At 40.6% G+C, this 71,159-nt stretch overlaps 1 long non-coding RNA gene across 1 annotated transcript; it reads right to left on the bottom strand.

Annotated features, from left to right (window-relative positions):
• Window positions 1-20,915: 20,915 nt before the first annotated feature.
• LOC138743067 (uncharacterized) lies at window positions 20,916-65,498 on the bottom strand. Its single transcript, XR_011344636.1, has 4 exons — window positions 65,402-65,498; window positions 63,271-63,371; window positions 46,435-46,618; window positions 20,916-21,040 (listed from the first exon to the last, which is right to left on the bottom strand). It is a non-coding gene; the product is annotated as an uncharacterized lncRNA (long non-coding RNA).
• Between the last annotated feature and the right edge of the window lie 5,661 nt (window positions 65,499-71,159).

Raw genomic sequence — 71,159 nt, 5'->3', positions numbered from 1 at the left:
CTCTATCACGAAGTACATGCATTTTAAAAAAAAGCTCCCTGTTCATGTGACGTTATCTGGGAAACAGCAGGGTGGTAAGAACTAAAAAGTTTCCTTTGTACCAGTCACCAGTATTAGTTGCATGTCTTTTGATGTGAGTTAATACTAATGGCACATATTACAAGGCCACTCAGAGCTTGGTGGAGTAAAGCAGCAGTGCCATCTGATATACTACAAAAGATGAAAAGGCTACTGGCTTAATGTATTTTTCTTTAAAGAAACATGTAACTACTGAATTAATGCATTAAGTAGGACCATTTTTTTTATCAAGAAGGGACTGCATCATTTTAGAAGTGCACAATGCATGTTTCAGATCCTTTCACTGCAATTATGCTAAAATGCCTCATGCAGAGAAGGGATTAGACCTGATGGACAATCAGAGACAATGGCCAATCCCACCTTTTATGATAAAAAGGTGTGGAAGGATCCTGGCTCCGACGCTGAAATTATTATACCTGCCTGCAGGAGGCCAATACAACCAGCGTACAAGTCAAGGCAGAAATGCTAAAATGCGAAAACTGCGTAGTCACTATTAGGTACTCATCTTTGACATCCTTGTAATACCTTTTGACTCAGAAGCAAAGGTCATAATGCAAATGCTCTTCCTGACAGGTAATACTTAGTGTTTATCAGTTCAATGTGGAAGCGATGACACCTGGCAGAGTGAAAGACCCAGTGGGAGGCGACTACTTGGCCAACCAGCAGGACATGGGCAGCTTCAAGATGCGAGAAGACATGATTGAAGATTAAAGTGATAAAAACGTGCTTTGAACAAAAGCATAATATGGAAAACTTGCAGAATAGAAGAGGACCACACTGCTCTGCTTATATAACATACAAACATGTTTTATATGTAGCACATCATAATGGTTGAATATTTATGAATACTGGAAAAAAATTAAATCACTTAAGTTTACATTTGTGGTGTCATAGCAAGATATCTCATGAAAACAGGCCCTTTGGCCCATTGAAGCCATGCTAACCACGAGCTAAACATTCACACTAATCTGACATTAATCTCCATTTTTACTTTTTTCCACATTCTCGATAAACTCACCCCACCTCCCGATTCCACCCCTTACCTGTGCATTAGGTACAAGTTTCAGGAGCCCTTTACCCTACCAAGCTGTACATCTTTGGGATGTGTCAGGAAAATGGTGCATCCAGAGGAAACCCGTCCCAGGAAGAACATGCAAACTCTGCGCTGACACATGGTCAGAATTGAACCCAGGTCTCTGGCGCCGTGAGGCAGCAGCTCGACTAGCTTCACCACTGAGACACCCTATTATTTTATGCTAAAATGCAAAACAACACATTTTAGTTTCTTTCAATTTGAGCATGCATGAATAGCATCTTTCAAGTCATTCTTGAGGCTCTTCAACAGCAAATATACATCCTGTTGAGAATGTAAGCTTTAAAATGTTGACTGGAAGAGAGCAGCTAGCAGCATTCCTTTATTTCTTGTTATCAACTAGAGCTGATAAGAACCTCCTTATTTGGCAAAGTAGTAAAACACTATTAACCATTAGGTAAGGGACATGGCCCTGATTAATAAATCCCAAGAGAATTCTAAGAAATATGTTCATTTATGGAGCAGACTGTTTGAATGTTCTCAAGATCTAGGGGATTTGACTTTATAAACATATGACTTGTAAGCCATGAGGGAAACTCTTTTGAGTGAGACTAGCTGCTTGTGGCAGCCATTCTTGCTGTAATGGAGTTCTCATGCTTGGCAAAGTGATTAAAAATTGTTTTTGTGGCTGTATTCCTGTTTGTTTTCAAGCATCCTCAGGTCCACTTCAACACTGTGATTAAATATGTCACATATGGCTAAACACATATAATAGCTTGTCCCACTGTATTTGCAAGCTACTCACTCACTATTAGAAACTATTGTGATGAGTCCAGAGGACCCCAAAACCCAGCAGCAACAGAAATTCACCAAGACAAATGGCTACTGAAACAAAAGTTGCTTTTAATTATCTTCAAACATAAAAACAGGATCAAATTTTTACTTATTACTATTAACTTAACCTAATTTAACCCCCTTCTAATTCTAAGTATATGTGTATGTAATGAGCATATGTTCAGGAAAGATCTTTGATTCATAGTCCAATCTCACTTCTCACCAAGTTCAGGCAATTCTTATATTGTGCACAGAATTTAACATTTATGAATTTTCACCAGGATCTAGTGCTGAAAGGTAAATGGTTACCACTTAGGAAGGTTCTAGTTGGTTTCTGAGAGAGATTTGCTGCTCATTGGACACACACACAAACTGATTCCCTCCAATAAGCCACTTCAGTGTCTTGCCAAAGAAACTTGCCCCATCATGAGTTTTCCAAATGATAACCTCTTCTTCCAGGTCACCACAGAGTTCCTCCTGTTCCCCTTATTTGAGGAGAAACACTCTAGCCAGCCATTTCCTCTTGTAAGGACTACAAGGGTTTTTTACTAGGCTGAACTCAGAACTCACAACTCATCTTCAAAATGGGGTTTTAACAAGCCTGCCAGCTTGCCATTTTAGAGGTTCCAAAAACCACTGCAGAACTGTCATCTCTCTCTCTTTCTCTAAGTGAAATCCTGTTTATCTTTTCTCTCTGCTTGCAAAACCACATGGCCCCTCTAAGAACAGCAAACTGTAACCAGACAGACTGCTGGCACCAGAATCAGTTTCTGCCTGGGCATCTGTTGCTTTAAAGACAGTAGTCCATTTACTCCACAACATCAGTCCAATTAACACCTAATTGTGAAATCTCCATAGGCACTCTTCAAAATTTCTGTAAAGTCACGGTGGACATGAAATGACTTTTTAAGCAAAACTCTTGCATTTTAAATGTCTTTTGTGGAGTGTTACTGTCTGTTTGTGGTGACCTACACTAAACCCCCACAATCTATCTCTTTTAAAAACATATTTATATATAATATAACCCCGTAACACCATAAAGTAATTTGTGATTAGAAAATGTTATTTCAGACAAATAGAAGTTATTGTTTTATTCATAGATCTGATCTGATGTCATTGTAAAAGATCACTTGCTGGCTTTTCTCCAGTTATTTGTCAATTTCTATGGCACTTCATCTCTCTGCCTTCATTGAGGTAAATGTCTTTTTTTCAATAATTGACAACTAAATTAGTCAATATGAATGCTTGGAGCAACTTGCAGTCAAATAAGGGAGGGTTAATTTGGTCAGAATACCATATTTCTTTGTTATTTCCTTTGATTTTATTCCTGGTTCTTTATACTCAGTAACTCTATCTCCTGTCTTATAGAATCCTTATCTTCCACAGGGAGCTTGTGAAAAATGCAGCGTGTAAATTCACTCAGGGTACTTAAGATAATGTAACATAATGGACAAGTTTTTTGGACCAACAGAGAGCTGGACCACTGATTTGGAGACAAGGGTTCAAATCACACTAAGACAAACAATGATCAAATGATGAAATAAATCTGGAGGAATAAGTTCATTTTAGCAATAATGGCCATGGAATCACGGAATATTTGCCGAAATTTCATTTGGTTCAATAATTATTTTGTGAAGTAGATCTGCCATCCTTAACCAGTGTGGCACATAAATGACTCCCAACTCCCCACAACAGTATGATTGATTTCTACTTCTTATTTTAAATGGCCTAGCAAACCATAGTGAAACACAAAAGTCTGTAGACACTGTGGTTGGAGTCAAAGCCAGTCTTGCAGTGAGACCAATCAAGTTCCTCCATCATTTCTGTGTTTTGGCCTAGCAAGCCATTCCATTCAGGGATAATTGCAATGGATCAATCAGTGATACCTTTATTCAGTGAATAAAGAAAATAAAGCTAAGCCTTTAAGGACTAGCATCCACCATAAAAGTATTGGCAGTGGAGAGTGTCTAAAGCATAGACCATGTAAAAGTTTGTCAGAGGTCCACTTGATCCAATGTAATCAGGATTATCAGCTATTTATATCTCAGTTACTTCTCTATACTGTAAACAACAGGCTTATAGAACTTACAATAAATAACATCTCAACTTTATCCCAAATACACTCACTTATAAGTATTAACTTGCTTGAGTTCCCAATGTTATTTAGCACAGCTTTATAAATGACATAATTTAACTAAAAAACACATGGGAAGCATTTTTTTCCCATCAGAATCTGGTGTGAAGGAGGCAATATTACATTAACTGGCAGCCATCCTTCTAAATTTGTCAATGGAAATGAAAATTGGTTGAAATGTATTACACGTGCATGGTGCTACATCACCCATTTTACACCTTCACCCAACATCAAAATTATCCCAAACGTATCAAAGTACTGTGAAGACTGCAAAATTGCCAGTGAGGCTTGGAATTGTTATTTATCTTCAATGTTACTTCTTCTAAGATCAAATCTTATTTCCGATTCACAATACTATTCACAAGTACCCAATCAAGGTAATTCAACTACACTTCAATATCTCTTAAACATTTTTATAAAATAAAGTTGGAATAGTGTGTGGGATAAATGTGAAACTGCAATAAAACATTTTGCTTTAAAATTAAACCATGGGTAATTTGGCAAAAGATGTATTTGCTCCTACAGTTTGAGTAATTGTACCAATTTCCATCAAGGGACTTTTCAACTAGATCCTTGTTTCAGGCAATACTGAATAACATTATAGTTATTAATTGAAGTCATTTGGAAGACTAGAGGTATTTAGGCAACAATGTTCTAAGAGATATTAATAAAAGATGGTTTCTAAGCAACCATATTGATTTTGGAGTTCAAAGGGTCAATCAGACTGATAGAAACAATGAAGCTTTTCACAGTGGGGTTTAAGACTTGCTCCATGCTGACATCTTTAAGTCATGTGCAGAGTTCATTAATTGTGTGGTTGCATGGGGCAAGAAGGAAGGCTAGAAGTTCTGATTGAATCAGAGGGCTGGAATCATGGTAACGTGTCAGAACCCCAGCAGACTGCACAGCAGGAAAGCCGATGTTAGTAAAGGCAGCTGTCCCAAACTAGCACCTCAGGAAGAACCTGGGATGAGGTCAAGATCAACTAATTATATTGATGTTTGTTAAAAGTAAGTGTCGTCTGCAAGACACTTTCTACAACAGTTAGTGGTATTGCTTGTAAGACAGGAGATATAATTGTTGTGCATCTGTTCTTGTCTGTGTGGGCAATACACGCGTGTCTATTGCACAAATGTGTGCACAGACACATCCATGTATGAATTGTTAGTGCTTCATTTTAGATCAGTTATAAATAAATTTGATGCATGGCATTACTAAATGTAGAAAAATTGCTCAGTAAAGTTATGCTATGTCTTAAATAGCTCTGATCAGTTCACCAGAATTGTACTGCTTAGTGCATTTTAAAACTTGCATTAACTCCTTAACAACCTTCTTCACTCCTAACAGATGCAGAATGTCATGAGCCCCTTTCACACTTGCATCCCACTGGAATAGGAATGGTATTTTTGCTGTTCATACTTGACCCCTCTTAAGTGGGACACTGCACGCGTTCACACTTGCAAGGAGCCATCCCCGGGGTTAGGACTGATCTAACTTCTACTGGTGATGTCATGACACATCGAGTGGTGGTGAATCTGCCTTAAATCCTTATTAATGTATTATGATCTTATATTTGAACAAAATTAATCATGCCCTAATAATTAAGCTTTATGAGATCAGAGTATGAGCCCTTCAGCCCTGTGTTGTTGTGCAACCTATATAAACCTTTTTTGAGGGACTGTGGGAAAATGCTGGCAATGAATACCAATAGCGGACAATTTTTAAACAGTGTGGGAAAGTTGGTAGCGCGATAGTGCACAATTTATGAAGACTGAGGAGAATAAACAATGGCAGACATGCTCTCCCAGAATTCCATGAGGCAGAGAAAGGGCTATGTGCAGGGAGCACTCATGGAGGGGTTTCTCTGCTGGACGGAACTCTGGGAGGGCTGGTCTGCTATTGCTTTTCCTCACAGTCTTTATAAATTGTGTGCGATCGAGCTACCAACTTTCCCAAACTTGTTCATAAATTGTCCGCTATTGCTATTTACTGCTTGCACTTTCTCTCCCACTGTGACTTCCTTCATGTTCCTGCACTCACTCAAAAATTTAGGTCATTTGTGTCAAAGAATGCAATTACCCATTCTACACTTGCCTGATTACAACGCCAGCATTTGCAGATGGCAGGAATTGCACTCGGTGTCGAGGCAGTCTATCCATGATGTGAGATGATGTCATCCCACACCAGCAACCATTTTCATTCCTTTTTAGAGGCCATTTGGCCCTTAACTCCTGGGACCACTTGCAAATCTGAAAGGGCCTATTGACTGGGATTTGAGAGTGAGAACTGCATCAGGAAAAAGTGCCACAAGATGTACCACCAGGTTCAAAAACAGTTGTTAACCCCTCCATTGTCAGACTCCTAAACAATAAACTCAACCAGAGACTCAATTAAGAACCCTGACTTTGCACATTATTTATTAATGATTATTTATTTTCCATATTGCACATTTTTAATTTATTTTTGTTTACATTTCTTTCTTTTGTTTGTGGATCTTTTCTTGAGTACAACTACTGATAAGTAGAAATTCTGCCTGGCCCGCAGGAAAAAGAATCTCAGGATTGTATGTGATGTCATGTATGTCCTCTGACAATAAATCTGAACTTTGAACATTGTTTCTCACCCACCTCACAGGAAAGAGACATAAGGATTGGCATGCTCTGAGGGAAGAGACTGGAGGACAAAGTAAGGCATGAAGGAATGTTAAGCAAAAAACTGCATAGCTTAAAAGGTCTTAGCCAATATATACATAACCACAGTCATGGAGAAATTGTTAAGCTTTATGCCACTTTATTGACAAGTCTGGCAGTGGACAACGAGCATTCGATCAGCATTTGGGGCAAGAATTTCTGGATCAGTGGCATAGATTGACCATAGGCTTCACTCAATGTGCACAAAAGAAGTGAAAGGAAGTGAATCTTAGGGCCTCTGGTTACACCAAATCATTTACAAATGAAATACATTCAAAGTGAAGATACTATTGTAAAGGCAACCAGTTTAAACAGCGTAACTTCCCAATGTAATGATTCACAAACTGTCTCAGTTGTGTTATTGGTGGATACATTAGCCAGAACCCCATAACTTCCTTCCGCTTCTGCCAATGGATCTTTAACATCCATCAAGACAGCATATGTCAGTGTTCTAGTGTCAAGTCAGCCCAATTCTTTATACGCCTCAGTCTTTAGTGAGACTGGGTCCCTTAATCTTTGCAGTTAGAGCATCCAACTAATCACAGCAAACACCATTTACCGTGTGCAAAACGAGAATTCCTGAAATGTGATATGCATCCTAGTTTGAAGAAACAAAGCACGCAGGGGATACACGGGGAAATTCTGTTAAGGTGAACTGAAATCTTGTTGCAAAAACACAAAGAAATGAGTGTGTGAGTGAGGGTGCATGTGTATGCTCTTTTGTGTTTTTGTGCACATGGATGCATGTTTGTGTGGGGGGCGGGGGGGGGGCTGGGGTTCCTCAACTCTTCCCCTACTTCATTGACAACTCATTAGTGATGCCTCAGGCACCTATGATGAGCTCGTCGACATTAGCCACTTCACTGCCTATCTTGACAAAGGACTCAGGCTTGAAATGTTGGTTATATATCTTTGCCTCCTATGGACACTGCAGGACCTGCTGTGTTTTTCCAGCACTTTATTTGTATTTACTGCAATCACAGTGTCTGTAGGTTTTCTTGTTTCACTTCAGATATTTCAGAGAAACTTGCAACACTTCAAATTGCAGTTTAAAGAACAAAATCTATATCAGTCAGTTAACTCCTTGCTGTTCTTTTCCTATTGGGAAGGAGAACAAAGTTTCAAAGCATATAACATGCTTATTTAATTATTTTAAATGGAATTAATGACATTATAAAGAAATTAATGTAGTGATTTATTAACAATGTTCAAAGAAAGTAATAATTAGCAGGTTAAGTAATTAAAATAGATTTTCAGATTTCAGATTTATTGTCATTACCTCCAACTCTGAGGTTCTTTTTCCTGTGAGCGAGGCAGAATAACCACTTAATGAGAGTGCAAAAAAAAACTGTACGTAAAGTACACATGTAAACGAATAAAGAAATGTAAACAAATTGACTGGCATCAATAAGGTGCCAAGGTAAGAGTCCTTAAATGAGTCTCTGATTGAGTTTGTCGATGAGGAGTCTGATGGTGGAGGGGGAGCAGCTGGTTCTGAACCAGGTGGTGTGAGTCATGTGGCACCTACACCTCTTTCCTGATGGCATGTGCTGGGTGATGTGGATCCTGGAGGATTGCTGCTGCTCTCAATGGCACCACTCTCTGTAGGTGTTCTCAATGGTGGAGAGGGTTTTGCCTGTGATGACCTGGGCTGTGTCCGTTAACTTTGGCAGGGCTTTACACTCAGGGACATTGGTGTCCCCATACCAGACCATGATGCAGTTGGTCAGCACACTTTCCACTAAACATTGGTAGAAATTAGAAAATATAAATTGTGTGTTAGTGAACATATGCAGGGTGTGGTAAATATGAAGGCTGTGGGTGCCAGATATGAAGATTTTACGGTCCTCTAATTAAAAAGATTTAAACAAAGGGTGGATTGTATTCACCCTAAGGCAACATTTCTGTGACGTCCAGCGCTGTCACCCTTACTTCTGTGGTCATGCAACTCCCAGTTCCCAGCTAGCTTCATTCTCCAGTTCTGCAAACTGGAGTGAGCCAAGACCAGTGAGAAGTTTGGTTTCATTTTAGATTTAGCACCCTTGGAACTTTAGTTTTATAGATTAATATCCAGCTGCACTAGCTAACAAGTAGCAGTGTAGTAAATTTACAAGGCCACAATAAAATGTACGCTTTCACTCATCACAATTCCAAGCCCATTAATTGGAGTGCTATCAAGCTGCCGCTGTGACATAAAGAGTATCACAGCCAGAAACAGAAATTCATTTGAAAATGTTATGAAAAATAAACCAAAGAATTTCTAATGGCAGTAACGCACTCAGACATGTATTTTTTTTCTTCGTTTAAGTTCTCAGTGACATGTCAAATTGGTCTGTGCAACATTATTTCAGCAACAATTTGCATGTTGAAATCCAGCACTTTCTATAAGGAGTTTGTACGTTCTCCTTGTATCTGTGTGGGTTTCCTCTGGGTGTTCTGGTTTCCATCACCCTTCAAAACGTACAGGGTTAATTGAGGTATTGGGCGGCACGAGCTTGTGGGCCAAAATGGCATGTTACCGTACTGAACGTCTAAATTAAAAGAAATTAATTTAAAAGCTAAAATCCTTGGAACACAGGGTATTTTTCACATTACTAATCTAATGATCTGTTAATTCACTGTTTGCTCAAAAAAAAGCCTGTCATCATTAACAACTTTGTAGAATGAAAGATTATGCCATAAACATTGAATTAAAGATCTTACAATTTCTCAAATGGATCAAGAACTGAGTTCGGTTGATGCCTATCAAGTGAAATAGGCAGATTTAACTTTTTGACTGATTAATACGTACGCAGATCTAGCTAATGGACTTTAAAAAACACATTATCAAACAGTCGTTGAGACAAAGTGATTTTCAACTTCCATTCAAAACCATTGATTTGTGAAAGATTTAACACTATCAATAAACAATGACTTTGCTTGCATGGTCTATATACCTCATAAATGAAAAAAAAATCTTCTTTATTAATGTCAAAAGTGTGCTATCTCTGCAATAAAGCTCACCTCCCATCAAATGTGCCAACAAAAAGAAGCTGGAGGAACTCAAACGAGTCAGGTGGCATTCATGAAGTGAAATGGTCAGTTAACATTTTCGGTTGGCTTCCCTTTAACGAGACATCAGATGTAATGGTTATATCTGTAAAATGGGCTATAATAACAGTTGTTCCTGAGGGCAGTACATCACTTGCAATATCTGATTAGCTGCACAATCTGACTGGCTGCAAAATCATTATTTAGTTGCAATTCATAGATGAGTGAGATATCTTTGTGGTGCAGTAATCGTCCCATAATCCACCATCTTTGATGGTGCTGAATCAGTAGGTTTTCCATTCTATTGGATGTTATTCAATATTATGACAGGATACCTTCTTCTGTGGAGGGGAGGTTAAAAAAGGAGAGAGAGATGGAGAGGGCTGGCATGGTGAAAGAATAACCTCTTCCTCAACGTCAGCAAAATGAAGGAAATGATCGTTGGCCAGGAAACATAGAGGAGCATGCATCCCTGAATCTATCCACAGTGCTGAGATGGGGATGGTAAACAGCTTCAAGTTCTTGCGTATAAATATCACCAATGACCTGGTCCAACCACATTGATGGTTCCACTAAAAAAAGCGCACCAAAGATTCTATTTTCTCTGAAGCCTGAGGAAATTCCATATGTCCCCAAGGTCTTTGACCAGCATTTATAAATCTACTGTAGAAGGTATCCTGTCGAGGTAATTCACACCTTGGCATGGGAAATGCTCCACCCCAGAAATTGCGGGGAATTGTAAATGCACCATCCTCTCCGCCATCAAGTCCATCAGTACGTCCCACTGTCTCACAAAAGCTACTAGCATATTAAAGGACCCATCCCCACCCCGGACATACTCTTTTGCTTCCCCACCCCTCGCACCAGCGTTCAAGAGGAAGATTCACAAGCTTGAAAACTTGAGCCACCAGATTCAAGGACAGTTTCTTTCCTGCAGCTATCAGACAGTTAAATGGACCTCACAGTGGTAAAGGATGATACCCTTGCACTGTTTCCCCTATACTCTGCACTATTTGACCTATTGCAACAGTAGTCCCCACACTTTGTTTATTTGTTTGCTATCATTGCACTATCTGGTGCATGAGTTGACTTGACTGGATAGCACACAAACAAAGCTTTTTACTAGATGTGGTATGTGCAAATGGTAATAGACATTTTCATTCAATATTAATGTTCCCACACATTTTATTTTTTTTTGTAGATATTACGTAGAATTAGTTTAAAAAAACAATTCCCAGTAACCTGGTAAGTTTAAAGTAAGCATGGGTGACTATATTGTGGCCAGTTTAAAGAGAGAAAAGAAACAGGGCCCCATTGACTTGAATGGGAACATGGGAACTAAGGCCTGGGCAAGTCAATTAGTTGAAAGCGAGTACAGCCAACTGTGCTTGGTGAGCCCGATGTCAAACTAGCAGGATTTCCAAATGGTCAGATGTTGGATCGTTGGAGTTTCATCTACTCTACATATATATATATATATATATATATATATATATATATATATTTATTTATTTATATATATATATATTTTTTCTTTTTATTTATCTATTTATTTATTTATTTATTTTATATATATATATATATATATATATATATTTCTTTTTATATATATATTTTTTTTTATATATATATATATATATATATTGCATCAGTGTAATGTCACAAAGTAATTTTTAAAATGAAGCACTTTTGAACTGTTGAGGGAAATATGATAGTATGTGTTTGCACACCATGGTCCAAAAAGCACCATGTGCTAAATACCATAATTAGTTATCGAATTTCTAGTTGATGGGTACATAACAATGATGAGAACAGGTTGAAGAAGAAACAGGTCCTAGACACGGTTTATTAACAAACAAGGATCTTTATTTGCATGCAAGGGAAGACACAATAGGGATCTTGCTCACACACATGCAGGCAAAGAAACTACACACAATTCATATGCATCAGATACTGTTCTTTGGCTTGGCTTCGCGGACGAAGATTTATGGAGGGGGTAAAAAGTCCACGTCAGCTGCAGGCTCGTTTGTGGCTGACAAGTCCGATGCGGGACAGGCAGACACGATTGCAGCGGTTGCAGGGGAAAATTGGTTGGTTGGGGTTGGGTGTTGGGTTTTTCCTCCTTTGCCTTTTGTCAGTGAGGTAGGCTCTGCGGTCTTCTTCAAAGGAGGTTGCTGCCCGCCAAACTGTGAGGCGCCAAGATGCACGGTTTGAGGCGATATCAGCCCACTGGCGGTGGTCAATGTGGCAGGCACCAAGAGATTTCTTTAGGCAGTCCTTGTACCTTTTCTTTGGTGCACCTCTGTCACGGTGGCCAATGGAGAGCTCGCCATATAACACGATCTTGGGAAGGCGATGGTCCTCCATTCTGGAGACGTGACCCATCCAGCGCAGCTGGATCTTCAGCAGCGTGGACTCGATGCTGTCGACCTCTGCCATCTCGAGTACTTCGACGTTAGGGATGTAAGCGCTCCAATGGATGTTGAGGATGGAGCGGAGACAACGCTGGTGGAAGCGTTCTAGGAGCCGTAGGTGGTGCCGGTAGAGGACCCATGATTCGGAGCCGAACAGGAGTGTGGGTATGACAACGGCTCTGTATACGCTTATCTTTGTGAGGTTTTTCAGTTGGTTGTTTTTCCAGACTCTTTTGTGTAGTCTTCCAAAGGCGCTATTTGCCTTGGCGAGTCTGTTGTCTATCTCATTGTCGATCCTTGCATCTGATGAAATGGTGCAGCCGAGATAGGTAAACTGGTTGACCGTTTTGAGTTTTGTGTGCCCGATGGAGATGTGGGGGGGCTGGTAATCATGGTGGGGAGCTGGCTGATGGAGGATATGCATCAGATACTGTTAATCACTAATAATTGCTCTTCCTGATAAATCACTGATAATCATAACTCCCAATTGTGAAATGAGGATTAAACAAACAGTACCCAACACCCACAGGTATGGTATCCCACTGAAAGCAAGAATAAGGGACAACAGCTCTTTTTAGGTATGCACCACACCACAATAACGCGCCCCCCCCCCCCACTCCACTCTGTACTGGTACACACCTTACGACTGACTCTGCAGCATCATCCATGGCTTGCAACCTGGAGTGGAGCTAGGGGAAAAAGTGAGAGAGCTGCTCCATGTGGTGGGTTTTCTGCTGCAGCTGGCTGAAAAGGCCAGTTCAGGTAGGCCCAAATGAGGCAAGCAGTTCAAGAGAGCAAATCACCTGTGGGCTAACCTTGATTGACATGGAAAAATTACTTGACCTGCCTGGTCAAATGACCCTCCAGGAGCAAGCACATGGAAATTCCTTTGTTTGGAGCAGTTTCCTGTCCAGACTGTTAGATAATTCTCTGGATAACAATACATATTGACAAGGTCTCTGGGGAAAACGTTCCATCTTCCTTGTTCTTCATTTAACCATGAAATGTTTCACATGTACCTGGGAGACAGGCAAGTCCTCTATTAAATAATTAGTCTCATGTTGCTCATCTCTGAAATGAGAGAGAATCTCACAAGGAATGTAAACTAAAATCTACTATGGATATTGGGAATGTCATGTAGAAAATACTTGGAACATAGGTCATACAACTTCTAGGGGAGAAAAATTGAGTTAATGTTTATGATTATTGACCCTTCAGAACTAGGAAAGAGAGAAAAACAAGTTGATTTTCATTTGCACAGAGGGTTGGGAAGGACAGAGGTAATTTTTGTGATAACATGGAGCCAGCAACAAGTTGTAAATGTCATCCGGGAAAGTGGCCAAATGGGTGTAGATAGAGGGTGATGAAATAAACAAAGGGCCATAATGTGTAACAAAATAACAAGGATGTGTGTCATGCCCACAGGACAGGCTGTGCTAATGAAGGGAGATAAAATGGAGCCAAGATCACAGATGGGTGATTTACAGCAGAAGTGGAAGTACACCACAGAAAAAGTGAGCTCCCTGAAAATGGAAGGTTCAGTAGTGAGACTGGAAAGTTGCAACGTGCCCCAGCAGAAGGTGAAGTGCTGTTGGTCACATTAGCGTCGTGCTTCGTTATAATGTGCAGATGGCCACAGACTGTCAAGTCCCAGTGGAAGTGAGCTGGACAATTAAAGTGACGAAGCAACAGGAAAATTGGGGTCATCCCTCCGCAAAGCAATCACCCAGTCTGCAATAGGTTTCTCCAATGTTAAACAGACTATGTTATGAGCTCCAAATGTAGTATTGCTGATTTTAAGAATGCAGATGAGTTGGCTTCATCTGGAAGGGCAATGGGAAAAAAAAGAGGTGAATGGTCAGGTATATCTCCAGTGGTTGCAGGGGTGTGGTTACAGTTGAGGTGGAAAAATTAATCAAAGTGTTGCAAGGGAAATGGTTATTTTGGAATTTTGAATGAGGAAATATGTCCAGCAGCAATCATGGTGTGTAAGGGGATGATTTTTTTCCTCCAAGGTTAGTGAGATGAGAGATATGCAACAGCTTTTTTGATCAATAAGAAAAAGTTATAATTCATGGCCCAAAACATGTAGTAGGTCGTCTGAATCTAATATCAATATATAATTTCTGGAAAATGCATTGCTTGTAATTACTGAGTAGTATTTCACTTGTTTGAATAATTGTTTTTCATTGTTATTACAATTTAGATCTCCAACAATTCATCCAGGAGGTTTCCAAAGCCAAGCCTACATGTGCCATGAACTGAAACATTATTTCATGGGTGGACTGAATGGATTGCAGCTGTGGGATTAATAGTTAACCTTTTCCTTCCATTACACAATGGAAAGATATATCAAAGTGTCCTGACCAATTTTATCCATCAACCAACCTCACCAAGCAGATTAATTGGCCATTAGCATTTGGTTTAGGAGAGCAGATGGTTCACATGCAGGTGCAACAAGCAATTAGGAAGGCAAATGATATGCTGGCCCTTTCCACAAAGTGTTTGGTGTAGCAGAAGCTGGACATGGCTGAAATTTTGCAGAGCTTTGGTGATGTCATCTTGGAGTAACATGTGCAGTGTTGATCCATGTGCCTGTGAAATGAGGCTCTTGTAAGAGGAGCAGTACAGGATGGATTTGACAGATTAATTACTGGAATAGGAGAAATGTTGTTTAGAGAGAGGTTAAAATGGGCTCATAATCAGTACAGAGAAACAAGAAAACTGCAGGTTCTGGAATCTTAAGCAAATAACGAGTTGCTGAAGGATCTACGTGGGCATTAGGCAGCATCGAGGAGAAGTAATGATCAGTCAACATTTCAGTTGGAGAAAGGATCCCTACCTGAAGATTTGATTGACCACTTCAGCCCATTGAGTTCTTCCAGAACTTCATTGTTTACTCCACAATCACACCGTTTTGAAGATTTCTACTACCCTTTATGAACCCAAGTCCTTGAGATCCGCCTGTAATCCCCTGAGATTTTATCCTCCAGATTAGTCTTCCGACAGTAGCACGGTTAGTGTAGCAGTTAGCACAATGTTATTACAGTGCCAGTGACCCAGGTTCAAATTCAGCGCTGTCTGAAAGGACAGCCCCTGTCTGCATGGGCTTCCTCTGGGTGTCTCTTTTTCCCACAAACTTCAAAATGTACTGGGGTTATAGGTTAATTGGGTATAATTGGACAGCACGGACTCATGGACTGAAAAGGCCTGTTACCATACTATATGTTTACATTTAATTAATACCTGAATAAACAAGCTCCATGATGTTCTTCGTCAATGATGTGGGATAAAAGAATATTGAATTGTTTGAGCTAAAATACAATCCACCTCCTAATGTATTCACATTCCTGAATACAGAACAGGCCTGATCTGAAACATGATCATCTAGATCAGTGGTTCTCAACCTTTAACTTTCCACACACATACTACTTTAAGTAATCCCTATGCCATCGATGCTCGTGATTAGTAAGGGATTGCCTGTGAGTGGGAAGGGAAGGTTGAGAATCACTGCTTGAGACCCATTGTTATTGAAATATTTTGCTTGAGAAAAATTGTCATTGGCCCATTTCCTTTGGAGTTATGAAACCATGCACATAACGAGTCAATTAGGAATGATTACAACAGTAGTTTTCAAACTTTTTCTTTCCACCCACATACCATCTTAAGCAATTCCTTACTAATCACAGAGCACCTATGGCATGGGGAATATTTAAAGTGGTAGGTGAGTGGAAAGTTAAAGGTTGAGAACCGCTGATCTAGGTATTTGCTCATGTAATTCCATCATTCTTTCACTTATATCTAACACCAGTTTTCCTCTGTCCTCAATCCTTCATTTTCTGGTGATGTCACCAGGTCGTGCAATGATATATCTCATTTGAGAGTTATTACAAGAAATTAGGTCACATTCTTTCAAAACGTGATTAAGTACAGCCCAGGTTTCCACACTGTTGTATGTTGAGGAATAATGAGGTTTAATGCAAGCCTATGCTGGAGAATTCACACAGGTAGGTCCTCTTTCATTCATTTCCCTTATGTCCCTGACTCCCTGTACACATCGCCAAAACAATGCCGACCAAAGCTTACCAGCTTTGCACAACCCTATCTCCAGACCCATTTTTCTTCCAACTCCCCACACCTAGGACCTGATCTATTGACTACAGGCCCCGTTGCTAGAAAGCCTACCCAGGTTCTATTCAGATGCCTTACCACATTCCACACTGCCATTCCACAAACGTCGACCACTGATCCTGAAGCTAACCTCTCCCCCTTCCCTGACCACCATCAAACCATAACTAACAGTAGCAGGTTGCTAATTCATCAATCTACCCCCCTCCAAAAAAAAGGGAGTGGCACATTGCAGGCCTCTGAGTCACTTTGCTCACATCCAGTGAACCTCTCCCTTTCCCTAAATCCCATCCCCTCCATAGGTTCACGAGTATGTTGCTGGGACTCAGGAGCCTAAACTATAGGGAGAAGTTAAACGGGCTGGGGTTTTATTCCTTGTAGTGCAGGAGAATGAGGGGTAATCTCACTGAGGGGTAAGGCGATAGCAAAGAGCCCTTTGCTCAGATTAACGGAATCAGTAGCCAGAGGTTTAAGGTGAGGGGTGAAGAAATTTAACAGGAACCTGACTGAGGGGTGACTTATTTTTTAAACCCAGAGTATGAGGCGGCTACAGGAGGAGATGTTTGAGACAAATATTACTGCAATGTTTAAGAAGAAAGTTGGACAGATATATGATTGGATGGGTTTTGAGAGATATGCAGGCAAGTGTGATTAGTGTGGGTGGACATTTTGGCTGACCTGGGCAAGTTGGGCCAAAGGGTCTGCTACCATGCTATATAATGCTATGATTCTTCCCTGGTGTAAGGATGAAAGGGAGGAACCCATCACCTCCAATCTTAAGTGTCACTGAATGTACAAGTACTGCATTTTGAAATAGTTGCTTTTGCCTAGCTAGCAGGTAAGTAAACCAACTCAAAGGGTACAAAACAATTTCAAGGCTAAAAATAGTGAATTACTCACATTCAAGTCAAGTCACCTTTATTTATTGTTCATTCCATGCTCACACTGTAAAGACGAGATAGTGTTTCTCCAGGATCATGGACCATATTTACATAAATACAACTTAGAATAGAAGTTAAACACAATAAAATATTAAAATACTCTAATTAAATGTGCTCTGATACAAGATGCCAACATCTTCCAGGACTTGTTGATACCAACAGAATCTAACCTGAAAACAAAGCATCATTTTTTTTACCTCCACAGCTGCCTTGCCTTGTAATGGATTGCCAAAAATTATGACATAATCAGTGGTCTGTTCTCCCTTCATTCAATAAAAGGGCAGGAGAAAGACCTGAGACACATCAGAAAAAAACAATATACAAATCGAGGGACATCCTTGCCAACAATAACAGTGGCTACTGATTTGCATTGGCTCTAAGGTGAAATATTATAATGCAGATCTTTAAAACTGTGATCCTGTCTTTGAATGAGTTCAAAATTATAATTTATAGTATGACATAGGATCACTATACTTGTCTTGGATGTGGTTAGAATAATATATGCCAAGCTATTAAACCCATTTATCCTCACTGTTAGTAAATGGATAAGATTTGACATTCAGTATACCTCTGCCTGACCCCCAGGTCCCCAACAAATTTCAAACTTAGAGATTGCAGAAATAAGCTAATATTGCAGATTCAACATCTTTGAAGGCCAGTGATTGCCTTTACTACACAGAATACTTGGGGAAAGAAGAACATTGATTTCCTCTCCAAACTTTAATTTGTGAGTGTGTATTAACAACGGGTGATTTTAGAAAAAGTCGTTATCAACATGGTATTTAAAATCCACTGGGGTGCGGCAATGAAAACACCACTCATCTTTTTTAAGATACGTGATTGGAGGGGAAACGAAGACAGAGTTTTGTGCGTGTGGGGGGGGGGGGGGGGGGAGGGGGTGTTGTGTCAAATTCCTCAAGTGATAAATGGGTCAGATTTTTAACATCAAAATCCATCTTTTTATTTCTCCACATCATTCACCTCTGACCTCAGAAAAGCATGGCCATTACATCCATCATTTGCAATAAACCTTATTGCAAGACATCTGACTGGCCCGGAATGTGACAAGATGAAGAGGATTTGGGGAGTTTCAAAAGAAAAGAATCAAGAAAAAGGGGGAAAATAAAGACTGTCAGTCTCGGGAAACAGTAAGGTAAAGAGTTTGTTATTGGAAACACATTCTTTTGTGCCTATCCACAGAGGCACCATGAATCACCACAGTAATGCAGTGTGCTAAGCACATTAGTATAACTTTCCTTAATCTATACTCCACAGGCAGTCAGACATTTGGCTACGATAAATGTTAATAGAAGAACAGTGCAAACAAGCAGCAGAAAATCATAAAAATTTCATTGTACAATGTAAGCCTTTTACGGTAATGTTTTTCAAAACTCGTAATCCCTATAAGGTATATATATTTTTCTTAAGATGGTTTTGATATTTTTTTAAAGGGGCATTTCATTGGTGCGGTCGAGAAAGTTCTTGCAGCGAATGTGTGTGACGGTGTGAATGCCAGCATAATGCTACTATTGTGTCACACAGATTGTTTCAATAACGCAAAATCAGATCAAAGATAGTCAGGAAAATACATGCTGAAGGAACGATTTGAGCATCCACTCAAAGAGCCAGCCAACAGAGCAGCCTTTCAATGAGGCTCTTGGTGCAATGGCAGCAGCGTGATTTCCCCAGTATCCTTCTCGCAAGCTGGCATTAACACAAAGGCTTCCCCCCACCCCCAGCCAACAGGCCTGACTGTTCCGATTAGGAAGATGTGTTGTTTTAGCATTAAGGGTAGCACGCCAATTAACACCATTTCTGAAAGGGTAAGAATTTAGGTTGCATGAAACAACATGTCTTCATTTGGCTCAGAGCGACCACGAAGTCCATTGACTGGGTAGTTTCTACTCTTGCATGTGTTTTAACCAAAGATAAATCAGGACTAATTCCAAAGACCTTTCAATCACACATTGCATTTAGAGACAGTAGCAAAATAATCAAATACAGATGTTAATCTTACAATCATTCCCAACCCAGCAATTATTCAGTTTTTGAAAGACTTCAAGTAGCACAGTATTAATCTGAGAATATAATCCACTTCTTTTCACAAATTGTGGGCAAGGGACATCCCATTAACAGCAAAGTCTGAATGACACCTTTAAAGTAACATAGATTAAGGAGCTTTAGAGGTTTGATGAATGCTGAGACAAAAGTACTGGTAATTAGGACAGAGTAAAAGAACTCTGAAACTTGCTCCAATTTCATTGCACTTTAGATCGATTGATTACAATTTAAGTAAATCTGTTTAGATTTATATTCATTAACTTGTTAAAGTTTGAACACCCCTAATCCTTACCAATTAATAAGAAATCAATTCAATTCATTTTAAAAGGGGGGAAAAAAAATCTCTGGATAAAAAGGAATGATAAAAATTGATGCAGCACTGCAAAGCACGGCCTGAACATAAAGTATTTATCTTGCTTTTTACTTTTCGCCTATTGTTAGATCTGTTGTGTACCATTAACTTTATACAATCCAAGACATATCCAATGGTGCTGTTCATAGTCTTTTACCTGGTCTATTTGCTGGAGAATCTTCAACATGCTGTAAAACAAAAGACACTCTGGGGGGGACTCTCTTTTGCTTTATTACATCTGTTTCTATTACATAACAATTAAGAAATCTTGAATCTTGAAACAAATGCCATTGATAAATGCTTGGGAAATGTCCCAACCTTGATTCATTTCAACCATTTGCATCTTCAACAGCTAAATATCTCCTAAAGCAGTTAGTATGGCAGGATTGGAGGATTAGCTTTACCTGACGATTCAAGAATCAGATGATGGTATGAAATAGAGTGTATTTTTTATATACAGTTTGCAAACGTGTAAACATTTTTTAATGTAAATTGCCAAATTCCCAGACTAAATCCCAGGATGATTTTTCCATAACATCATAAACAGAGGAAGGCAGATTTCCTCCTGTATTTCCACCAGAGTTGTTCAGAAGAACACATTTGCAGTCTTACTAGAAACACTAACACACAAAAAAATCACACGTTTGATTAAAATTTTGCCTTGCTCAGCAATTAGAAAAAATCCATACCACAGAAAGGTTGTATCTGATTCTCATTATTTATTTTTTGGTTTGCATTTAGTTTCATTGCAGTTGTTTTATCAGTAGTGGTGGGAAGGTAAACTCTGTGATGTAAATATTAAGATGTACAGTGTTTGTTGTCACATAAAGACATAAAGGTCCATTCTTCCATGGATCACTTCTACATTCATTATATTCTCAGAGTTAACCTGTCCTGATCCAAACATGTTGTCGCCAGGGCCAATGCGGCACATCAACAACTCTCTCAGAAGCCTAAAGAAATTTGACTTGTCCCCAATGTCTCTTAGGAATTGTTATGGATGCAGCAGAGAAAATATTCTGTCCAGATGCATCACAGCTTGGTACGGGAACTGCTCTTGTCCAAGACTGCCACAGAAATGCAGTTCAGACCATCAAACAAACCAACCATCTCTCCATCAACTCTGTCAATACCTTTCAATGTCGCAGGAAAGCTGCCAATATATTAAAAGACTTTTCCCAATATGGTACACTGTTTCTCCCACCCTCCCACCCCCGGACCAGCGGGCAGAATGTACGAGCTTCAAAACAGAACATTCAAGGACAATTTCTTTCCTGCCTTTACCAGGTTCTTCAATGGTAAAATATAATGCCCTGAACGATTTCACTGTTGTTTGCACTTTGACCTGGAAAACATGCAAACAAGGTTTTACATGTGTGACAATAAAGAATTCAATTCAATACAATTCAAAGGAAAAATTGAGAACAACTCAAATATCCATCAAACCTAAAACTCTACATCAGTTATCTGCCATTTGTCTTCCTTGACACAGATATGGCTAGGATCTAACGAGTTTTAGTGAGATCGGAGGATTTAAAATTTTTAGACATACAGCATGGCAACAGGTCATTTCAGCCCAAGAGCCCGTGTTGCCCAATTACACGCAATTAACCTACACCCCTGGCACATTTCAAATGATGGGAGGAAACCAGAGCCCCCGGCGAAAACCCATGGGGAGAACGTACAAACTCCTTACAGACAGCACGGGATTTGAACCCTAGTCCCAATGGAAGACACTGTAATGCTGTTGTGCTAACCGCTAGGCCAACTGTGCTGTGGTCAGAGAGCTGAGATCGGAATGTCTTGTGGCAGATTCTAGAGTTTGAAAACATTGGGTTTATTTTCTATTGATTGTTGGATAATGACACATTAACAACATAACATCAAAATGTATATAATATAATTGAGGCATTTCTAGCTGTAAACAGATTGAGTATTCCTTGCAGAGAAATTTACACTTAAAGATTTGAAAAGTTTCCAACAGTAGAAATAATGAGCTGGAGGGTGCTTAGTCTGACATACTGCCCACACTTACAGCTGCAGTTATCGGGAAAAGAAAACACAAAAGCTGCAGATTCTGGAACCTTGAGCAAACAGACGAACTCAGCATCCATGGGGAGAAATAGCCAGCCAATGGTTTGGGTCAGGACCCTTTCCCAAGACTGGAGGGAAAGGGATGACATCATGTATATCAAAGGACAAGGAAAGTGGGGGAAGGGCCCAGAGGTGATAGGACAGAAGGTGGAGAGACAGGTAGAGGCATAAGCCATTAGAAACGGGGAGGGGGGAAGAAATGTTGAAAAGAGAAGGGGACTTTTTCTACAGCAGTAGGTAGAGAGGGAATTAATGGAATCTGTTGGAGATGGAGGGTTACCTAAAATTAGAAAAATCCATGTTCGTACCATTCAGTTTAAGGCTGTCCAGAAGGAATGTGATGTGTTGTTTCTCAAATTTATATTTATGTATGGCCTCACCCTGACAATGGATAAGGCCAGAAAAGACATATTTGTTGTAGGAATGATTGGGGGACTTAAAATGGTTGGCTACAGGAAGCCACAAACATACCTACAAACAGAATGTAGGTGTTTATCATAGGGGATAGGTGCTCCAAGACTCCAAAATCAGTTCTCCCCTCCCCACTAACCTTTCCATCCTCTTAGGCACTTCCTGCTGTAACTACAGTAAGTGTGGAATTTATCCCAACATCTCCGTCCTCACCTCCTTCCAGGTGAGGCCAAGTTTAATATGCACATTGTCCAACATGCATTTTGCTGTAGCTGGTGCAGCCTCCTCCACTCTGTTTGTGGGTCTTAACTTGAGCTTTTTTCAGCCATCTATTTGAAGACCCACCCCCTTCCCGCAACATTTCCTTAACGACATGTCTATTCTTGGTCTCATTATTTTTCAAGATGTGGCCAAATGTAAACTTGAGGAATCATATTCCTCCTGGACAGCTTTAAACCCAATAGTATGAACACTGATTTTTCTAACTTTAGGGAACTCCCACCCCATCGGATTCCACTGTATTTATCTCTTATTTACTTGCACCTCAAAAAAATTCCCTCTTCTTTTCTACACCTTTCGAAATGGTTTCTCCCTCTCCTATCACCTTTAGCACCTCCCCGGCTTCTTTTTCCCTTTCTATAGATAATATCACCCACTTTCCTCTTCTCTTAATGAAGAGACCAGACCCAAGATGTTGACTGACCATTTCTACTCGTGGATGCTGTCTGACCTGCTGAGTTCCTCCCTCAATTCTTCATCAGCCGCAGTTGGCTGATGGGTCTCACCCATCACCCTGCAACCCAGTCATAGGATGGGTGATGCCCCAGACCCAAATCCAAGGCAGATTGGGCTGTGAATGGCAACCAGGCCCATGGAGACAAAACTCAGGCCCTCAGGAGTGAGGGCCTTCACTTAACAAAGGATTTTCCACTGTTTCTAAATGTCTAAATGCATCAACAAAGAACAGTTAAAATAATAAAGAGAAAAAAATGTTTGTAAAGGGAATTAAAACACATCATAAATAATGCAGTAAAAAATTCTTAAATATGATCAAATAAAGAAACATAACCAAAGAGATTAGTGAAATATTATTCTAATTAAGGTTGAAGTTAACATATGGGGATGAGGGTTAATTGGTGTATTTGGGGGGCATGGGTTCATGTGCTGGAAGGGCCTGTATGTCTAAATTTAAATTTAGTGAAAACTCTGCTTCGACACAATGCAATGTAACTGGCCCCCTCAGTTCAGCTCATTGTGAAGTTGCTACTGCTCAATAACAAGACAAGTACTAGAATAGGGTGACCATGATGCATTGGAAAGAGATGGCAGTGGCTAAGTAGTGAATCGCTGCCAACGATGAAACTCTATCTCGACCAGTATATTTCAAAACACTCTAAATGTTATGAGTAATTCTAATGAAAAGGAAATTATAGCTCAGAAAAAAAGACACTTGTTCTCAAGATCACGCACCAGGGAAATAGAGACGCACTCAAGGGGAAAATAGTTCCATTTAATTTGAGTTTTCACTTAAATAATTCACAACAAACTTTATAAAATGTGATAATGTCATGGCGAACCACTCCTGTTTTTATATCAAGCTCCTGACCTCATTTGTTCCAGCAACGCATATGAAAATCAAAGCCAATATCATTTTGGCAGTAAAATTTTTAAAAAGTACTCAATAAAGTTTTTTATTTCTTATAACATTCTGCTGAGATTCTTTTAATCTCCCATCATGAAATGCCATGATATCAGTGGGGCTCCCATCAATAAAAAAAATCTCAACACATATCACAATCAAGCAAATATCTTCTAAGTGCATCTACTATAATAATGGAAGAATATAGTGTAAAATGTTAGATAATATAGGAAACCCACAATGAAACACCATCCGGCCTGCCTTTGACACCATTTCTCTGAGAGTTCCAGTGCTCTCTAATGAACTACCACTGGGAGGTAGGAAAGCTGTGTCATTTCAGGGCTAAGTTTCATTATGAAAATTTGGGCTAGTGCCAGATCTACCTCTTCTCATTGACAGTCTGGACTCTAATCTGATGGATTTCAGATTTAATCTCCATCATTGGATTCCACGGGGAGGAAAATCTGAAAATCAGACTCTTCTTGTAAAACCAATCCTCAGTTTTAAACACAAGAGCACAAGGAAATCGGATCAGAAGAAGACCACCTGGCCTTTGGAACCTGCCCCGCCATTCAATATACCAATGACCGATGAGCCCTAAGCCTCAAGTTCCTTTTTGCGCCAGTTACATATAGCCTACAATTAATTCCCTCATCTTCCAAAAATGTATCTACCTCCCCCATAAATACCTCCATCATTCAATTTTTCACAATCCTCCAAGATAAGGGCAACACAGTTAGTGTAGCAGTTAACGCAACACGATTACAGGTTAGAATCCGGCACTGTCTGTAAGGAAGTTGTACGTTCTCCCCACGTATGCATGGGTTTCATCTGGGTGCTCTGGTTTCCTCCCACCCTCCAAAAATCATGCGGGGTTTGTAGGATAATTGGTGTATTTGGGTGGCACAGGCTAGTGGGCCTGAAGGGCCTGTCACTGAGCCATATCTCTAAAAATTTTTAAAAACTAGAGAATTTCAAAGAAAAACCACCCTCTGTGAGAATAAATTCCTACCCATTTCAATTTAGGAACATAGGAACATAGGAAGTAGGAACAGGAGTAGGCCAAAATTGGCCCATCGAATCTGCTCCGCCATTCAATACGATCATGGCTGATCTAATTTATGACCTAACTCCACCTACCTGCCTTCTCCCCATATCCCCTAATTCCTCTATCATGTAAAAATTTATCTAACCAAATTTTAAATATGTTCAATGAGGCAGTCTCAACCACTTCCCTGGTTAGAGAATTCCAAACATTCACTACTCTCTGGGAAAAACTATTTTTCCTCATCTCTGTCCTAAATCTACTCCCCCGAATCTTGAGACTGTGTCCTCTCATTTTAGTTTCCCGGGCCAGCTCAAAAAACCTTCCTCCATCTATCCTATCCATACCCTTCATAATCCTACATGTTTCTATAAGATCTCCTCCCATTCTTCTGAACTCGAGCGAATACAATCCTAGACGATTTAATCTTTCATCATAAGTCAACCCCTTCATCCCAGGGATCAACCTAGTAAACCTCCTCTGGACCGTCTCCAAAGCCAGTATATCCTTCCTCAAATATGGAGACCAGAACTGGACACAGTACTCCAGGTGCGGTCTCACCAGTACCTTAACCAGTTGCAACATTACCTCCCTACTCCTGAATTCAATTCCTCTAGCGATGAAGGCCAACATTCCATTTGCCTTCTTAATAACCTGCTGCACCTGCAACCTAACTTTTTGCGATTCATACACAAGCACTCCCAAGTCCCTCTGCACAACAGCATGCTGTAGTTTTTCACCCTTTAAATAATATTCAGAGAGCTCATTGCTGTATCTGACCCTTCTCCATTAACAAATGGCGTGAAGCAAGGCTGTGTTCTCGCACCAACCCTCTTTTCAATCTTCTTCAGCATGATGCTGAACCAAGCCATGAAAGACCCCAACAATGAAGACGCTGTTTACATCCGGTACCGCACGGATGGCAGTCTCTTCAATCTGAGGCGCCTGCAAGCTCACACCAAGACACAAGAGAAACTTGTCCGTGAACTACTCTTTGCAGATGATGCCGCTTTAGTTGCCCATTCAGAGCCAGCTCTTCAGCGCTTGACGTCCTGCTTTGCGGAAACTGCCAAAATGTTTGGCCTGGAAGTCAGCCTGAAGAAAACTGAGGTCCTCCATCAGCCAGCTCCCCACCATGACTACCAGCCCCCCCACATCTCCATCGGGCACACAAAACTCAAAACGGTCAACCAGTTTACCTATCTCGGCTGCACCATTTCATCAGATGCAAGGATCGACAATGAGATAGACAACAGACTCACCAAGGCAAATAGCGCCTTTGGAAGACTACACAAAAGAGTCTGGAAAAACAACCAACTGAAAAACCTCACAAAGATAAGCGTATACAGAGCCGTTGTCATACCCACACTCCTGTTCGGCTCCGAATCATGGGTCCTCTACCGGCACCACCTACGGCTCCTAGAACGCTTCCACCAGCGTTGTCTCCGCTCCATCCTCAACATCCATTGGAGCGCTCACACCCCTAACGTCGAGGTACTCGAGATGGCAGAGGTCGACAGCATCGAGTCCACGCTGCTGAAGATCCAGCTGCGCTGGATGGGTCACGTCTCCAGAATGGAGGACCATCGCCTTCCCAAGATCGTATTATATGGCGAGCTCTCCACTGGCCACCGTGACAGAGGTGCACCAAAGAAAAGGTACAAGGACTGCCTAAAGAAATCTCTTGGTGCCTGCCACATTGACCACCGCCAGTGGGCTGATAACGCCTCAAACCGTGCATCTTGGCGCCTCACAGTTTGGCGGGCAGCAGCCTCCTTTGAAGAAGACCGCAGAGCCCACCTCACTGACAAAAGGCAAAGGAGGAAAAACCCAACACCCAACCCCAACCAACCAATTTTCCCTTGCAACCGCTGCAATCGTGTCTGCCTGTCCCGCATCGGACTGGTCAGCCACAAACGAGCCTGCAGCTGACGTGGACTTTTTACCCCCTCCATAAATCTTCGTCCGCGAAGCCAAGCCAAAGAGAAAGAGAAATAATATTCAGCTCTTTTATTAAATATTCAGCTCTTTTATTCCAATGATCACCTCCATACCTTGCAACTGCATCCCTTGTTTAAGATTCTCCCACTTGTGGAAGCATCTTAACATCTCCTCTGTTATAACTTCTTTAAATTGGATATCCTTAAATGCAATCACCCCTCATTCTTATCATCTCTAAAGAGTACAAATTTAACTTTTTAAGCCATTTGTAAAAGTTCATCAACCTCATCCCAAGAATTAGTCTCATGAATCTCTTCCGAATGGCCTCCAATGCTTCTATATCCTTTTTAAGTAGAGAATGAAAGCTGTTATCAGTATTCTCTTTCTAAACTCCAGCCACTTAGCAATTAAGGGCAATATGCCAATTCTCTTCCTAATCACGTGATATACCTGCATGCTAACTTTTAGTACAAAAAAAAATATCTGTCGAGGAAATCAGCAGGGTCAAGCAACTTCACTGAGAGAAAAAGAATGGTCAACATTTTGAGTCAGAACCCTTCATTAAAATTCAATTGACCATTCGTTTACTCCGACTGATGTTACTTGATGCACTGAGTTCCTCCAGCAGATTGAGTTATGATTCTGGTATCTGCAATCTCTCCTGCTAACTTTTAGCATTTTATCAAAGGGACCTGCTAAATTCTTGGCTCGTGCACAGAGTCGTAGATTCATACAGCACAGAACAGGAGCTTCGGCCCAACATATTCGTGCCAGCCGAGTTGGCATTCTGGTGCAGATCCATTTTTCCTGCAATTAGCCCATAACCTTCTAAGCCCTTCTTATCCATGTACATGTGCAAATGCATTTTGAACATTGTAATTGAACCCACCTCTACAGATTCCTCTTGTCATTTGTTCCAGGCGCAGACTAGCCTCTGAGTGAAAAGGTTGCCCCTCAGGTCCCTCTTAAATCTTTCCACTATTACCTTAAACTCATGCCTCTCTCTACCTGGTAAATATACTGGGAGTAATCACTTTACTCATGATTTTATAAATGCCATAAGCTTTGCAAATCCACCCTGACCTAAACTGTTCTCACTTCTCATTCCAATTTCCTCCCCTTTCCACTTATCCTTTGATACCTTGATTAATTAGATGCCTGTCAATCTCCTCTTTAAACTCGCCCAATGATTGGGCCTCCACAGCTGTATGTGGCAATGAATTTCACAAATCCATGATGAAACGCTCAACAAAATCCACAACAAAATCTCCTCAAGGTTACCCTCAGCTTTCTATGATCTAGGAAGTAAAAACCCAGCCTATCCAACCTTTACCTATAACTCAAACTCTTCAGTCCCGGAAGGTATCCTTGCTGAATCTCCACGTCATCTCTTCTAGCCTATTCGTATTCCCTCCTACAGCTGGGCCAACGAAAGCTGCATACAATATTCCGCGTGGTCTCACCAATGACTTTTCCATTCGTATCATGCTGTCCTAACTTTGGTACTCAGTACCCTGATCAATGAAGTTGAACCTCCCAAGTGCCACCTTCACCCACCTTGTCCACCCAAGTTACTACTTTCATGGATCTGTGCACCTGTACCCCAGGTCTCTCTGTCCTACCATACTCTCCTTTTACTATGAAAGTCTTACCGCCTCACACTGGTCAGAGTTAAATTCCTCTATTCTCAAGGATCCCCACCACCCAGGTCATGCCCTCTTTACTGTGCAGGAACCTGAAGACAAGCACTCAGCAGCACAAGGACAGCTTCCTCCCCTCCGCCATCAGATTCCTCAGTGAACAATGAAACACAGACACTGCCTTACCTTGATGTTTTCTTGCACTATTTTTATTTATTTTGTAAGGTGGTTTATATAAATGTTTGCACTGGGGTGCCACTGAAACACAACAAACATGGCACGTTCATGACAATAAATTTTGATTCTGATTCATTTGCTATTCCTTGACCTACCTTTCCCATGGATCTAAATCTAGTTGTAAACTTAGATTTCCACTACACCACTAATTTTGGTTTCCTCTGCAAAATTACTGATTGTATTTGATGCTTTGCTATTCAGATCGTTAATCGAGATAACAAACAGCAGTAGACCCAGCACCAATCCCCACTAGTCTCAGGTCTCCAGTCAGGAAAGCAACTCTTCACTACTACCGTCCGACTCCTTCCTCTAAACCAATTTTAAATCCAATTATCCAGTTCACCTTTGATCCCATATTTGCACTCATTTGTATTCTCCCCATTTGATCAACCAAACAGTGGAAATAAAAAATGGGGCTGATTGTAAAATAGCCGCCAGTTCCCTCTCAATAATTCTGTTATTTACCCTTGCCACCATGGACTGTAAATAGACATTGATGGATTAACAACGAAGTTAGTATTGGAGGTCTGTTAAAAAAAAACACTGTAGAGGGCCTGAGAGCAATCAATGACTTTCAAACAAACTGATCTGTTGAACAGCCTCCCATCTGTTGAAGACATGTGAAACGCTACCGTAAGAAGGCAGACAACATCATAATGGACCCCCATAACCCTGTTCACAACCTCTTCTTGCTGCTACCTTTGGGCAGAAGGTACAGAAGCCTGACGACCACCATCATTTGGTTCAAGACCTTATTTGATCCCGAACAGCTACATGCTCTTTAATCTCACCATACCACCTTAACCCTAATGATAAATTACTCCTAGACCACCAAAAAAAAATCTATCTGCAATTTTGCAATATCACCCTTTTCTTGCACTAACTGAATATTTACAAATTGGGTTCCTCCCACTGACTCCTGAATAAAGGCAACTGTGCCGCAGCCCCCTCCTCAGTCCAGGGCAGTCGACCAGCATGAATGGACATCATTCTTTAGTGAATAAAAGCCGATCAGTTTCTCTACAACTTCTTGTCTTTGAAGTTATTAATGGTGCATCAACAGGGAAATAAATGAAGGATTAGGATTATTCTAAATCTCAATAGAATTGATGGGCTGAATAGACTCTTTTATCCCATGAGGAAATATATGAGAACTGAAGGAATGTACCTAGATCCTACAGCTCCTTGATCCATGCAAGTACACTGCACTATATCTCAACAGACAAATCAAACCCAACCAGTACAATAATCTCCCCCAGGAAACAAAAACCCCATACTTGATGGTCACAAAAATCTGTTAACATGAGATATGCCCAATCCACACCTGCTGCTAAAACTGGACCTTGAATTTGTCAGTCAGTAGTGTTTCTTAATTGTTAGAGTAAGAACGGCATTACAGAGTTGCAATTCCACGTGTCCTGCAATGTAAGTGAGTTGAGAGAGCATAGAATCATTTTTGCTCTGTTCGTTAGAAAAATGTGAATAGACAGTGATGCAAATTTAGCTTTTACATTGTGGTCCAAACTACATCAGGCAGTCTTCCCACATACAACATTGTCCTTTGGGCTATAAATAACATCAGGTTGTTTGAATCTCTGTGTAATGATCTGTGGTTATCATTAGGATGAACTATTAAATCATTAAGAAGAGATGGAGAAAGTTGAATGGTGTCAGTGCTCTCATTTTGAGTTCCCCCACAACCCCCACCTTTACTTTCTATGGACTTCCTCAGAAGACAGTACATCAGCAATAAATGCCACAGTAGGGTATGTTGGTTGATTTAAAGGCTGATTCTTGGCTTGAAAGCAGATGATGAGATGATTTGACAAAGAAAACAATAGGTTGAAATTCTATGGACTTAGTGCTGACAGATTCTTTTTGAAATGCTAGTTTGCTTAAAAATGGACTGTTCTTTAAGTATTTAAAAATCCATTCCCTTTGTATTTGAAATACTTAAAATGTAATAGAAGGCTGTGAGAGATCTTAAAGAATGGAATTGAACAGAAGATTTCTGGTGCAGTGATAAACAATCAGTGCAAAGTTGTTTCAGGTAGTATTACAATTGAAGTACTTCTCAACAGACTCGTCAGTCTTTTAATTGTCGCATGTCATAATTTTTATATTGTGTAAGATGCAGCTGTTTAATGTAAAAGATTATATTTTGCTTTTTCACCTCCAAATAAATTCCCATCTTGAGACACAGAGACTAGAGGTCCTGAAATCTAGAGTAAAACAATCGAGTTGCTGGAGGAGCTCAACGGGTCAAGAAACATATATGGAGGGAAATGTGGAGTTGATGTTTCAGGTCGAGACCAAAAATGTCAGCTCTCCATTTCCTCTGCAAATCCCAAGGAAACTTTTTTTTAAGCTACAGCCTCCAAACTTGCTGAGTTTAATGAATCTCTCACCTGTCTGCTTTATGTGAGAATTCCACATGAAACCCAGTTCGAATAGGAACACAAACCTTGCCATTCAAATGAAACAGGAGTGAAAAATAGAACCTAAAATTACTGAAAGCAAACTGTTTCTGTGATAGGACCTAGTTCACAGTGCTCCGGAAGAATAATGAAAGCTTTCCTCCATACCTAAGGGGGTAAAAAATGATAAATACCTCCATGCCAAATCAGAAAAGTGCCTCAACCCAGCACTAACAACATGCACAGTATTCAATCAAACTCCTGACATTTATTGAGTAGATGATTTTGATGTCCTAGGGAGCTGAGTCATGATCCACTTGTCACAGGTTGCCCAGGATCTGTCCCACTCTGGTAGCCATGATACTGTTATCTGATTGCACAAGAACAACCTGATGAAACAGAATGTGATATAGCACACATTCAGACAAACAATGCAGGACAAGTATTCATCAATACAAATAAATATTGTTTCATGAATATGAGAGTCTTGGACAGTCAGTGTGAGCAGTTCCTTTGGTCATTCAGCATTCTCACTGCCCATGGGAAGGAGCTGTTCCTGAGCCTGGCGGTGCTGGCTCTAATACTCTTGTACCTCTTTCCATAGAAGAGTAGCTGAAAGATGCTGTATACAGGGTGGAAAATGTCCTCAATGATATGGTGTGCCCTCCTCAGACAGCGATCCCGGTAGATCACATTGATGGGTGGAGGTGGATGGAGACGCCAATGATCCTCTCTGCCACTCTTTTCGTCCTGTGTATTGACCTCCAATCCATTTCTCTGCAGCAACGGAACCACGCTATGATGCAGCTGACCTGGACACACTCTATAGAGGTCAGTTATGGTGGCCAGTAACCTTGTCCACTTCAATCTTCTCTGGAAGTACAGTTGCTGTTGTGCCTTTCAGACAAGTGAGAAGATGTGGTGTGTCCATGATTGGCCACTAGTTAAGTGAATTCGAAGGACCTTGGTGCTCTTCACTCTCTCTATTACAGAGGTGTTGATGTGTAGTGGAGGGTGGTCATTCCTCATCCTCCTAAAGTCCTGGATCATCTCCTTCATCTTGTCCACATTGAGACTCAGGTTGTTATTCTCATACCATTTCACATCACATGTTCCATCTCTTCTCTGTCGTACAACTCCTCGTTGTTACTGATGAAGCCGACTACTGTTGTGTTGGAGCAGGATCCGGTGATGCAGTCATGGGTCAGTAGTGTGAACAGAAGTGGGCTGAGCACACAGTCCTGAGGTGCTCCAATGCTCAGCATGACGGTGCTCAACGTTTTGCTCGCGACCTGGACAGACTGTGGTCTTTCGGTTAGGAGGACTAGAATTGAGTTACAAAGAGGGGTGTTGAGTCCCAGCGAGGACGACTTCTCCAGTATCCTCTGGGGAATGATTGTATTAAACACTGATCCTTAGCATTTCATGTTCTGGCCCCCTAATTTGTTAATGCCCTGGGATGCAGCCAAGGGCAGATAATCTGTACTCTTTCTTATTGAAGATGATTGTTGTGTGATTATTATATGCTGTATACTGTATGTTTCCTGCCACCATGAATTTTGCCTATCAGATACTCCATGTCACAGGAGAAAGTAACAAGAAGGTTTTTGTCCCACCATTTATTATGATCATGGCTGTTGCATCTTGGCCTTTATTTCCACTTTCCTGCCTGATCTAAATAACAATTGATTTTCTCAGTTGCCCAAAGATTTATCATAACCTTAAATATAAGCACAGACTTAGAATTTTGGTGTTTCAATTGCAAATATCCTAAAGTGAAGAATTTCCTCCTCACCTCAATCTTAAATGAGATTCTACTTGATCACTTTACATTTCTTTCTTTTCTTTGGCTTGGCTTCGCGGACGAAGATTTATAGAGGGGTAATGTCCACGTCAGCTGCAGGCTCGTTTGTGGCTGACAAGTCCAATGTGGGACAGGCAGACATGGTTGCAGCGGTTGCAAGGGAAAATTGGTGGGTTGGGGTTGGGTGTTGGGTTTTTCCTCCTTTGTCTTTTGTCACTGAGGTGGGCTCTGCGGTCTTCTTCAAAGGAGGTTGCTGCCCGCCGAACTGTGAGGCGGAAAGATGCACAGTTTGAGGCGATATCAGCCCACTGGCAGTGGTCAATGTGGCAGGCACCAAGAGATTTCTTTAGGCAGTCCTTGTACCTCTTCTTTGGTGCACCTCTGTCTCGGTGGCCAGTGGAGAGCTCGCCACATAACATGATCTTGGGAAGGCGATGGTCCTCCATTCTGGAGACGTGACCCACCCAGCACAGTTGGATCTTCAGCAGTGTGGATTCGATGCTGTCGGCCTCTGCCATCTCGAGTACTTCGATTCAGGTGATGAAGTCGCTGCAATGAATGTTGAGGATGGAGCGGAGACAACGCTGGTGGAAGCGTTCTAGGAGCCGTAGGTGATGCCGGTAGAGGACCCATGATTCGGAACCGAACAGGAGTGTGGGTATGACAACGGCTCTGTATACACTAATCTTTGTGAGGTTTTTCAGTTGGTTGTTTTTCCAGACTCTTTTGTGTAGTCTTCCAAAGGCGCTATTTGCCTTGGCGAGTCTGTTGTCTATCTCGTTGTCGATCCTTGCATCCGATAAAATGGTGCAGCCAAGATAGGTAAACTGGTTGACCGTTTTGAGTTTTGTGTGCCCGATGGAGATGTGGGGGGGCTGGTAGTCATGGTGGGGAGCTGGCTGATGGAGGACCTCAGTTTTCTTCAGGCTGACTTCCAGGCCAAACATTTTGGCAGTTTCCGCAAAACAGGATGTCAAGCGCTGAAGGACTGGCTCTGAATGGGCAACTAAAGCGGCATCGTCTGCAAAGAGTAGTTCACGGACAAGTTGCTCTTGTGTTTTGGTGTGAGCATGGTCTTTGCCCTCAGACAGCTCCAAGAAAAGTGCAGAGAACAAAACAAAGGACTCTACATCACCTTTGTTGACCTCACCAAAGCCTTCGACACCGTGAGTAGGAAAGGGCTTTGGCAAATACTAGAGCGCCTCGGATGCCCCCCAAAGTTCCTCAACTTTTCATTTACCTAGCAGGGAAACATCCTGCCAGCCTCTAACTGAATAAGACTCCAATAAGATAACCTTCCATTCGCATGGTTAACATAGCCGTTAGCGCAACTCTTTTACAGCACCAGCGACCCAAATCTGACGCTGTTTGTAAGAAGTTTGTACATTCTCCCCATGTCTACGCGAGTTACCTCCTGGTGCTCGGGTTTCCTCCCACCCTTCAAAATGTAACGTGATTCAAGGTCATTTGGGTGTAATGGGGTGGCACAGGCTCGTGGGCCAAAAAGGCCTGTTACCATGCTGTATGTTTAAATTTAAAATTTCATTTTAAATTTAAATGAAAAACTTTAAAGAGTAATTAGGCCTAATCTATCTGCCTTTTCTCACAACAAAGCCTTTTCACCCTTGGAATAGACCATAGAACAGTGCAGGACAGGAAAAGGGCATGTCTCTGCCGAGCCTGATGCCAAATTAAACTAAACCTCTTCTGCCTGCATGTGATCCATCTCTCTCCCATACCTGCATAATCTTGTGTTTATCTAAAATGCTTTTGAGTGCTACCTTTGTATCTGCTTCCACCATTAACCCTGGCAACGTGTTCTGGGCATCTACCATTTTCTGTGTAAAAAACCTTGCCCCACACAACTCCTTTAAATCCACACCCACCCCCATTCCCTCACCTTGAATGATGCTCTCTAGTTTTTGACATTTTTACCCTGAGAGAAAGATTCTGACTGTCTCTCCTATCTATTATGTTTTTTACACAGCCGCTGAGTTTCGGGAAATTATTGTCATTTTCCCGTAATGCTGCTGTGTAAAAAGATCGGAACAAGAATGAGGGTGCCATTCCCATTCTGATATTTTACCCCCTAGACCCCTAGTAAATTTCCCAGAACACCTGTAGTCTAAAGTTAACTGCAGGCATTCTGTGAAAAACAGGCTAATGTATCGATGGCATGCGTTGCAAGTCCCACCTCTTTAATTACCGCACTCCGGTATGCTGTCTAAACTCGCATAAGGAAATGGAGATTTCGAGTTTTGGTCGCTCATGTGTGATCGACCAATGCTGAGACGTTGGTAAAATCACGCAAATTCTATCTAAAAAACATATACGCCTCTCATAATCATATAAACCTATCAAGTCCCACCTGCAGCCTCTGACACTCCAGAGAAAATAACCCAAGTCTCTCCTTATATCCCATAATCTGTAATCTAGGCAGCAACCAGATAATTTTCCTCTGTACCCTTTCTAAAGTCTCTACATTTTCCCTGCAACGGGGCAACCAGAAGTCAACTTAAATATTGGAGTAGCCCAGTGTCTGAGTAACTGGACAAAGGATTGCATCAGCAATCAGCCCTAATAGACTAAATATCTTTGATGAATCCTAAGACCCTAAGATGTATGATACTGTTGCAGTCAAGAACTCCTGCGGCAATATCTTGAGGCTTGGGCAATTGGTCCACAATGACCATAACCATTCATCTCATTCTAAGTATTGGAGGGTTTCTTCTACTCCCCCCCACCCCGTTCAATTTTACTAATGTTCCTCAGTGCCACACTCTTGACATCACAAAGCTTTTAGATGACACACTAAACCACAAAGCTAAAGATCAACCCGCTCATAACTATTATCTAAAACAAAATTATAGTCATCGAATCTTTGCAGGGCATATATTACCTTATCTAATGTACTGTGAAGATCTTCAGGTCAACTCGCTATGTTTGTGTGTTTTGTTCCTTGTGCTGACAGCAGTGCCATGATAAATAGTGCAGCAGTCGATGCAGAATGAAATCCATGCAGATCGAGGAACAATTGGTGAATGCAAGGATAATCAATAGCTGACTATGTAGGGACAATTACTGTTACATTGTAATTAAAATGGTATCAGTAAAATACGTTACTTTTATTTTAAAATATATTTAAAGCAAAATGTAGGCTTGGCAGTGTAAACTACGGGGTTGGGGAGAGTGACAGTGGGCAAGACACTGATTTGCAATTTCCATAGTCACAGAGCATAGAAACAAGCTACTTGGCCCATCACATTGACACTGACTTGGGGGCACCCATCTGTATTAATCTAATCTTTCAGCACTTGGCCCATAGCCTTCGATGTCTCAGTCATTCAAAGACTTGCCCTGACATCTCTTCAATGCTTCCACCACTCTCTCTAGTAGTGTATTCTGGGTACTCAGCACAATCCAGGGTGCAAAAGGCCTTCCTCAGATCCCTCTAAATCTCATTCCTTCTCCTAACTCAGTTATTCTCTACTTTTTTTCGCCACTCCCATGCCACCTTACTAACCACAGAGCACCTATGGTATCTTATGCTATATGCACTCTGTGGTTAGTCAGGGATTATTTAAGATGGTTGAGGAACTTTGGGGGACATCCGATGCGCTCTAGTATTTGCCAAAGCCCTTTCCTGCTCACGGTGTCGAAGGCTTTGGTGAGGTCAACAAAGGTGATGTAGAGTCCTTTGTTTTGTTCTCTGCACTTTTCTTGGAGCTGTCTGAGGGCAAAGACCATGTCAGTGGTTCCTCTGTTTGCGCGAAAGCCGCACTGTGATTCTGGGAGAATATTCTCGGCGACACTAGGTATTATTCTATTTAGTAGAATCCTAGCGAAGATTTTGCCTGCAATGGAGAGCAACATGATTATCCAACTGCACGAAAACCAACAAGGTCGGGTCAGATACAGCAATGAGCTCTCTGAACCCTTCTCCATTAACAATGGCGTGAAGCAAGGCTGTGTTCTCGCACCAACCCTCTTTTCAATCTTCTTCAGCATGATGCTGAACCAAGCCATGAAAGACCCCAACAATGAAGACGCTGTTACATCCGGTACCGCACGGATGGCAGTCTCTTCAATCTGAGGCGCCTGCAAGCTCACACCAAGACACAAGAGAAACTTGTCCGTGAACTACTCTTTGCAGATGATGCCGCTTTAGTTGCCCATTCAGAGCCAGCTCTTCAGCGCTTGACGTCCTGCTTTGCGGAAACTGCCAAAATGTTTGGCCTGGAAGTCAGCCTGAAGAAAACTGAGGTCCTCCATCAGCCAGCTCCCCACCATGACTACCAGCCCCCCCACATCTCCATCGGGCACACAGAACTCAAAACGGTCAACCAGTTTACCTATCTCGGCTGCACCATTTCATCAGCTGCAAGGATCGACAATGAGATAGACAACAGACTCGCCAAGGCAAATAGCGCCTTTGGAAGACTACACAAAAGAGTCTGGAAAAACAACCAACTGAAAAACCTCACAAAGATAAGCGTATACAGAGCCGTTGTCATACCCACACTCCTGTTCGGCTCCGAATCATGGGTCCTCTACCGGCATCACCTGCGGCTCCTAGAACGCTTCCACCAGCGTTGTCTCCGCTCCATCCTCAACATCCATTGGAGCGCTTACACCCCTAACGTCGAAGTACTCGAGATGGCAGAGGTCGACAGCATCGAGTCCACGCTGCTGAAGATCCAGCTGCGCTGGATGGGTCACGTCTCCAGAATGGAGGACCATCGCCTTCCCAAGATCGTGTTATATGGCGAGCTCTCCACTGGCCACCATGACAGAGGTGCACCAAAGAAAAGGTACAAGGACTGCCTAAAGAAATCTCTTGGTGCCTGCCACATTGACCACCGCCAGTGGGCTGATAACGCCTCAAACCGTGCATCTTGGCGCCTCACAGTTTGGCGGGCAGCAACCTCCTTTGAAGAAGACCGCAGAGCCCACCTCACTGACAAAGGCAAAGGAGGAAAAACCCAACACCCAACCCCAACCAACCAATTTTCCCTTGCAACCGCTGCAATCGTGTCTGCCTGTCCCGCATCGGACTTGTCAGCCACAAACAAGCCTGCAGCTGACGTGGACTTTTTACCCCCTCCATAAATCTTCGTCCGCGAAGCCAAGCCAAAGAAGATTTAAGATGGTATGGGAGTGGAGAAAAAACTATTGAGTACCACTGTCCTAAATAGATATCCTTTAGTTTTATTCACCACTGATAAGAGGAAATGTTTCTTGCCCTCACCCCTATTCATCCCCATCATAATGTTATAGACCTTATTTGTATCCCATCTTAAACTCCTGCATTCCAGGTAAAACAGACCAAGTCTCGAGTCTCTCCTCAAAACTGAAAGGCTCTCTCCCAGGCAACGTCCAGGTATCATGGATAAGATTGAATAGTGGCCCAAATCCTAGAAAATGCCACAATAAGATTGCTGTGCATTTTTCTCACGTTACAAATGTTACACAATGGGGCACTGGCCTGTCAATGGCCTTTCTACCCTGCTGGCAAAGATTACAATAACCCAACCAGATTCCATTCCCTAACTATAAATCAGTGGTTCTCAACCTTTTTCTTTCCACTCACAGACCACTTTAAGTAATCCCTCTGCCATCAGTGCTCTATGATTAGTAAGCGATTGCTTAAGGTGGTCTGTGAGTGGGAAGGGAAGGTTGAGAACCACTGCTCTAGATCCAATTGTTACTGAAATATTTCAGTTGAGAAAAATTGTCATTGGCCCATATGAAACCGTGCACATAACAAGTCAATTAGGTGCGATAAAAACAGTGGTTTTCAAACTTTTTCTTTCCACTGACATACCACCTTCAGCAATCCCTTACTAATCACAGAGCACCCATGGTATAGGGAATACTTAAGGTGGTATGTGAGTGGAAAAAAAAAGGTTGAGAACCACTGCTATAAATGCAGCAGGATCCCTCAAAATCCTTCCTGAGATCCGATGTAATAAAATGAAATTTAATGTATTCAGACATTGCACAATAGCGGTACCTGAAAATACTTTCACCATCTGTTGCGAGCGTGAAGCGTAGATGTGGTAAAACTATATCAGAAATGTATCATTTCTTCCACTGCCCTTCAAATGAATGAAGGAATGAGAGTAAACAATCCTATGAAGTGAAATAAGGTTATTTCAATTAACAGATGCCCTTCTGGATTATAAAGTGCCCATGTTAATGCTGCAATTTGTAAAGTTCAATTGAATATTCTGGGGAAAACAATGCTTGTCTGAACCATTTGTAATTTAAACTATGAGCAATTTTAATCAAAGGATTACTGTACTTTTGATAAAATGGAAGGCTCAAAATGTCTCTTCCAATTTTATCTGAAGTAGCATTCACACAGCAATTAGATTACCCATGTTCTGCAGTAATTCATGAGCATAACCCCAGGACGTCTCGAAAACAATTTAACAGTTTCAATATCAAATCTACTGGGGAAGGGGTAGAAAATCAGAACATTTTAATGAGGCAAAAACATACCTGAAAAATCTCTCTGCATTAAGTTTCAGATAGCGTTCATCAGTTATAATTTATCACGCTCTGTTTTCTACTCTGATCTGGATATGCAATCTTAAATTACAAATTCAAATTATTATTTGGCATTTTAAGATGTGACAAAAGAGTGTAGCTCCTCAGAGTTTCTACAATCACTAATAGGCATGAAAGTAGTTTTCTGTCACATGCAGTCAAGCCAATCCATCAGCCATTGATTTAAAAACTAATTCCAAAATAGTACAATGGCATAGAGCTTGCTGCAATAATACCGATAAAACTTTCTCCGTTATTATTCCAACAACGATGGAACTACAGTGGCAGGCTCAGTAATAGTTATTGTTTGCCTGACAATGCGGTTTTTAAAATCTAATTTTTATTTTCTACTAATATATATTTCAAAATAGGACAAAGTTCAAAATTAAAGCTTCCTGATGAAATTTCTGCTTCAATATGGATCAAATTCAAATCCAAACTTCAAATTTATTGTCAGACTACATGCATGACATCACATATAAACCTGAGATTCTTTTTCCTGCAGGCCAGGTAGAATTTCTAATTAACATACTATACTCAAGAAGAAATGTGTACTGACTGCAAACTGACTGCAGAAATATAAATATTGAGTAATGAAAAATGAGCCAAGTAAGAGTCCTTAAATGAGTCTCTGAATGAGTCTGTTGTTTAGGAGTCTGATGGTGGAGGGGTAGGAGCTGTTGAGGTATGAGCCCTCTGGCACCTGTTCCTCCTTCTTGATGGCACCAGCGAAAACAGAGCATTTGTAGCACTTTGAAGTCAACAGCACAACAATATTGTGTGGAAGACCAGACCCTTGAAGTTGGTGCACTATTCCTTTAAAAAATTGTCTGTTAGGCAAATGCCAGCTATTTTATTACTTGTAAATCCATTAATGTGGACTCGAAGGGCCGACATGGCCTGTTTCCGTGCCGTAAACGGTTATATCCTGAGAGGGGTGGATCCATGACGATTACTGCTGTGTTATGAAATTTTAAAAATTAATTTAAAATGTCTCAACCAGCTTGGTAGTACATGGGTCCTCCTGAGCTGATACATCAATAAGGAGGATGTTGGACCACAATGTGACAAGCCTGTGAAAGGCCAGTACAATGGAATTCTTCAGATTATACTGTGACATGACCAAGATTCTCTATTTACAACTCAAAATATATTTTGATCATTGTTGTAGATTCCGATCTGCCTTGTATCAATACATGAACCATTTCTATTTCTAACTGTGCTTACGGTGTTGATCAAAAAAACAACCCGTAGATACTGCAAGTCTGAAACACAAATGGAAAATGCAGGAAACACTCACCAGATCAGGCAGCAAATGTGGAAAAAGGAATAGAGTTGACATATTACTTTGGGCAACCCTTCATCAGAACTGGCTAAGAGAGATTTAATAAAAAATCTTTTATTTTATGCTGGCAGGAAGGATGGAGAACAAAGGGAATATCCATGATACGGTGAAATCAGGTCAAATGGACCAATGGGGAAGAATGCTTAGAAGTGCTGTGGCAGCTGATTTACGGTCTAGTTAATGGTTTAGTAGTGGAACACCTGTACAATGGAAAGACCAGATGGCAGGCAATGTGGTAAGCATCCTAAACACTAGCTGAGGAAAATGGAAGGGCATGAGGAAGAACTTGGGCTCTACCTGCTCCAACTAGAAATGCTGAAAGCCACTTTGTCATTCCCGGACCAAAGCAACCATTGGATTCTTTGTCCATCTGTCAATATGAACCCTGTTATCTTGAATTCTAACAACCGGCAACCTTAAGCAATTGTCAAAAAAAACATCATGGAAAATAAATGGGTAAGAAATATAGAAGTTTAAAATTAGTGCACCTTGCTGTTAGTTCTCTATTCATGCAACATACAGTCTCAAGCAACTGGAAAATTCACTTATCCGGCATCCACCAATCCCAGTAAGTGCTGGATGCCAGGGGTTTTACTGTAGTCGTTTACCTGCTTAACATGGGTATGCCACACCTTGGTGAAGGACTAAGGATTTGAATCCAGAATGAGTGGAGAACAAATGCAGATCTATCTTGCTCAGAATTGTTCCCCAAGACACAGAAGTGATTGCAGGCCCTGGAATCTGAAACTAAACCCAATCTGCTGAAGGAACTCAGTGGGTCAAGCAGGATCAGTGGAAGAATGGTCTACATTTCAGGCCAGAACCCTTCAAAGGTTTGTACCTGGACACAACGGTAAATAAATATAAGACCATTACAGCGTCCTCCTAAACTTCTGAAGACTCAAATGTCTTCTCTGGTCATTTCAAATCTTTACAAAGATAATGAATGAAGATGGGAAAAATTCTAGACCAGACAAAATGATACCCTCCAAAAATCTGACAGCAACTGGAACCAGACTCTATTCGGTTTCATTGTCTTCTGTTTCAAGACCTGAGATCTACTCTCAATACAAATACCATCAGAGTTAGATCAATATTTCAAGTGTTGGCTCAACAGAGTTTGGAAATGGTCCTTGACTTTACCACAATTATGAAAAATGATTTCAACAGAATCTGAATTTCTCTTTTCCTTGACCTCACTTCAGACAGTACAGGCTGCCACATGGATCTGCCTGTTAAAATATGATGAGTTGTGTGATCTACTTCACTGCAGATAGTTCCGGTATAGTTGAGGCAAAGATAAGAAAAAAAAGACCTGCCCACAACAAAATGAAATTCGTCATCTGTGGGGTGCAGAGGTGTGACGGCTGAATGCAGAGATGAATTGCTTATCAGACATTAAGGAGACAGGGGCTTCGTGTGGGGAAAGTGCCACCTTACTGCATGCGTATATTGTATGATGTCTATGACAATAAACATCATGCAGTAAAATCCCCGTTATTCGGAATTCACCCAGCAGCCTCAAGCAACCGGCAAAAAAAAATTGTGGATAATAAATAGGTAAAAAATATAAAAGTTTAAAATTGGCACCCCCTAGCAGTTAATTCACCCATCATGCAACATGGAAGCAATCTCAAGCAACCGGCAAATTCACGTATCCAGCAATCCCCATCAGTGTCAGATACCAGGGCTTTTACTTTATTAATTAAAAGGGATTTAATGGCCTACTTCTGAACTTCTGCTTCAATTGTTTCTGTTCCTACACAAGGATGATGACATTTAAGTGTCTGAAGAAATCAAAACATTGCATTTCTCCAGTGATCTGTTTTAGTCCCAGCACATTCAACCTAAATACAAATAGCTTGTCACCTACGTAATCCCTTATGCTCAAATCAAGCAGAGCATTTGAACACAGTCACCTGGCTGCAACTTGCACTGAATTGGAGATGGCATCCCAAAGCTACACAACTATTTTATGATGAAGCTGAATTCCAGGTTATCAATAGTTCCCAATCTATTCCACCTCCATCACACTTGGAGGGAACTAAACAGCATAATTACAATTGAGTGATATAATGAGGCATAACTAGTTTAAGTTAAAATTATACTCAACATTCAAAAGTCACCTGAGCAAAATGGTGGAAGGTTAAGACACGTAACAAACTTCTCAGCTAACTATCAGGCTCCTTGTTAGCATCTACTGCAAAATCTGGAGAATGGAAAATTACTACCCTCCTAAAATCTGATAGCAACCAAAACCAGGCATCAAGCTACTGTTTGGTCTCATTGTCTACTGTTCAAAGGCCTGAGAGAATCTAATCCCAATGCAAATAGTGCTCCAGTACTTCCACTGGTCCAGTGCAGAGTAACTGTGCACTACGCACCAAACTCACAGTTGTCATTTTCTAACAACTTAGCGAGACTCATCACAGGCATCAGTGTCCACTCCGTTGAAGGCATCTGCAAGACGCGCTGTCTTAAGAAGGCAGCCTCTATCCTCAATGACCTCCACCACCCATGCCCTCTTCAGGAGCTCCCTGACCAACTCACTTCCATTCATCCTGAGCCACACCACTTGGCTTCACATTGGAAGGGAGAAAGCAAAATCTTCTCATGAAGGCATTTACAAACTTAAGCCAACTCTCCGGTCAGGGTCCAAGCCACCCATGCCTCTTCTGTGCCACTCTGCAGCTCTGGTGCCAGTCAGCAATCAATTCCTTGTCAGGAGTCGAGCCATACTTGCTCATCCAGGTTGGCCCTTCATTATAGGCCCTTATTTAAATTTTCCTGACCTCTGTGGACTAAGTTAAGGTATCTGAGATCATCTAGGCTGCAGTTCTAGTGCAGATCAAACCAAGAAACACACTGCTAGGTCTATGAGTTACATCTGGGAACAGTGAAGATGGATGCAAAATGGAAGATACATTATACAAAAAATATTAATATTAAAAACATTAAAACCAAGCAAAGTAGTTAATGTGAGGGTTAGAATTCAATGTAACCCAAATTGAAATTCAGCTGGAAGACAACCTTCTCTGCTTGCTTTTTTCAGATGAATTTTAACTGGAACAATGTGCTTTAATAGTTGGTGTTACAGGGAGCTTTGACTCAGAGGTAAGTCGCCATGTTCTGGGGAAGTTTGCCAGTGAATAGACAACCCCCACAGTTATTAAGCTCTCTGAGTGTCAATACATACCTACTCCCTCTTTTGGACTGAGCACCAGAATTTATTGTCATGACTATAGCAAGAAATTCCTTGTTCTGCAGCAGCTTTACAGTGCAAATAATGCTATAAATTACATTTAAAAATAAATAAATTAGACCAAAAGAAGAGAAAGTGAGGAAGTGTTTGAGCTTCATTGTCCATTCAGGAATATGACAGCAGAGAGGAAGAAGCTATCCTTGTGTCGCTGGGTGCTCATCTTCATGCTCGTGCACCTCCTTCCTAGTTTGTGTTCTCCTGATTTCCCCCTGAAGTCCACCATCAGCTCCTTAGTTTTGCTAAATGCTGAGTGCAAGGTTGTTGCTGTGACACCACTCAACTAGCTGATCTATCTCATTCTTTCCCTCCAGGGAAATGTACCAAATCTAGCCATTCTCAGTGACTTTATCAATGACTTTTTTTCAACATATTGTCGGATGTGGTTGTTCCAGTGTTCAACCAGATGCAATCTTCATATAAGACTGCAGCAGGACCCTTTATGATTCAGATGTACAGCACAGTAACATTCCCGTTGTGGCCCATGAGCCCATGCTGTGAAAATACACCAATTTACCTACAACCCCTGTGAGAGGAAACCAGAGCACCCGGAGGAAACCCACGCAAATATGGGGAGAATGTCCAAACGTCTTGAAGACAGTGGCAGATTCGATCCTGGGTCGCTGGCATTGTGCTAACCACTACATTAACCGTGCTGCCCTACAAAGCATCCCAGACTTACTGGAAGGAGGGCGTAATGTTCACACATAAGACAAAGGTTAGTCATTATCCCATGGTCTTTATGATACTTTCTCATTATGACCCCACAGATGATACCTTAGGCATCAGATGCTGAACTAGGGCCCATCCACGGAATGCATTAGGGTGTTTGGATGTTCTTGAGCAGCGTGGTCTGGTTTCCAAATGTCGCCTTTTGTTTTCTCAGTATATTCGATATACAAGTAAACCTTGTTTAGAAGGAGGGGTTTGATTCAGGGGGGGTGCTTTTTTTTCTTCTGAGATATTTTGTAATATGAATTTGATCGAGAGGAGTATACACAACTTACACTATGTAAGATTTAAATATTATTTGACAAGTCTTTTCAATCTATGTATTGGATTAATATGTGTGTATTATTTTTATTAAGCTCAATAAATATATTTTAAAAAGAAAAAGATATTGAAGAAGAGAGCACTTAATGGTGTCTGTCCCACTGGATTCAATACCCGTTGCTTCACTGCAGGGGTATTTTGGATGCAGTCCATGTGATCTACGGGAAGCACCGTTGCACTTTGATACCTCGTCTGTCAATAAAGAGAAGCACCACAGAGTAACTCACCCAAGAGTCTTTGAAAGGAAGAAAGCCAGGAGATGGAGTTTGCCTTCTATCAAGGCCAGCATCTTAATTTTTTTTAGATATCCAAAACACAGACCAAAAAAAGTAAAATACTTGTAAATAATCAAAGAAAAAAAATAAAATCAATGATACTACTAAAGTGAAATATGAATAGATTAATGGATCTTTCTTCTCCTAATCTCCAGGAAGGAAATCCCTATGTAGTTGAGTGGGGAGGTTTGGCTGGCTTGAGATCACAGAGGTGAATTCCCTATTGTAACCTATGGATTCTGCTCCCATTCACTGCAAGGGGTCCAGTGATGGAGCGGACTGACAGATGGACTACAGGATGAGAAGTTTAAAATTGGGACCTTGCCAATATTGGAGTCCATCTACCCTGGCGAGTTACTATAATCATAGAGACATGGAATGATTCAGTCTCATTCCATCTTCAACCATTGAGCTTCTGACTAAGTTCTTCATAGAATCTATGCTTTCTTATAACAGGGTGGGAGAGACTGTTCAGCCATCAAATCTCTCCCTGTAATCTATACTCACCACATTCCCATAACAATTGTACAAGCCTACACATGGCGAAATTTGCAGCGGTCAATGAACTTGAGAAACTGCGCGATGCATGAAGAACCCTGCAGAAGCTTGTAGTCACAGCAAACAAGCATCAGTTCCACACAGACAGCACAGGATAGCAGAAATGAACCAGGGTCACAGAGTTATGGTGCAGCAGCTCCATTAGCTATGCTACTGCACTGTCCCACATGGTATTTTAATCTGCCTAGGGTGGTAATTGCTTCAGAAGTGCTATTCAACCCCCCCCCCCCACAACTTATTATCTTCTCTTGCACTTTGTCATGTAAATCTAACATCACAGCAGACAAAACTAGAATGCCCATTATGAATTCCATACCTAGTCCTTAAAATGGGTTGGTAAAAAGTATTCCAGTCCCATTGAGAATCAACTCATGTCTAAGAAAAATGCTGAAATCTCATCCCGTGACACTGATCTTTCAATATCCTGCACCGTTCTCAGCACTTCCTGGTGAAGATACATCTAGTTTACCTGCTTTAGTGTGGATCTGGCACCATTCACCCCATTTAACGGATGTTAATGAGCTGGATAAGAACTTGGCAGGTGGATCCTGAGGAGGCCAAGACAACCCTTGGGCTGCACCAGAACAAATAGCTACTTCCCAAATTCAGGAGCCATGGAATTCTGCTGGCTGGAATTTATTGTCGTATGAAGGCTAGAAATAGAGAGAACATGAGAAAAGTTTAGCTTCTTACAATCCTGCTGGAAGATTAAACATAAGGCTGGGAGAGAACTTGCAATTCCATTTTAAATTTATAAATGTTTCTCTTGTCATCGATTGTTGCCCAGCAGAAGTTTTAAATGGGGTGAGAAATCCTGGGCTGGTTATGTCCAAATTGTACGTAATTTTTTATGGAGTGGCGGCTAAAGTTACTCAGTCGCAGTACAGTTTCATTAAACTCCAACGGGTTTTGCACCTCCTCACATAGTAAGAGGAAAATCGCAGCACTGTGCCCAAATTGGACCATCCTGAACATGTGTGTTAAGGTGAGTGGATACTTCTTCTTTGGCTTGGCTTCGCGGACGAAGATTTATGGAGGGGTAAAAGTCCACGTCAGCTGCAGGCTCGTTTGTGGCTGACAAGTCCGATGCGGGACAGGCAGACACGATTGCAGCGGTTGCAGGGGAAAATTGGTTGGTTGGGGATGGGTGTTGGGTTTTTCCTCCTTTGCCTTTTGTCAGTGAGGTAGGCTCTGCGGTCTTCTTCAAAGGAGGTTGCTGCCCGCCAAACTGTGAGGCGCCAAGATGCACGGTTTGAGGTGAGATCAGCCCACTGGCGGTGGTCAATGGGGCAGGCACCAAGAGATTTCTTTAGGCAGTCCTTGTACCTCTTCTTTGGTGCACCTCTGTCACGGTGGCCAGTGGAGAGCTCGCCATATAACACGATCTTGGGAAGGCGATGGTCCTCCATTCTGGAGACGTGACCCACCCTGCGCAGCTGGATCTTCAGCAGCGTGGACTCGATGCTGTCGGCCTCTGCCATCTCGAGTACTTCGATGTTAGGGATGAAGTCGCTCCAATGAATTTTGAGGATGGAGCGGAGACAACGCTGGTGGAAGCGTTCTAGGAGCATGTGTGTTAATGGCTTTGACCTGAAACATTGACTATCCATTGCCTTCTATGGGGGCTACCTGACCCGTTGAGTTCCTCCAGCATTTGGTACATTGCTCCGGTTTTCCAGCATCTGCTGTCGCTCTGGTTTGCCTTCGTATTCTGAGTGTCACATCTCACTGTGGATTTCACCTCCCCATGAATCTCTTTTAAAGAGGGAAAATAAAAGAGGGAAGACTAAACAGGCCCATATTCTTCATGATACCTTTGGAAAGAGTAACAGTGATAGAGGACCATTAACATGGGATAGGTACCACATACAATGTAATCTGAGAGATTAAAATAAGGGAAGGGAACCCATAAAATGACCTGCTTGGTTCTAAAGAGAATGACAACAGCACAATACTGGTCTTAATGGAGCAGACTTAACTGTGACTTTCAGTGAAATATATGGACCCACAGTGCCACCTACATATTTGGCTTCAAACTGCACAACCCCTTCAGAACTGCTGTGTGAAGAAAGCACGACAGCTTTCCGAGAAGAATAATGAAGAGAATATCTTCCCAGGGTTTATCATATGCCTGGCCTCTGCTGGCAGGAACCCATATTGTACAGGCCACACCCATGACATCCTCAAAGAACTCACCGATGGAAGCAAAGTCCAGGAGCAAACTATCCGCTGAGAAGTTTCCCACCTTCCCTGAACCGTATCTGCACCGCCACCACAGGAGGAATGGGAGAGACAGAAAGAACAGCTTTGAAAAATAACACCTTTGTTATTGCAAGTGTTAGTAATGAAGCTGAATTTGCAGATGGCCCCATGGTTTCTGCAGTCTTCACCAAACACAGATGGAAAATGGACCCTTTGAACTGTTCAAAAAAAAATCTGTTAACGCAGCTTTCTATGGGGTCTGAGAAACGGCCCTCAGTAACTTCAGTCTGCCTGATTTTCAGGGGCAGGTGCTGACGGAAAGTCTGATTTTTACTTTCCCTTAAAAGACAGATGTACTCATAAAAAGGCTGCTGAGTAAACAACGATGAAAGCAAGTTTGAATGTAATTTGTTTTTTTGCTTCATGCTTTTCTTGTTCATGTCTCAAGCATATAATTGAACCAAAGGGGAGTGGTGGCCTGACTTTGAAATGACACTCAAATGGGGAGCAGAGTTGAGAGGATTTTCCCTTTAAGTTATAGAATTTTATTTTCTGTGATTGAAAGGAATCTTGATCGCATTTGATATTAACATTCCATTATGAGAGAAGTTCATTTATAATGGATAATAATTCAAGGATTTAAGGATTATTATTTTAAAGTCTGTAACAACTTCACATGCTGAGTCTGATGTTATTATCAGGTATTTTTTGAGCCGGCAATAATTTTTCTATTGGTCTGTCAAACCTACCACGGTTAAATCCCTTTTGGAGTTATACTTGGTTAATCAGTCTTATGATCAATTTCTCGGCGAGAAAATGAGGCAGCCTGATATTTCTGTGTCCCTGCAGGTCTCACAATCAGGCTGCAGATTTCCTGATTACAGACTACTGCTAAGTGTTCTGCTTTACATGAAAAACAGAACTAACCCATACCGAGGTCCTCGATGTTGTAAATGTGATGGATAAACGGATAGAGAGACTCTGAACTTGAAGGAGAGGGAGATGGAAAGGAAGCTAGGCGATGAGAGACATAAATGAAGAGAAGAGTTGCACAGAAAGAGATTGAGAAATAGAGATAGGTGGTGACCTGTAGGTTGGACTGTGACAGGATGAACGTGATCAAGTTGGAGAGGGCACAGAAGATTCACAATGATTGGAAGACTTCAGTTATAAGGATAGATTGGATAGGCTTGGTCTGTTTTCCCTGCAACAAAGGAGACTGAGAGGTGACATGACAGAGGTATATAAAATTATGAAGCATAGATAAGGCGCAGAGATGGGTGGAGAAATGGCAGACGGAGTTCATTCCGGATAATTGTGAAGTGACGTATTTTTGAAGGTCGATCTTGAAGGTGGAGCACATGGTCAATGGTAAGATTCTTAACAGTTTGGAAGAACAGAGGCACTTTGGGGTCCAAATCCATATTCCTTTCAAGGTTGCCATGCAGGTCGATTGGCTTATGGTACGCTGGCCTTCATTAGTCAGGGGATGAAGTTCAAGAGCCATGAGGTAATATTGCAGCTCTATAAAACTCAAATTAGTCCACACTTAGAATCAATCAGTTCTCGTCACCTCATTACAGGAAGAAGGTGGAAGCTTTAGAGAGGGTGCAGAGGAGATTTACCAGGATGTTGTCTGGAGTGTAGAATGTGCCTCATGAGGCAAGGTTAACAGGTTCTCTTTGGAGCAAAGAAGTAGGAGAGGAGACTTAAAAGAAGTTGACAAGATTATGAGAGGTTTAGCCAGCACCCTATTACCAGGGTGACAGTAACAAATACCAGAAGACATCTGTTTTAACGTGAGGGGAGCAAAGTTTAGGGGAGATGTCAGGAGTAAGTTTTTTTATTCACAGAGAGTAGTGAATAGGTGTCTGGAATACTTTGCCAGGAGTGGTGGTGGAGACTGGTACAATGGGGACATTTAAAAGACTCTTGGACAGACACATGGATGCAAGAAAAATGGAGGGTTATGGGTGTGAGGTGGGAAGGTTTAGATTGTGGAGTAGGTTTATATAGGTCAGCACAACATTGTGAGCTAAAGGGCCTGCACTTTGGTGGTTTGTTCTATGTAGTGTTAACTATCAGAGTCTGTTTCCAACTGTAAGGATATTTAACATTAGAGAGCACGGGTTTATGGTGAGAGGGAGGAGGTCTAAAGGGGACCTAAGGAATACAAGAGGAACAGTAACAATATTTCAGAAATATCTGGCCAGGTACTTTTATGACCAAGGCATAGAGGGATATGGATGTATGAAGGCGAGTGTAATTAGATAGGCATTATGGTGAAAGAGCTTGTTTCAGTCCTCAACAGCTCTACGACTATGGAAAAAGAGAAAAAGAGGGAGAGAGACAAGTGGCAAGAGATAAAGAGGGAAAAAAAAGTTAATATATAGATGGAGAGAAAAGAAAATAGAGAGGGAATAATAGAATGCAAAGGATATGGATCAACAAAGAGACAGAGATGGACAGAGAAGGATAATAAGATTAATGGAAAAAGAAAGATAGATTGAAATAGTGATTAAAATTAAGAGAAAAGTCGATATAGAGAGATGGGATGGATGAGAGGAGACAGACCACACTGCCGGAATTGATGGTCAGAAACAGAAATTTGCAGTTTTATTCATACCTGTGTGAACGACCACTGCCGGGATTTTGGGAGATTCTTCCTAACAGTAAAATGCTGCAAAGTCTAAGTAAAAAAGCACCAGTCGTAGCTCTTGGCTGATTTTCCCTACTGCTCATTCACACCTGCTTTTCCTTTTCCCTTCCCACTATTTCCCTCTTGGCTCAATTCCTCCCCGCCCCTGATTTCCATCTCCCCTCCCCACCCCACCCCCAACCTCTCTTTTCCCTCAGACCTGTGACATGGGTGCTGCGGCCCATGGGTTACAGCACAAATGTGTGACTCAGACCTTAACAACCAGCAAACCTGTGTAAAATGTGCAGATCAAGAAAGTCATGCTGACACGTTCTTAAGAAATTATGTCCTTATTCCATGTTTTTCTCTGGACGACCAGATTTGGCATCAATGCACTTTCTCATTTTTAAGCAATATTCCTTCTCCAAGGTCAATTTAATTGCCTGGTTCTTCTATTCCAAGCAAGAAGATCAGAACTCCATTCACATTTTGCCCTTGTGGACCGGAGAGATGAGAGAAAATGGTTAAAATCTTGAAGCCCGCAATATATTTTAAATGTTTTTTTAAAATTTAGACATACAGCATGGTAACAGCCCCCTTCCAGCCCACGAGCCCAGCCTGCATCCCCAGTACATTTTTTTGAAGGGTGGAAGAAAATTAGATCACCCGGAAGGAGATCACCCGCAGGGAGAGCATACAAACGTGCTGGATTCAAACCCAGGTCACTGGCCCTGTAACAGCGTTGCACTAGCCACAACAGTATCCATGCTGTCAATGTACTTTTACAATAACACTGGACAATGAAGATTTCGCTTCCTGAACACTTTTAGGTGTATTTTATGGATTTTGGGAATGCTGATCGCAAAAATCACCTTCAAATTTTCCTATCACTTGCCGTTTTTTTATAGATATAACCTATTTTTGTGATTTCCTGTCATATTGAACATGTACTTGCAGGACAAAGGAAAAAAAGACAATAAATGAATTTTGAATCTTAATGCATTAAGCACAATGGCTCTTCACATATCTTAGCACTACAACTTCCTATTATAATGCTCAGGTCTAGCTTTGAAATCTCATGTCAAGCATGGTGCATTGGTCACACTTTCAACCCTGATAGAAATGGAAGAGCAAGTCAATATCTCTGGTGACTTGAAGCTAAACTGTGGGCTTACACTGCATAGCAGTACTGAAGGAGTGCCACACAGCTGGAAAAGATGTCTTTCACATCTACTTTCCCCAATGAGTGTAAAAACCCACGGACAACTTTAAAGAAAAACAGCAAAATGTTCCCTGGCGCCCTGACCAAATTTAATCCTCAGGATATCATTAAAACAGATTATCTGGTCGTTATCAGATCACTATGGATCCTTGTTTGGTACAAATTGGCTGCTGTGTTTCATACACTACAACAGTGGCTACACTTCAAAAGCACTTAATTGGCTGTAACATTGCAAGTGCTTTGTTGTATCCTGTTGGGAAAGGCACCATATAAAAGCAATTTCAATATAAGTGCAATTCTGGCCACTTGTGGTTCCCTCATTTCTTTCGCCCCACTGTTGGTAGCTATGTCTTCAGCTGGTTAATCACTCACACCTATCTCTCATCCTTTAGGACTCTTTATCCACCTGCCTCACCGCTCACCTGCCCTATTAATATCTTTATTGATTTGCCAGCAACTCATTTTGTCTGATTATATTTCTGCAAAGTATCTCTGAATACTTTGCGATGTCGACAGTGTTATATAAGAGTTATCATTGTCCGTGGTACATTTGCAATTGGTTGAAGCATTTCAGCTGCTCTCCTTTTTGGTAACCAACCAGGACACATACTTAACAACGTAGTGGTCATATAAACATTTAAGCGGCCTGGGTCTCTTTGCAGAACATCATTAGAATTTTTATTGGCGATAGTAGCAACAAAAAAAAAGTCAAATAGTAGCTTCTAAATGCCTGCATCTGCCCTGCTCACCGCATGGCCAAAAGAGTCATGTAATTCAGCATACCTGTAGCTAGTTTCAAGATCATTTATCACCATACTTTCTGTTCTGGGTAGATTGAGACTTACAAAACTCCAATGAGCCTTTATATTCTGGAAATATGGTATTATATGATATTCATTTTAGTAACAAGTGGCACGTTAGAATCCAGTGCCATCTATAAGGAATTTGTACGTTCTCCCCGCGCCTGTGTGGGTTTTCTCCAGGTGTTCTGGTTTCCTCCCACCCTTCAAGTTATGTTGCTCATGCAAAACTGATAACCAAATTAATAAATTCAGATTTTATTTTAACAACCATCGAAGTTAGTTTTGCACTCATAGACCTCATTCTCTTCAAACAATCAGGACCTCAAGATGCACTGACCATGATATCGCTTTTCCAGCATTATCACAGCACATGAACAATAGAGATGTGAACAAAGAAGAGAAATCTCACTAAAGATGTTGAAACATAGGTAATGGGATCTACACAATGCAGAAATGATATAATTCAGTGTTGCAAATGTGGTTGGGTTGATACCTGATCCTGTTATTGATTTGTACATATTCTCCAAGAGACAACAATAAGAAGGACAAAGTATAGTTGGTCATTTCTGGACATACACATGGCAGATGGAATTTAATGCAGTGAAGTGTGAAATGACAGATAGAATAAGGAGAGACAATTTAGACTAAGTGCCTTAGTTCTAAATGGAGTTCAGAATCTGAGAGAACCAGGTTTACTGTATATGCACGTTAGAATCGAGTGCCATCTATAGTGTCATCTATCAGTGTCATTGAAAATAACAGGGCATATTGAAGGACCAGTTAGCAAAGCAAAATGGATCCTGTTATTCCAAAATAGAGCCACATAGAACAAGCGCAGGGAGCTAACATTGAATGGGGAGAAATAACTGGTTCAGCCATCATGGAAATATCGCATCCCATTTTGGTCACACATTTTAGGAAGGATGGAATGGTTCTTAGAGGGCATAAAAAATAAATTGATAGCTCGCTTCAAAGAATGAGTGATGTCAGCTCTATCAGGTAGACTTGAAAAGCTGATTTATTCTTTCGTCTTGGGGCATAGATGTGTGCCAGGAAATTTAATAGAGGTGTATTAGTTCATCATTCCGATTCTGTGGATAGAGGGAAGCTGATCCCATTACATATGGACCAAGAACAGGGGGACACAGATTCAACATGACGGAGAGTGCATGGAAGGATCTGTGAGAACAAATTATTTTACTCAGGAGTTCTGAACTGAAATCCACCACCTTTATGGAAATTCTTGAACTGAATCGGCAAGGTGGAGGCTGGTAAAATAGGACATTTAAAAGACTCAGACAGGCACATGGATGCAAGAAAAATAGAGGGTTATGGGTGTGCAGTAGGGAAGATTTAGTTGAGTAGGTTTATATAGATCAGAGGTGCTCTTTGATTTGTAAAGGATTACTTAAGGTGGTATGTGAGTGGAAAGAAAAAGTATGAAAACCACTGTTTTAATCGTACCTCATTGACTTGTTCTGTGGAAGGTTTCATAACTCGAAAGGAAATGGGCCAATAACAATTTTTCTCAAGCAAAATATTTCAGTAACAATTGGGTCTAGAGCAATAAAAACACAAAATGCAGGTCAAACAGTGTCCTTTATGTAACAAAGGCAGAGATAGATAACTGATGTTTCAGGCTTGACCCCTTCTTTCATCAAAGTATAAGAAAATCCCAACGAGTGTCAGAACAAAAGAGTGGGAGAGGGAGGTGGGGGTCTAGAGCCAATAGTTCTCAACCTTTTTTTTTCCCCGAAGACCCAGCCTCTACCCCATACAGGAAGTGATCGAATTAATTTTGAGACAGAACATATCACAGACAAGTAAAAGTAAGGATAAAAATATGTGGGGGAATGTAGGGTATAACATGACATTTTTTAATAAATTGTACCTACAGCTTTATGACCATATTAAAGTTGGGAGAAAGTTGATGTAAAACTCTTAATGTATACAATGAGACTTAGTTTTTGACATAAGGCATATCCATGGCTGACTCTAATTGGATGGGGTCCTGTTAATTACTGTTTGTGGTTCACTCTATCTCATCCCTGAGATTCCTTTTCTTGTGGGCCAGGAAGAATTTCTACTGATCAGTCATGTAAAAAAGCTGTACACAAAGGAGAGAAATGTAAACAAGAAAGAAATGCAAACAAATTGTGCAACACAGCAAATAAATATTCATTTCAAGCATTTATTTTATCAAGTACCATTTCTCTTAATTATTTTTCAACCGTCTATAATTGATCAAGCCTTCTCTTTTTGTAAAGTTAAAAACAATTGTCTCTTTTTCAGATTTGTTTATAGCTACCATCTTTTGAACAATTATCCAAAAATATAATATAACCTAAATTGATTTTTTTTAGATTCTTCCAGTTAGAAATTTTCGGAATACTATACTGCCCATTTTTCCAACATTGAACCAACTGATTTGATTTAAACTTTTTTTTTCATTTGAGCCTTGCTCATATGGCTTTAATAGGTAACATTTATAATAAGTTATTAAAATTTCAGTCAAATTCTAATGACAACATTAAAATGACCTGGGAACAGGAACTTCAGCTACATCTTCCAGAGAAATCATGGACGAAGATTTTTGGATTGGTTAATGCCTCTTCATTCTTTGATTCAGTTTAAAGTGGTCCATCTGGCTTATATGTAAAAAGACAAATTGGCCCATATTTTTTCTAACATTAGTCCTATTTGTGATAGATGTAAATCAGAAGTGGCTCATGCACTATGTTAGAGAGGCATTGGATAGATAGTTTTAAGACTTTGTCAGCTATACTGGTTATCAGTTTGCAACCTAACCCATTGACTGCTCTTTTTGGAATTATTGTTCCAGAAGTGGGACGGGTTTCTACTTCCACACATTGGGTTGTAGCCTTTTCTATATTGTTGGCTAGAAGAGCTATTTTATTTAAATGGAAAGATTCTAATCCACCTACTTTGACTCAATGGTTCTCTCAAATTATGTCATGTTTAAGTTTGGAGAAAGTTAGGAGTCGTACATTTGATACTTCTGTTAAATTTGAAGAGATTTTTAAATTATTTCCACATGACTTAGTTAGCAAAATTATTTTCCCTTCTGGACTATATTTAATTTCTTTTCTCTTTGTTGGTGAAGACCAGATAATTATTTTTTTTATTAATAAATTCTCAGGATAGGCTTCCCAGTTTTTTTTTTGTTTGTTTGTTTATTTTTCTTTGATTAGGTGAGGTTTCATATAATAATTTTTTTTCTTTTTTTGAAGATTTCAGTTTGAGAAGGTGAGAACATATTTGCTAATTGTAGTGTAATGCAATATGTTATAATCATATGATGTTATGTAGCGATTTTTTTCCCTTCTTCATTATGTACTCCAGTTCTCCTCATGTATTGTTTAACTATAATATGATTAATAAAAAGACTGAAAAAGAAATAAAATACATATTCAATAATAAATAATGTGTAAAAGTAAGACTCCTTGAATGAGTCCCTGATTGAGTTTGTTGTCGAGGAGTCTGATAGTGGAGGGGGAACAGCTGTTCCTGAACCTGCTGGTGCGAGCCTTATGGCACCTAGACCTCTTTCCCGATGGCAGCAGCAAGAGCAGAGCGGGTGCTGGGTGGTGCGGACAGATAGCTGCTGCTCTCTGACTGCAGCATTTATGTTGACCTTCTCGTCAGACTCCTCAACCCATTTAAGTAGGGACCCATTTAAGGACTCATGCTTATGCGCACTTTATTGATTATTTTTCTCTCTGTATTGCACAGTCAGCTTGTTTACATTTATTTATTTGTTTCCATGTGTACATTGAGTACATTTTTTGTTGCACTGCCAATAAGCAGTAATTCTGCCTGGCTCACAGGAAAAAGAATCTCAGGTATGTCATTAATGCACTCTGACAATAAATCTGAAATCTTAATTTCCAATGAGTGGCTGCAAATTAAATGTAAGATCCTGCACCTCAAATCAAAGGTTTATTTCAACTTCTATTAAAGTTGAAAGAAAATTTCTGATACTTGTGAAGGGAATGTGGAAATGACTTGAATGAACCCAATGAGAAGCCACAGAAGAGTTACTGTGAGCAAATGAAGGAATAAAGCAATGTCATACAGGACTGGATAAATAAACATACCACTGTATGAAGTGAATACAAAGAATTACGTTCATTGCATCCTCTTCAGAGAAGACCAGGATACAAATAGTTCTCATAAGAAAAGAAAACGAACTCATTAAGAATTTTAAATGTCATGTATTTATAAGTGTCAAAACTTGCTTTGTTTTATTTGACGGGTGCGTATATATGGGCCTGAATTGTTAAAACTGAGCTCATCAATTCTTCTGAAACTAAAGCCAATGCAGATTCATGTAAAAATAATCCATCATTCTCATTTTCTGGAGACAGCAATCCTTTGATAATATGACTTTCTATTTCAGAAATGAGTTGTCGCCAGCACTACTTCTTCAGCGATCACTTTAACACCCCACAAAACTTGACAGGTGTAGGAAACAGAATGCAGAATGACGGAAAAAGGAATTGGCATTTAGTAGTGGCTGACAGCAGATTCTCAGATCTGATTGGTTCAAATGCAGGAATGAGCAAGTAGCCAAGGGTGCTGTGGTGCTCCTCTCAAATGGCTGAACAATTTGAATGATTTAGACAGTGAGAGTAGTTATCGGTGCCTCGCGACATTTCCACTCACAGAGCAAAGGCATGGTGAAATTTCACTCTTGAGCATTCGCTTGATGAAAGCAATCTATTTTCTTGACTAAGACTCACAAACAGGACTGTTAAGCACCCATTGCGGATTACCAAGCTGAGACACATTAAAAGCCATTGTTGGAATTGTCCCTTTTGAAAGGGCTGAAAAAGCAAATAGAAAATATTGGAAAGGTTAAGATTTATCAAATTGATGAAAGAGAGTAAAACCATTCATTCACAAAACATTCTGTACACGTGAGACAGAATAATATTCTTCAGCCACGCATTAAGAGTACTAAATAATTGCCTCATGGAACCATGACAGGTATTGGTTAAATAACAGTTGTTTTGACACCAACACATTTTTCTAGTGTAGGATGAATCAATGTTTGCACTGATAAATAAAAGGTTTTCTTGAAGAAGCATCAATAAATGGACAAGAGCTTCTTTACAAAAAGCTATGAAGGGAAATGAATTCTTTTTAGAGCAGATGCATTCATTTAACGACACGCACATCAATGGACGATTATTTGAATTGAATCCAGTGAAGGGAGTCCTCAGCAATGTGGATTTTCTGAGTTTGTATTGTGGTGAAGATTACTTTCTGATGAAATCAGCATCATTTCATTTCTGTCCATGCTTATTTTATATATTGTTTTACATTTAGACTTGCAGCACAGTAACAGGCCCTTCCAGCTGATGAGCCCGTGCCGCCCAAATACAGCAAATACAAACCCCGTACGATTTTGAAGGGTGGAAGGAAACCAGAGCACCTGGAGGAAACCCACGCAGACACGGGGAGAATGTACACGCTCCTTACAGACGGAGACAGATTCCGTCCCGGCTTGTCGCTGCTGTACTAGTGCCGTGCTAAGCGTTCGTGGGCCCGACTCTACTGGTGTCGTACAAGCTCAATTAATTTAAGTAAAAACAAATCAAGATAATTTCAAGATGATTTTCCAGCCCACATTTGCAGATCAGGAGTATTCTTGCAGGTCAAGCATAAACACAGCATCCAACCTGCGCAACAACTGTTAGTTTTATATTTGAACTCTGAGAGAGCGGGGCTGACTTAAGTGTTGAATTGTCTCCTCATGATCAGAAAAGTTCACAAAATAACTCGAGGGCAAGGCCTGGCATCATTCAGGCTCCTTGGGAGTCTTAGTCCTGATATTTAAATCACACACAGCGGATGATAAAAGTGACAAGGAAGCCACTGGATCTCAGCGACCTTCAAGGCAGGTTTACTGAGGGCACATCTCATGTGCCCACATGAATTAGATATGTCACATAAGCCTTATTTGGATGCTGATGTAATCCTACAATTCATTTGTTATGACTGGATTCACCTTAGAGTTAAAGACACAATTTTGTGTGAATGTAGCCATGCTTTTCTAGCTGATGCATACGTGTAACATGTGCATGGTGTAATTAGAGCTTAATATGCCAGTGAAGTGTTTTTGCAAAGAATCCACCTGCGTTTACTCAGAACTGAAAGAAAGTGTTCATAACAAATTGGTGACATGCATAAAAACAGGGGAAATCTTTCAAGGAAGGATGAAGGTTTGCACTGGTTTTGAACCCACAGCTGTCATTCACGGTTAGAACATGCCAGTGGCATGTTCGTGGGGATTACCCTCATAGAACAAATGTGGACTCAGAAATAGCACTGAATGCGAATCTCAGATGATGACCAATGTCATTTTCCAGCAGAGGTACTGACCCAAATTTGTGTGTGTGCCCCAAAGATGAGGAAGCCCAGGACACTTACAGCAAAGACGGAAACGTGGTAAAGAGACTGCATCACTGATTAAGTGAGTTGTAGACATTCAACTAAACAGGCAGTTGAAAGGCAGGAAAACATTGTTCTGGTGCCACATCATTAGCCTTGGTGGAAGAGGAATTAAGAGAAGAGTTCTGGCTTGGGCTAATTATAATGAAAGCCTTGATCGATAAAATCAATTCATCATTATAAATAAACAACTTAGTGGGAAGTGATGGTAATTAAAATAATATTCATATACAAAGAGATGATCAGTGTAAATTTAATAATCATTTTTCTGACAGAAATGATTCCGAGCACACGCTTTTTTCAACAAATATTTTAACACTACGGGACACAGAATAAGTTTTGTTTTGTAAAGTAACACAAAAGCTGCAGGATCATTGCGATCGTGAACCATTAAAAATCATGGGGAAACTACCAACTAGGAATCAAAAATCATACATGGTCAGTATGAGTGGAGAATTGCACACAGACTATCACATTCGATCTTGTATGCAAAATTGTGGGAGGAAACTGAGAAATGCTAAAGACTTGTGTCTAACATAAGGTACGACTATTGTTGCAATTCACAGTGATCGTGTACTGAAGGATGGTGACATTTTTGAGAGCTGCCAGTGTGGCATTCAAAATAAAGCTTATCAGTGTATCTTAGTACACCATCAGACTCCTAAACAATAGACTCAACCAGGGACTAATTTAAGGACCTCTTACTTTGCGCATCACCTGTCATTGAATATTTTTTTTCTGGATTTGCTCAATCAGTATGTTTACATTTCTCTCTTGTTCACACATATCTTTCTTCTTGAGGACAGTTAACAGTTAACAATAAATCAAAATTCTGCCTGGCTTGCAGGAAAAAAACAATCCCAAGGTTGTGTGATGTCATGAATGCACTCTGACAATACATTTGAAGTTTGAACTCTTGGGACTGTGACAATTAACAATTCGATTGAATTCAATTCAATAATGAAAGACAAAGCAGAATCCAAACCTTGTTAGTGCAACTGGTGAAAATTGCCGTTACAGCATGTCAATTCGAGTCAAAAAGTTCCAACTCTAGAAAATAAGCAGGCATCCACAGTTTGCAAATCTAAAGCCCAGAGAGCTAGCCAAAGTGATGTGAATTCTTCACTGAAGAGAAGTTTCAACAGCAAAATTCCACAGACAGGACTTCTACATTATGCTGACGCCAGGGAGTCAATGGAGAATTGGACATAAAGACTTTGTGAGAACAATGTTGCCACATATTTTGACTTCAAGACAAGAGCATGGTTAAATTGGTATGAATATTGATACAGCAGTAGATTGATCAAGTGTGGGTAAGGATGCACGATTGATTAATTTGTCCCAAGTACCACTGGAAAAGAGCATAGTGGACTTGTAATCATATTCAGTCACAGAAATGAGAACTTTGGGCAAGATGAAAAGTTTAATAGAAGGACCAAATATTGACAAACAAGCATTTGCTGAGAGAATTAATTTGGTTCAAAATTAAACTTGTAAGATACTATTAGAAAAACATGTAGAAAAGGTACAGGAGACTAACACTGATATTACAGGTCAGAATTCCTATATTCATGTTAAACCAGGTGCAAAACTAATCTTCAGTAAATCTTGACTAGATTTTAAAAAAAATAATTAGATAAATTAGAATGAAATACAGAGTGAATGAAAAATACTAATTGCAGTGGTACTGTACCTAGAGCGGACAAGACTTTTCGATGGTGTGGTTGATTACAAGGTGACTCAATCTAACAAACTATTAGCTGCTTTGAAACATTCTTGTTCTGAAGTTGACAATGCTAGGAATATCTGTATTGAATGTGCACAGGTGGGCCACTCTTTGAGGTGTACATAAATGAATATAAATATTTGAAACAATATGAACAATCAGACACAGAGAATCAAAGCAAGATCTTCACATTAAAAGAAGTGAAAGTTGATTTGTCCATTTACACTAATACATGAGACAAAAAGAGCAAAGGCAAAATGCGGAGGAGCTGCTGGAGAATATATTAAATAAATTATTCTAATACAAGGAAATGAGAAAGCTTTTAAAAGGAGGAGAAAATGAAAATACTGCAGATGCAAAAGCAAAAGCAGAAAAGAATCTGAAAACATTCAGCACATCACACACCATTTTGTGGTAGGAGAAAGAGATCACCCTTCAACTCCTGGATCAAAACTGACTCGACACACAATACTCCATCATTTGTAAAGTTGCCACAAAACATCCCGTCTCTCATGCCCTCTTCAACATCTTACTATGTTGTTACTTTCAGGGAACCATGGACTTAGATCCCAAGGTCTCTCTGTTCATCAACATTCCTTTGTACCCAACTATTTATTGGACATGTCTTACCCATTTATATTTCCAAAAATGCAGTTATTTGCACTTGTCAAGACTAAATTCCATCTGTGAATTTTCTGCCCAACTTTCTAACTGATCTATATCTTTCTACATCACAAATAAGCAAGGCCCCAGTACCAATCCTTGCAAAACACTGCTCATCACAGACTTCCATTCAGGAAAATATTCTGCCACAACAATTGATCACCAATCATCAAGCCAATCTTGGAACCAATTAGCCCGCTTATCTCGTGTGCCTTGTGGTTCTGCACGAACCAATCATATTATCAAACGAGGTCAATAAAAATTGACCTGAAGAAATGGGCATTACAGGAAAGCTTCATTTTAAGAGAGTCGTGGATCAGCAAGCTTGTGAAATTATAAACAATGCTGCATTCTTCAACAGGTTATACTCCCTCTGAGTTACTAAAGGACTCTTCACAAATAGATAGGATGGGAAAGAAAGCATGTGGTATGCTTGCCTTCATTGGACTGTGCATTGAGTATAAAATTAAGGAAATCATATCGAAGCTATGTTAGGTTAGACCACACTTGGAATTCTCTGTGTAATTCTGTTCACTCCATTACAAAAGGATGTGGAGACACTAGAAAGGGCACAAAAGGTATTTACTAGGATGTTGCTTGGTTTAGAGGGTATGTGGTGGAACACTGTATTGCAGTTATTGTACAGGTTGGCCCGCCCCCGACACTGTAACTCCTCCCCCTCCAGGATTCCTGTTAAAGGCGGAATTGCCCAATCTCCTCCCTCAGTATTGTCTTAGAATCAGGCCAACAGCTTGCAAGATATGACAGTAAGTTTATAGTGATTAAAGTCTATTAATCTTGACTTCGGGTCTGTCAGGTCTAATTGGTAGTGCTACATTGGAGAGGTTGGACAAATTTAGGTTGTTTTCTCTTGAATATCAGAGGCTGAGATGTAACCTGACAGAAGTTTATAAAATCATGATAGAGTAGACAGTCAGAATCTTTTTTTCCAGGGTAAAAATATTATACACTAGAAGACATGCTTTTAAAGTGAGGAAAGATAAAAGAGATGTGAACAGCAAGTTTCATTTCAGAGAGTCACTGGTGCCTGGAACAGTTTGTCAAGGGTAGCGATGGTAAGCAGATATAATAGTAATGTTCAGGATTCCAGATAGACACATGGATATACAGGGAAAAGAGGGATAGATTAATTGCAAACAACAAAGTTTTAGAATAAATTGGGCGTCATGTTTGGCTCCAGACATGAGCCAAGAGGCTTTCTCCTGTGCTGCAGTGCTCACTTTTCTATTTATGACCCAAGTGAAGCAAAGCAATAATTGAAGCAACATGTTAAAGTCTCATTGATAATACTTTATTAGAAATCTGATGCCCATAAATGGGATATTGTAATAAAAGAGGTACTAATGTAGTTCCGACAAATACCTTCTGCAAATATGAGACAAAATCAGAAATTTAAACTATTTAATTTCAGGAAGAGATATATCAAACCATGGAACACTACCACACAGAAACAGGCCCCTTGGGCCATCTAGTCTGTGCTGAACTTTTATTCTACCTAGTCCCAAAGACTTGCACCCAGGCCATAGCCCTCAACACTCCTAACATCCACTTACCAATCCACATTTTTTTTATATGTCGAATTTGAGCCCGTATTCACCCTTTCAGCTGGTCGTTCATTCTATACTCCCACCATTCTCTTCGTGAAGAAGTTCCTCTGAAAAGAGAATATCAAAGAGTTATCCAATTATCTGCACATTCCAAAGCGTTTGTCAGCAGAGACAAACTTTTATTGAATAAACCTTGATGAAGGGCTCGGGCCTGAAACTTTGGTTGTGTATCTTTGTCTTTGCTATATAAAGGTTATTATTTAACCTGCTGAGTTTTTCCAGCATTGTGATTTTACTTCAATCACAGTGCCTGCAGACATTTGTGCTTTACTCACGTTGAATTTTCAACAAGTGTCAACTTCCTCAGGTCCAGAAGTGTGAACAACATAAACAACACAAGTTCCTGGGAGAAGATCAGACTGACACAGAAAAACTGTGACTAGATCAAGTTTGTTAATATTGTGAATATACAAATCATTCTACAAAATGAACAAGTAGAGGAGTGCATGTAAATATACAAATGTTCAGGAGAAACTCAGCAGGTCATGCAGCATCCTTTGGAAGTAAAGGGTAACCAATGTTTCAGGGCTGAGACCTTCATGTTGGTTGAATCGTTCCTAAGAAGTCTACAGGAAAAATTAAAGAGACAAAAGAGTTAACAATGGAGTTAACATTGGTGCAACACAATGACTGAGATTTACAATTAATGTTTTCTTACATTGGCCATATAATAAATTAGACTTGCATTCATCCTAATTCCGAATCTCCCCATTCCATAAGTTGTTGCTCACTGTCCATTCAGCTAATTATGCCAATTCAAGTGAAAGTCCAGAAAAAAAATCTACCTAACAAGTTCAAGTTCATTTGTCATCTGATTGTAACAGTGCAACCCAACGAAACAGTGTTCTCCAGCCCAAAAACAGTGCAAACACACATAAAGACATTACACACATATCAACGAATGGTACATAAATATAGAACCTATATACATGTCTTATGTATATATATTAAAAATAAATATTATTAATAAATAGTAGAGTCACAGGGAGATATTTTAGCAATCACTCCGGAGTCTCACTGTCCATGGGAAGAAGCTGTTCCTCAGCCTGGTGGATCTGGCTCTGATATCCAGAAATCCACATCACTTATATTTTGCACTTTTTTTGTTCACCTGAGTCCTTAAGTTAACACAGGTTCAATTTGAAAATTGATTGGAATTCTATTCCCTTACACTATTAATATACTGTACCATCTAATCCAGCATCTTCACCCAACCTCACCCTCCCATTCACTCCAATCCCTCCCTTTGCACTCCTCTCAGTGTTTGGGACCAATAGACCAAAAAATCCCCTTCCATTACTGTGAAGAAACTCAGACCTTAACCAAAGTCACTACTTTGGTTTATTTCCTATCTCCAATGCATCTATGGAAGACTTTTCTTCCTTCACCACCATCCAGGGCTCCAAATAGCCCTTTGTGAGGCAAAGATTCTTGTGCACCTGCTCCAATCTCATCTACTGCAATCAGTGCCCCTAGTACAGCCTCTTCGACATCGCTGAGACCAAACACAGAATTATGGACTGATTCGAAAAATGGCCATCCTGAACTCCTGCCTGCACGCCATTCCTCTTTCCATTCCCACAAGGCCTGTCTGTCCTAGGCCTTTTCAACTGCCAGAGTGAGGCCTCATGTAAACCTCATATCCGACCAATCTGTAACGCAATGTATGAATTTTGAATTTTCCAAACTCATCAGCTTTTTCTGAGCTACTTTCATTTCCTCCCCCCCCCCCCCACCCACCCATTTTGGTCCCCTTTCCCACATATCTCCACCAACCCATCAACCACTCCTCCATCTCCATTTCATCTACAGAATCCACTACCCCTTTATTGTTTCTATCTTGTCTGATATGTCTTTCACCTTTTACCTAATAGTTTCCATTATCACCATCTCCACATCAGATTCAAGCATCTGGAATCTTGGTCACATCCCTCTATCTCCTACCCCACTCTGTGTGACTAATTTTCGCTCATCTGACCCCCCCCCCCCACCACCACCACCATAATTTGTTTCTATTGCTTCTTTGACTCTCCCTGTTTCACCAATCCCCAACTAGCCCCAGTCCAACTCCACTCACCCTGTTCACAGGCTATCTCCCCTCTGCACTCTCACTCTTGTTGAAGGGTTCAGACCCTGAAAGCTAACCATGAAATGTTGCAGCTTGACCCACTGAGTTCCTCTAACAGATTGGTTTTCTCACTCCAGATTCCAGAATCCACAGTCTCTTGTGTGTCACCAAGGAACGTCTAGTTTGTTCTAAAAGGCCAAGGTTGTATGCAAATGAGTATTTCATTAAAAATGTTTTCATGAAAATGAAATTTAAATTGTATGAATTCAATAAATGACATGATTTTCCAGAGCCACGAATTTTCACTTAAAATATGAGAGAAAGAGTGACAGTAGAGATTGGTGCAGCAGTTCTTTCTTTGGCTTGGCTTCGCAGACGAAGATTTATGGAGGGGTAATGTCCATGTCAGCTGCAGGCTCGTTTGTGGCTGACAAGTCCGATGTGGGACAGGCAGACACGGTTGCAGCGGTTGGAAGGGAAAATTGGTTGGTTGGGGTTGGGTGTTGGGTTTTTCCTCCTTTGTCTTTTATCAGTGAGGTGGGCTCTGCGGTCTTCTTCAAAGGAGGTTGCTGCCCGCCGAACTGTGAGGTGGCAAGATGCACGGTTTGAGGCGATATCAGCCCACTGGCGGAGGTCAATGTGGCAGGCACCAAGAGATTTGTTTAGGCAGTCCTTGTACAAGAGGTACAAGGTGTAGCAATTAGCGCGATGATATTACCATCAAAGCAACCTGGGTTCTAATCCGCCGCTGTCAACAAGGAGTTTATATGTTCTCCCCGTATCTCCGAGGGTTTCCTCTGGGTGCTCCGGTTTCCTCCCATGCTCAAAAACATATGGAGTTTGTAGGTTAACTGAGGTATTTGGGTGGTACAGGCTCGTGTGTAATATCTTTGTGTGTTTGCACTGTTTTTGGACTGGAGAACACAGGCTCATGTACTAAATTTCTAAAAATTATATATATTTTTAAAAAATTCCTCTCACACGTTCATAATTTAACGCCCCAATTAATGCCATTCAACTCCCTTTTAACAAGGACAGGAATTACCTTCTGTAACTGTGGTGCTGGTTTTCAATTGTCTCAGAACTGCACAGACACCTTAAAACTAACAAAACTGATGTAAGTAAATCTTGAAAATTTAAAGATTAGTTTCTCTTCATGAAAAATAGTTAACTAAAGATACCGAAAAAGAGAGACCAATACATAATTAAAAATGTTAAATGAAAGTGAAATGAGTAAACAAAAATAATTTGGTTATCTTTTTGCATCCTAATCTTGTACCATACAATTTCATAGTTCAAAAAGTTCTAAGTTCCAATTTATTCTCAGAATACATATATGACATCCAATACAAACCTGAAATTCTTTTTCCTGTGGGCCAGGCAGAATTTCTACTTTTTAAAAAATATATATATATAGATATATATATATAGATATATATATATACACACACAAGAAATAGAAAAGATAGAGAATCAAGAAGAACCCCCCCTAACATCCCTCCCCCCACTAACCCCCTACTACAAAGAAAAAATGTATAGAACAAGAAATTCACAACAGGAGAATTCCATATTATAAAACTTCTAATGTAAAGAGACCTTTAGGAGAAAGTGGAAAAGACTTCCATTTAAATATTCACACCTGCCCTTTGTGAATATGGGCACCATATTTTGCAAAATATATAGTCATTTTTTTCAAGTGATGAAGAACTCCAAACAGCCATTTTTGCCTTCCCAAATCTGTATCTGATTTCCAAGTTATAGCAATAAATTTCCTAGCTATTGCTAAAGCAATTTGTACAAATTTCACTTGATACATATGCAATTTTAATTTAGGTTTAACTCCTTTAATATCCCCCAATAGCAATAATATCGAATCCTGTTGGAATTTAACCCCTGTTATTCCTTCTAACAAATTACCTATTTCCATCCAAAAAGTATTAACTTTAGGACACTGCCAAATAGAAATGTACCGACCTCCAGTCCACATTTAAAGCAGAATTTCTATTTAAAAGTAATGGAAAAAAAACTGTACTCAAGAGAAAAATAAGTGTACAAAAGAGAGATATTTAACAAAGAGCAATCAAGCCAACTGTGCAATATAAAAATAAATGTACAATAATACATAGTGTGCAAAGCAAGAGTCTTTAAATGAGTCTATGACTAAGTTTGTTGTTGAGGAGTCTGATGGTGGAAGGGAAGCACCTGTTCCTGAATCCAGTGGTATGAGTCTTGTGGCCTCTAGACCCCTTTCTTGATGATAGCAGCGAGAACAGAGCATGTCCTGGATCTTGTGGATCCTTGATGATTCCTGCTGCTCTCTGACAGCAACATGCTATGAGATTTTCTCAATGGGTGGGGAGAGTTTTGCCTGTGATCTCCCTTGAAATCATGGGACTGCTGCATTAGATCCAATGGCGCCAGTTGGTAAAGCTCGTTGGCAATAGGTAATGGTACGGATTACAATGCCAAGTCTGCTACATGAATGCATGTGGTTGCTACAATTGTTTGTATCACTGACTTTCACCAACCACACATTCACATAAATAGAAAAAAATCCACAGCTGATCATCTTCACGGGTTATTTTCTTTTTGAAATAAGATCTGTTTTTATATTTGTATGTTATACATAGGTTGAACCACGTCCAAGACTGTGCTCGAAAAGGAATCAGTATGCACAGTAGAATATTTGAATATTAAGCTATTAAAACACATTGCACACATTCTATAAAATATGAAGATAAGTCACACGTTATGCTGTCTGTACAGTTTTCCACAATCCTTTAGTCCATTACTGCGGGATACAATTCACTGTAACTTCATTTCCTGGGCCTAATGAGCCCCATGGACCTGTCGTGATGCCTTCATTTCAAGCCATACCACTGAATGTAATTTTGTTTAGTGAGGCATCTGGGCAAAGATTCTGCAACACTCTCGCATTAACGTTGAAAAATTAATGGGTAGAGACAGTTGTTATGTGAAACGATTAAGGGAGGAACCATGCATACATTAAGTGGAGCAAAGGGAAGGAAAAGAACACGGCAAATGTACAAATGTTTTTCATGAGAGGGCTGTGTAATCTCATCTTAAGAGCATGTGACTATTTGCGAGTGCCCTGTCCATCCTAATGGTTGCTCATAGTAGAAAATGAAATTGATATTCTACTGAATATTAAAAGCAATTCTCAGAGACTGCAAATAACTGTCTATACGTTTCATGGAAGCAGTGAACACAAACAGAGTAGCTGGTTTTTTTGGACTGGTTCCAATATAATTATAGTTAGTCCCTCTAGTGACCAGTTGTGTTGGCAGTTTGAAGCTGTTTATATTTAGCTGCAGCCGTTCTTCAAGATACCAGTGGTGATACAAGGCTTTTATCCAACTGGAAGAAAAAACACAATTGCAGTTATATTCCACATGGAAATTACACAGAAGTAGGCAAGAGAATGTTACCCACAAGATATTTTAGAGTCATGTGATTCACCGATGCTTGTAGAAATTTGCATCTGTCACTCCTGCAAAAAAGACTTTTGTAACTGCCCAATTTTCATCAACTGTGTACCGCATGAAATATTTTTATTGAGGTTAAAGGTTCCTCATATTTTTCCACACAGAGTAATTGCCTGGTAATTACTATTACTGAATATCAATTATGATTCATGAAGGTGACATGTAACACACACCCTACCGACACTAATCCGTCATCACCACACTTCTGCATGCAACCATGAGGCCTGCAATGTTAACACTGACATCTGGAGCCAATTTGTGGGCTCAATAACTCTTCACTAAATTTCTTATGCATTGTGTGGATTATTAAAGAATAAATCTCACTGCCAGTTCCTCATTAGATGTAAAAGAAAATCAGTTAAAGAGAAATATGATGATCATTAATAAAGAACTGGTGAATTTCTCAAAGCTTCTTCAGTTCCACCAGCATCGTTACATCTAGGGTGCTGCGGGTGTCTTGTTTACACAGGGCCCAGCTACTGTTTGTTCATTTCTGACTATCTGTCACATTTTAAATGCCCTTTGCTTAAACAGTGAGTGATGGTGACATCTTTAGATAGGGGGATGGGAAGGCACTGATGTGAATCCATTTTAAGCTAAACAGTGCAAGGGAACTGAATTGAAATGATTGCTCAAGCACCCCTGGGTTAATGACTATCCCTACCTGACATTAATCCCGCTTCCTCTCACTGTCACACTCTGTAGGTTCCTTCCAAATGCTGTTCACAGTCTTATCTTCAGAGCTTTCTCTTTAAGCTAATACCACACACCCTTTGAAAAATTAAATATGTCATGAGAAAGAATATCAAAATTAATTAATTTTTTGTTGGATCAGATTGATTTGACTTAAGAAAAATGTGCACAGAACTCCCATCATGTAAAAACCCACCCTTGCTGAAGATTCCAAGTCATGCTGCCATAAGGTTCAAAAGCTGCCATCCATTCTCCTCCATGAAGCTGAAATGATCCTTTAAATAATTAGAATCAGAAATTTATTGTCATGAACAAGTCATGAAATTCGGTGTTTTGTGGAGCATCTCAGTGCAAACATTCGTATTAGAACCGTCTTACAACATAACTATTAAAAAAAATAGTGAACGAAAAGTAAGACAGTGTCTTTGGTTCATTGATCATTCAGGAATCTGATGGCAGCGGGGAAAGAAGCTGTCCTTGTGCCGTTGAGTGTTCGTCTTTAGGCTTCTGTACTTTTTTTCCCAATAGTAGCAGAGTGAAAAGGGCATGACCTGGGACGGTGGGGGTCTTTGAGGATAGAGGCTGCTTTTTTAAGAAACCGCCTCATGTAAATGTCCTTGATGGAGTGAAGTCTGGTGCCTGTGATGTCGCTGGCTGAGTTAACCAACGCTCTGGAGTTTATTCTTGTCCTGAGAGCTGGCATTCCATACCAGGCGGCGATGCAACCACCCAGAATGCTCTCCATGGTACACCTGTAGAAGTTTACAAGAGTCTTCGGTGACACACCGAATCTCCTCAGACACCTCATGAAGTATAACTACAGGAAAGCCTTCTTTGTGATTGCATTAACATGAAAACTCCAGATCAAATCCTCGGAGATGTTGACACCCAGGAATTTGAACTTCTTGACCCTATCCACTACTGAGCCCTCGATGAGGACTGGGTCATGTTCCCCTGACTTCTTCCTGAAGTCTATAATGCATATCAAGGCTGGGGTTACTCGATCCAGTCCTATAATTCAACTTGATCTTCACTGACTCTTTATTTCATTGACCCATCTTGATTTCACAATTCTTGCAAATAAATGGGCAGCACGGTTAGCAAGGTGGTTCGTGCAAGGCTCTTACAATGCCAGTGACCAGGACTTGGGTTCTAATCCCACACTATCTGTAAGGAGTTTGCGCGTTCTCCCCATGTCTGCGTGAGTTTTTCCCAGGGGCTCTGGTTTCCTCCCATTGTTCAAAATGTAGCAGGAGGTTGTAGTCAATTGGGTGTAATTGGACTCAAGGGCCAAAAGGGCCTGTTACCTGTCAAAAATGTAATAAAAGTTAAAAATTTAAATATCCATCACTCATAGTTTTCATATGGCCACCAGCTGACATGAACGGTTTTCAATGGACCAACACAGCCATTCCTTTGGCACAAAACTTATGGTCTCCAAATCAGCAATTATCCTAAATCCTCTGAGTGATTCTGAGACCTGGACCACCAGACATCTAAAGGGACTAGAAAAATACCACCAATGTTCTGTCTACAAAGTTCTCCAAATTTATTGGTAGGAAAAGTGA

Source organism: Narcine bancroftii, chromosome 9 (assembly GCF_036971445.1).
Source record: "Narcine bancroftii isolate sNarBan1 chromosome 9, sNarBan1.hap1, whole genome shotgun sequence".
NCBI lineage: Eukaryota > Metazoa > Chordata > Chondrichthyes > Torpediniformes > Narcinidae > Narcine > Narcine bancroftii.
The sequence above is the reverse complement of the archived record's forward strand: the minus strand, read 5'-3'. Positions and strand labels throughout refer to the sequence as shown.